The sequence below is a fragment of the Nansenia antarctica genome, assembly GCF_963989245.1.
Source record: "Nansenia antarctica genome assembly, chromosome: 8".
NCBI lineage: Eukaryota > Metazoa > Chordata > Actinopteri > Argentiniformes > Microstomatidae > Nansenia > Nansenia antarctica.
This window is the reverse complement of record NC_137678.1, coordinates 42,269,777-42,341,865: the sequence shown is the minus strand read 5'-3', so window position 1 is coordinate 42,341,865 and position 72,089 is coordinate 42,269,777. Positions and strand designations below refer to the sequence as shown.

General features: G+C 44.6%; 3 protein-coding genes across 3 annotated transcripts; all 3 read right to left on the bottom strand.

The window, feature by feature from the left end:
* Nucleotides 1-8,322: 8,322 nt before the first annotated feature.
* LOC308163657 (microsomal glutathione S-transferase 1-like) lies at nt 8,323-11,246 on the bottom strand (the record flags this gene model as incomplete). Its single annotated transcript, XM_080537834.1, has 4 exons — nt 11,213-11,246; nt 10,608-10,758; nt 10,194-10,297; nt 8,323-8,569 (listed from the first exon to the last, which is right to left on the bottom strand). Exons 2-4 carry the CDS (start codon nt 10,731-10,733, stop codon nt 8,323-8,325), a joined length of 477 nt encoding a protein of 158 aa, XP_080393960.1. The 5' UTR covers nt 10,734-10,758; nt 11,213-11,246.
* Nucleotides 11,247-14,937: 3,691 nt separating this feature from the next.
* LOC308163656 (microsomal glutathione S-transferase 1-like) lies at nt 14,938-17,229 on the bottom strand. The gene is made up of 4 exons (XM_080537833.1): nt 17,078-17,229; nt 16,211-16,356; nt 15,948-16,042; nt 14,938-15,529 (listed from the first exon to the last, which is right to left on the bottom strand). Exons 2-4 carry the CDS (start codon nt 16,325-16,327, stop codon nt 15,283-15,285), a joined length of 459 nt encoding a protein of 152 aa, XP_080393959.1. The 5' UTR covers nt 16,328-16,356; nt 17,078-17,229; the 3' UTR covers nt 14,938-15,282.
* Nucleotides 17,230-39,535: 22,306 nt separating this feature from the next.
* On the bottom strand, nt 39,536-49,079 carry dera (deoxyribose-phosphate aldolase (putative)). The gene is made up of 9 exons (XM_080537575.1): nt 48,930-49,079; nt 47,814-47,911; nt 46,676-46,823; nt 43,669-43,764; nt 43,394-43,528; nt 43,032-43,160; nt 41,536-41,648; nt 40,800-40,949; nt 39,536-40,179 (listed from the first exon to the last, which is right to left on the bottom strand). Exons 1-9 carry the CDS (start codon nt 48,958-48,960, stop codon nt 40,123-40,125), a joined length of 957 nt encoding a protein of 318 aa, XP_080393701.1. The 5' UTR covers nt 48,961-49,079; the 3' UTR covers nt 39,536-40,122.
* Nucleotides 49,080-72,089: the final 23,010 nt, after the last annotated feature.

The window sequence follows — 72,089 nt, the reverse complement described above, 5'->3', positions numbered from 1 at the left end:
TGATATATTCCGGTCATCATATTAAAATATAATAATTTTTTTTTTTTTCTAAATCATATATTTTTTTTCTCCAAATCTAATATAGCTGTTTGTCGCGGTGATTACTGTTGTGTAGCGGCCTATATATGCCATTTAATGTCTATTTCTCATCCGATACGATTAGATGCGAGCTATATAATATATAATAATATAACATGATTTGACGCATGCGCGCTATGCCATGCGTCAAATCCAGCGCTGAACAGGTCCAGCGCTGAATGGGCGCCTCACTGGGAACTGAACAGACAGCATCGATCAATGAACGGACTCCACATTACGTTAACTGAAGTTTGTTAAATTGTTTGGGATTAATGTGAGTTTTCTATTTTCTCTTTACAGTTTTACCCTTTTTTTTTTTATCAATAAAACAACGTCATTTCTATAAGTCTCGCTGGTTGGGAAGGCATTTCGTTTAGCTCGGGGAGTATGACAATGGGAAGAACATAACTGTTTATTGAGAAACAATTGATAGGCAGTCTGGGATACGTATATAAAGAAATACCACAATGTCTAGATGTATAACATTTTATTGAACAGTAACAGTGCAAGCATGTAGGCTACGGGGAACAGGGATTTTGGTCAGTAGGTCCTTTGTACAGAGGGCGTTTCTCTCCGACAACGCGTTCCCAGGTACCATGGAAGTCATAGGTAGTCCAGCACACTGACAGAGAGACAGACAGACAGACAGACAGACAGACAGACAGACAGTCATCTTACTTCTACCCTTTTGAGTGGAATTACTCCTTTAATTAGCTGTTAGCCATCTCAAAGCCCCCTGAGCTGCTCGTCAACACTGAGAATAGACCACATTATAGAAACCAAAACACCGTTTTTTAAATCCACAGGGAATAACCGAGAGTGTAAGGAAAGGCACACCCAGCGCTGTCAGTGGTGGGGAGACTTGAAGTGGCTTTGCTTGATTTCCATCACAGATTCAAGGATTGAAACACTGATGAAAATAGGGAGTAATAGTGATGGGATTATCTTAGATTATTTTAGATTAGATTAGATTAGATTAGGTGAGATTCAACTTTATTGTCATTGCAGAGTACAAGTACCAGACAACAAAATGCAGTTTAGCATCTAACCAGAAGTGCAAATAGTGATATAAAAACAAACACTTAACTTTCGGGGAAACTGCTAAAATAAAATAAATTAAATAAATTAAAAAAGAAAGCGACTATTAGCACCGCCGAATGACAACAAACGTATGAGTAATGAGTAAAACAATGTCACTTTTATAGTATGTTGTTTAACTTGCCGTTCGGTCGCCATGGCTCTGGTGTGTGTAGCAGCTTCAGCTAGCTGGCTGGAAACTTCTAGGGGTGCGTTCGTAAACACGCTCTGAGAGCGCCGGAGCGCACGCTGGCTTCGATGTCACAGAGCGACCGAGTCGTTCGATTGGACGAGAGGCGTTCCGCGAGTGCTGATCGGATTTCCAGAGCGTGTTTACGAACGCACCCAGCCAGCTTTAGCGAATTGTATTCAAAGGGAATTATTTTCACCGGACAATATGTCCGACGACTTTTCAACTTGTCGGACTTCACCAAATTTTACCGGACAAAGACCGGTAATTGCCGGTTAACGGAAACCCAGACACACACACACACTACTATACTCACACAAAAACATAACACTAAGCACCCACCCCCGTCCAGAGTGAAGTAATCAAGGTAGTTGGTGCTTTCAGGAGTTAAATCATCTCCTTCTATACGGCCGGCTACAGCACAAGGCCCTGTAGTGGAGATATGCCTTACAGGTATGCCCACAGGAGCCGTGAAACATGTTGATGCTGCTGCTCTGCAAATTGGTTATTGGTCTGCTCCTTCATCGGCGTCACAGCTGGCTACAAACCCGTGTGAAAACATAAAGTATGAATCAATACAATGAGATTTGCCAACAACACATGATGAATGTAAGAAAGTAGTTTAAACTCACTTCTCTCTCTAGCCAGCATTTGCCTGCCGTGTGTGTGTGTGTGTGTGTGTGTGTGTGTGTGTGTGTGTGTGTGTGTGTGTGTTGCTTTCCGTACTCCTACACTGATTTGTCTCTGCTCTGTGATACTCTACCTGAGGTAGAATCTCAGACAGCGGCGGTGGTTACAACATTACAGTAATGCTACAGTACCCAACACACTGTATGTTTTTAGCTGTTACAATGCTTTCTCTTGTTCACTTTACATTGAAAAAATTCAAAAGCCAAAAGGTTAAATAATCCATCTCACACTTGACCTCATCTGGCCACAAGTTGGCACTTGGCGCTGCTGTGCCCTGTGAAAGGTCTGATCACAGTGGAGGCAAAGTGTGGCCTGGCGTGGGGGCGGGGTGGAAGAAACTCTGTGACCTCATGTGGGAGTCACCACAGGGCCGGAGGAGTCAGGTGGTCAAACGGTTCGATGCATTCTGATGCTTGGTTTGAACTTCAGCAGATCGTCTTGACCATGTCTACATGCCTAAATGCATTGAGTTGATTGATTGGCTGATTAGATATTTGCGTTAACGAGCAGTTGAACAGGTGTACCTAATGAAGTGTCCGGTGAGTGTATATTCCTTCTTCTAGCACAACGACTGCCAATGGCTCGAGGCAGGGCTGGACTGGGACAAAAATTAGGCCCTGCCATGTGGCTCAGACCGGCCCAACACAATCGGTCCGACACCGCCGATCAACATGCTGGCAGTCTGTTGAATATACCATTTGTAAAAAAAAAACTATAGAGCGGAGTAAGTGACATGGACAGCAAGTATACCAATGCAAGTGTGAACCAGTGTACTCACTCACTGTTGACGTACTCCACGGTGATGAGACATGGCTGCTGTATCTGTAGTAGGCCTAGCCCCCACAGTCGATCCAGAGAACATATCTGTCAGTTTCTGACATGTTGAGGCATCCTCTGCTAGCTTCTTACTTTTTTTCTCCCTAATTTTCTGGGTACCCCCTTTCACTATCTTATCTAAACATGACACTGCACTTGGGTTGTCGGCCGAGGGATCAGAGTGGGGGAGGGGGCCGATGGACAGCAGGGCCTAAGCATGTGATTGGGCCAGCCCATGTGTTAGTATAAATGGGGGCCGCCGCTTGATTCAGCGCTAGTTGATGCCGCGCTATTTTGGGCTAGTTTGGGGTCGGCCGCGCTAGTTTTATATATACAGTATATATAGATGTATTTATTTATTTATTTATTTATTTTTTGGGGGGGGGGGGGGGGCGGCCCGACCGGCCCAAAACTAGCGCGGCCCAAAATAGCGAGGCATTCAGCATAGATTACTTTTTCCTGCAATGACTGGTGGATAGATGATTCACTTACTTAGTCAAATGTATTTGGTGTAAGTCGCTTTTGATAAAGGCGTCTGCTAAATGGCAAAAAATAAGGTAGTAGCTGAAGAGTCATCATTGGTGTGTGGAATGAGATAAGGCGTGATTTTATGTTCTTTGGTATGCCACAGACAGAAACTGCAATACGAAGAGGACATTGTCATAGTATAGTAGGAGGGGGATATCTGGGCTTAGAAGTCACAGGCAGGCTACAGTACCTAATCACAAGAATTTGATTCCAAACCACCTCGGGTACATAGCCAACACCTCCATTCAACGAATTACTGAACAGCGTTTTTGACATACGCAAGGTCCCCGGTTCAATACCCCTATTGAACAACTACAAAGGAGAATGTTCTTTCAAGTGAACAGTTGAACGGGAGTAGATTCACAGACACTCCACGTGAAGTGTCCGCGTCGTAGGATCGGACTGATTGAGTGAGTGATGGCAGAGTGGGTTGTGGAGGACTGTAGAGTATGTCTCATACTCACCACTCATCATGTTCTGTATCTGTCTCCCAAGCCCAGGGTCCCTTCTCTTTGGGGATGAGAAGATGAAATATGGCGACCCCCTTCCCCGCACCCTGCACTCCTCCTCCCTATCCACCATCCCCCTCTTCTCCACCTCTACCCAGCTGCCAGTGAGGTGGGTTGCCTGACAAGCATAAATTATGTTAATAGAATTTAATAAAAAACACTTTATTCCAAAGGTTTCAGTACTTTGAAATGTCAAGATGATCTAGTGGGCTACCTGGAGAGAGCTCCCAAGCTTAAGTTAGAGCGTTAAAATATTAAAACAAGAAATTGCGATCCCTCTAGAGAAACGGCGGCGCTTGATGAAAAATGGAGAATGCGTGACTGTGTGTCTCCCAGGTGGAGTTTTCCCCCATTTATTAATTGATCTGTGGACTGAATCTAGTCCCACATAATGGTGAGGCATAATGAAGGAGATAGGAAAACAGATTTTGGCATATTTTAATGAAAGAATTGTCATTATTGTATTTTCTGTCAATTTCTCACTGCCAATGTACAGCCACTCCAGTCCTTGTGTTATCTAAAAAAACAGCATGTTATAATTAAGTCTTTTATGTCGAGGGTAGTGATTAGCATTAACAGTCTATTGAAGAGGAGGTTTATCAGAAAATGATTCTTATGAATACAACGAAAGAATCCCTGCCATTGTTTTCAGAGAAGACACACCAGCGACCACACACAACCAAAGAGCCCTCACCCTCACCCTCAGCCCTCATGTCCTAGCCGAGCCAACACCCACTAGAGAAAAGCAGCAATGCGCGGCATTCATTTACCATTCTAGAACAACAGTAAAACTCTAGAATTATCCAGCTCTGGTTGTTAATTGAACAGGTCCATTGTTACGATGATAACCAGTCTATTGATTGGTCCTTCATGGCTTCCTTGGCCTGGGGATCCTGACTACTCAAACCACAAGGCCCAATGAAGGAAAAGAGGGAACAGAAAGAGGGGGGGGGAGAGAGATACAAACAAGGAGACGAAAGAGAGAGAGAGAGAAAGAAAGAGAGAGGGAGGGAAAAGAGAAGGTGTGTGGGTTTGAGATTAAGGGAAAGTGAGAAAGAGGGAGGTAACCGAAAGAGAGAGAGAGAGAGAGAGAGAGAGAGAGAGAGAGAGAGAGAGAGAGAGGTGGGAGGTTTGGCCTGGGTGTTCAATTACAGCGTGCGGGAGGTTAAATCAATAACATTTAAATTGCTTATGGTAATCACCTGCACTCCAATCACGGGGATCAGCATCAACAATCTGCTGACCCTAGCCATGCTCAGCCCAAAGATTGAAACATATGAGGTGGAATCATTTTGCCATTCGGTCAGTCCAGAATTCACAGGGGGTTGGGGGTTAGGGTGACTCTAGTGGTGTGTGTGTGTGTGTGTGTGTGTGTGTGTGTGTGTGTGTGTGGTGGGGGGGGTGCAATGCAAGTTTTACAGTAGTAAAGAACCCTCTCTTTAGTACCAAGAACCAGAAATAGTTATTTGTGCTAAAAATGGTTCTACATAGTCAGTCACCCATGGCAAAGAACCATAAAAGAACCCTTTTTTTTGTAAGAGTAGAAAGGTTATTGTAGGAAATAAGCTGGGGCTTGTGGAGGTGCAATATGGTGTGTTATCAGAGTCAATGGAACTGGCACTTTCTGCTCAACACCTGTCTGTCAAAAGAAGAAAGAGTACAGAAGAGCACACAACACACCCGCCTTGGGTGATAGCGTACGTGGAGTTACAGTACAAGGCTGCAGTCTCACAGACCAAGATCAAGCCTATTAATAACATTTTCAATAGAATATCTCCACGGAAGATGCATTTTAATCTAGAATTAGCCTTAATCTGTGTCCGAGAAACTGGACCCATAGTGTTTTCTCAACACTGAGGTCTGAGAGTTAAACCCCAATAATACACCCTTGTCTGCCATCATGATGTCGCCTCAAAATGTCCACCTGGCGGTAGCTACCAATTGCTTCATAATTCTCTGCCACGGCAGCCGCGAGTCTGATTTCTTCTAACTGTTCATTAATTTTTCAGGACCCGGGGTAGCGTTGTATGATATAAATCTCTGCCTCACCTCAGCGGCGCCGGTTTGGAGTGCGACTTTGAAGTTGTGCCTAATTAAGCCCCTGTACAGTTAACAAGCCTAACAATAAGGCACAGGGCAGATCTGAGAGATATATGTGACAGCTCGTGTAATACAGACACAAAGCAGACGGAGCCGACAGAGGCAGAGAGAGGTAATGTCTTCAGCAGAGAGATGGATGGATGGATAGATAACTAGATAGATAGATAGATAGATAGATAGATGGATGAATAGATAGGTAGGTAGGTAGATAGACAGACAAAGAGGTGCATGCAAAGTACATACATAATATATACAGTGCATCTGTGTGTGAGGGGGTTTCAAACCTGGATCCCCCACATGGAAGACACAAAGCCGAGGCGTCTAACATCAGGCCAAGACAACATCCTCAAGGCCTGAAGGCGCCACTCAAGTTTCCATGTCTCAGACACGGTTACCTCATCACAAGAGTCTGATCCCAAACCACCTCCACGACATAAGACAGACCCTCCCTCTGGTACAGGCCTTACCTGTCTAGCAGCAGTGGTGGGTGGGTCTCAGGTTGTTAGTCAGAGAACATGCTTCGGGTGTTGCTTCTCCGCCTCTCCCCCTGCTGTGGAACGCATGGCTTGACTGAGGAATGAGAGACCCTGGAGGGAGCGAGGGGCCTGAACAAATGAGCCTCTATAAAACTCCTACTTATACATGACACATGCATAGTGGAGCGCATTGCCAGCCAGCGCAGCCTTCATGGTGAGCTCACTCCACCGTTTACTAGTGCCACCACCCATGAGTTTGAGTCATTTGGGGCAGAGCGGAACTGTGTGGACGCCGGTCACCTTGTGTGTGGTGGCACTGAGCTTCCAGCATATTATGTTCATTTATGTCCTCTACACTGGACATTTCAGTCCTATTTATATAACAAAAGAATCATAACAACTGTACTTGGGAAGAACATCAAACAGCATCAGAGTCGATATGGTTTGTGTTCCTAGTATGCAGGTGGTATACAATATACTAGTGTGATAGAATGTATTTGATATAAATGCGTTTGCTCTCAGTGCAGTGTTTTTACACAGGGCTTGGTTGGAAATTAAACGAAATCTCTTCTGTGGGGGATGCAGAAGAATGTTTTCAACAAAACTAATGAAGCTAATTGGAGCTGAGGCACTTTTATGAGCTGCACCTGGTCCATAAATGACTGCTAATGAGAAGCCTCTCGGTTGACTTTTAAAATGGCTCCCTCTAGTGGACGAAATGAATCCTGACAGGAAATAAAATATGAGGCCACTCACAACAACAGGCAAAGAAAAAGACAAAGTTATTTAAAAAGTTGGAAATATAAATACTGTGCTTCGGATCGCCCTAACCCCTACGTCTCACAAACATTTACGTAGAAAAGACAAGCAGCTCTTGAATGCAGAAATCACTTGTCCATACATATCAATAGAACGCCATCACTCATTCAAGCATTCATCATGCATGGCCTCTGTGCTCAGACAAACTTGGCAGGTTTTCGGGATTTTGTTCTAATATCTTTCCAAGGACATCTCAAAGCCCCTGGAATGACATTGACCTAATAAATCAATGCAGTGTTTCCTGTGTTTTATCAATTGGGCAATACACACTTATCCTACACACTATTACATTCAAATGCAGGCATAGAGAAAGTCGCAGGCAATCAAGGTTGGGTCAATTCCATCTCAAAGCCCCTAGAATGACATTAGTCATTCTAATAAATCAATGCAGTGTTTCCTTTGTTTTATCAATTGGCAAAACACATTTATCCCACACACGGTTCCATTCAAATGCAGGCATAGAAAAAGGCACAAGTAATCAAGGTTTGGATTAATTCCATCTCAATTCCATCTCCAACTAATTGACCTCAACCCTGCTGCTTGTAATGAATGGAGACTAGGATTCATTGTAAACACAAACAGAGTGGTTTATTTCAGGGTTAAATAAGGTCTGAGAAGGCACTTTCATCAAATTGTCCCCGAGTGTGCTATCATTCATCTAGGACATAATCTGCTTGTGGCCTGTGTGGATAATAACACAACAATATGGTGGATATGTAACAAAATCTAACAAGATGTGGCTGTAATGTCCAATGGCGAAAAATGTTTAAATTACTAATGGCCTCTAGCACATTCAGTTGTGTCTGTCATGGTGTGTGTGTGTGTGTGTGTGTGTGTGTGTGTGTGTGTGTGTGTGTGTGAGCTTGCGTGACTGTGTGCACATTTCTTTTGCTCGAGCATGTGTGTGTGTGTGTGTGTGTGCGTGTGTGTGTGTGTGTGTGTGTGTGTGTGTGTGTGTGTGTGTGCGGGTGTGTGTGTGTGCGGGTGTGTGTGTGGGGGTGTGTGTGTGTGTGTGTGTGTTCAATAGCAGTGAGGTCCTCTAGAGGAAGAGTGCTGTGCTGAGGACCCTGTACGCCATGGAGAAAGTGGTTAACAGGCCAACCAGGAATGACAGGAATCTGCTGGGATGGGGCAGCGCCAGCACGTAGGCCACCGTGTGGCAGAACCTGGAGCCCACAAAGGCCCGGAAGTGGATCAGGGCAGTGGAGAGGTCGGGCCCGGTCAGGGCATAGAGCAGACCAATCATAATGAAGGGGATAACATTCTCCAAGTCATTCTGGTGGCATCTAAAGTAAGAGAGAGAGAGAGAGAGAGAGAGAGAGAGAGAGAGAGAGAGAGAGAGAGAGAGAGAGAGAGAGAGAGAGAGAGAGAGAGAGGAGAGAGAGAGAGAGAGAGAGAGAGAGAGAGAGAGAGAGAGAGAGAGAGAGAGAGAGAGAGAGAGAGAGAGAGAGAGAGAGAGAGAGAGAGAGAGAGAGAGAGAGAGAGAGAGAGAGAGAGAGAGAGAGAGAGAGAGAGAGAGAGAGAGAGAGAGAGAGAGAGAGATGATTGAATGTTAAGGTCCACTTTAATCGTATTCCACAGACACTTAACCACTCAGGGCATCATCATCATCATCATCATCATCATCATCATCCCTGTAAGGAAAGAAGAGGATTACAAATTCAGGACTAGACCACCATCATCATCAAGAGAACACAACACATTTCACAGGCCCCAGGTACTCACAAACACAAGTACATTTCCTACCAGGTTATATAACATGCATGCTCCAGCCTCAGGAGAGAGACAGAGAGAGAGAGAGAGAGAGAGAGAGAGAGAGAGAGAGAGAGAGAGAGAGAGAGAGAGAGACAGAGAGAGAGAGAGAGAGAGAGAGAGAGAGAGAGAGACAGAGAGAGAGAGAGAGGGAGAGAGAGAGAGAGGGAGAGAGAGAGAGCTCAGTATTGATATCAATGGAACCCAAGTCACCGAACAGCAACTTGTGTACTGGACAGTGTGCTGTGGACTGATGATACTGTATTGAAATGAGTATGTCATTATGAATACACTTTTAGAATGTTTATGAAGTGTACAGTAAGTTTTTTAATGTCGTGTTGAGGACGTTTTTCAGGCATTCCTCCAGGTACTATTCCTCCCAGTCTAATTCAGGCATTTATCATCATTAGTCTGTCTGACTATGGGTTGGTGGTTTACTAAAGTTAGGAGACATACCATTTTAATCATCATTAGAGGCTTTAAAGGTCCAGTATGTAGATTTTAGCTTTAAAATGGGAACAGCTGGTAAAACCAGGAACAAGTCGGCAGCCGATCAAATGTTCTGACTTTTATTCTGAAAATGTAAATACATTTCAACGTTGTTGAAAATCGATGACACGCTAGTCAACTAACACAGCTAGTTTTGTGAGCCTGCTAACAATGTAATGTAGTGTTATAGTTAACTAGATAGTAGAGGGGATTACTCACCGAATCCATTGCATTGCAATATTTTGGCTTGACTAGCGAGTGTGTCATTGATTTTCAACAACGTCAGAATAAAAGTCAGAACCATTTGATTGGTTGCCGACTTGTTCCCAGTTTCAGCTGTTTCACCAGCTGCTGTCACATATTGCTTTATCACCATGATACACCTGTAGCCATCAAGCAGTGAGATCACATGATAAAGATGATCAGAGCGCTGTATTAGTCCAACGCATTGGTGTTGGGTAGGATATACATTGGCCTTTAAGTGTCTATTTCATGTTTGGTTTGTTTACAAGGAAATGCACTGTGCAAATGTTTGATGATATTAGAAAACGTAGCATACAATATGCACATTTTCAAATGTTCAGTGTGGCCAGCAGTGACAGCAACCCGCAAAACTACATCCTGGACCTTTAACTGAATGTGATGTACAGTATGTACAGTATACTGTACCTTCGTACGCGTTCCACATCGGGATCCACCCTGACCATTTTTTTCTTGTCCTCCGAGGACGAGGCCAGACCAGGACAGAGAGTGTCTTCCATGTTAGCAAATGCCTGCAGGGTGGGTGGAGCAGAGAGAGGTTGTTTGTCATTCGACCAGCATTTCAGCTCTGTGCTGTTCAGTTCATCAATTGATTTTGAACTCAATCAGCATCATGCATTTGAGTATTTAGAAAATATGTCTTTGGAGAAGTTTGTGGTCCAGTTGTTTAGGATAAATGCTTTATAAGTGTTTTTTCTGTGTGTGTGTGTGTGTGTGTGTGTGTGTGTGTGTGTGTGTGTGTGTGTGTGTGTGTGTGTGTGTGTGTGTGTGTGTATTGAGCTATGTGCTCCTTACGAAGGGTTACAAACTAGATCACTGTACCTTTCTTGTCAGGCGGAAGTATATGGTCATTGGGGCCATGAGCAACATCTTCAGGATGACAACAGTGGCGTAGGTGGAGAATGCCAGGAACACCTCGCTGTCAATCATGTGAGTAAGTTCTGCCATTTCTGCTTTGTGAGAGCACACTGGACTGGAATGTAGAAAGGATAATAAGCAACAAAGTTGTCGACACAGTGTTCAAGTCTGATTGAACAGTTATTGGAATATGGAAGATTATATTAAAACGTTACATTTTCATTTACAAAACCAACAGCAATTGATGGTAATGGAAGAACAAGTCTCATCCCTAACTCTTTAAAATATCAATAGACTGCATGTTTTTTTTTTTTTAATGCAACATTGTTTTCTACATTCCTTGTGGGGGTATTTGTGCAATATGTAAAAATTACATGCATAAAAACAAAAAGACACGGCATTTATGCATCACATTCAAGCGCCTAAAGTAGACGGAGGAAAAGCGGTTCAAAAGAACCATTACTGAGCTGGTACCGTTTAACACTTCGCAACGCCATGCCATGTCATAGGCTGGTGAGCGTTTGTATAGCCTATTTAAATTGAGAACAGTACCCCAAATAGTTTCCTACCTTTAGTTTAAAGAACTTCTTTTTTGCCACCGTGTGATCTTCGGCTGGAGTTTGGTGAGTGCTGTGTTCTATGCAAAGCAGAGAAGGATAGGTAGGGCGGGTGGTTTAGATACCATCAGCCGAATGTGCTTATGTGGGCGTATCTGTCCAAGGTTGTTAAGCCTGAACAACTGGAATTCCGCCAGATGTTACGTAGTCTGCGGCTCAAGCAAAAATGCGACCACTTCCCCCAGTGATTTACGCCACCGTTAATTTCCTGATGAATTGCATTTTCACTTATTGTAACTATGCGTCGTCGTTCTACGGACAAAAACACGGACAAAACGTTCTTATGAAAAGGTTTATTCATTTACAGGAAAAAACATAAAAATTACACCAACCCAGAATGGCATAGTTGCCTGGAAAATAAAAAAAAATAGAAATGCATGTGGCAAACATTTCAGTACACATTGAGCTGCAATAAATTAAAAAATCATGCCACGTCCCATTGTTTTAGTCATTCAATAAAGAACACAAATATAGCTCTAAATCTCTCATGTTTAGGAACTTCAAATCCCCAATGGAATGTCCAATACAAGTCTAAACCTGTGGTAGTGGAAGTGGTAGTGGTTCCAGCCATACAGATCCAGTTGGACTGGCTGGTCTGTAGGCCTACTGGAGCAGTGCTGGATGGGCCTAGGGGGTGAAGGAGGCAGCCCAAGACCCTAGATGCCATGAATAAGGTTGTGGCCATACCCACTACCCAGGAGATCCCCCTGCTGGAAGGGGACAGAGGCAGCATGTAGGCCACCGTGTGGCAGACCTGGAGCCCACAAAGACCTGGAAGTGGAACAGGGCAGTGGAGAGGTCGGGCCCGGTCAGGGCATAAAACAGACAAATGAAAAGAAGGGAACAATGTTCTATGTCATGCTGGTGACACATGCGGACCAAGTGCAGAACTGAAGAATATAAACAACAAACAACAAACAACAAACAACAAACAAATAAGTACATAGTTTCCATAATTTATTTAATTCTGTCATCAACACACACCATTCCTCTGTCCATTCCATGCATTACAATGTGCCTGTTTTCTTTTTTTTTTCTACCTCCACCAGCCTCCCCTGGAAGAAAGGAGCCTGCCTACCTTCTAACACGTTCCACATCAGAGTCTGCCCGCAGCATCATCTTCTTCTTCTTCTTCTCATTAGAAGTCTTACCAAACTTAGCATTGTCCTCTTAAACCCTTAATCATAATCTCACTCAACTAAAAACATGAAATGACCTACAGGTACAAGGGGGTTCATTTTTAAGGCATCTTGTAGGTCATTCCATGTTCTAGGGGCACAGTGACGAAAAGCGGCTTCCCCCCCCCCGATGTCCGCATGAAAAAGAATAATGCTGGCATTGAATTATTAGACCGTTGAGACCTCACAGTACAGTTGGTTTTGGTGGTACTAAGAAAATAAATAAGTTACGTTTACTTACCATATTCACGAATCCAAGTATAGTCTACTTGTCCTGTAAAGTGGAAGTTTGCGGTTATTGGGGCCATAAGCGTCATCTTCAGGATGACAATAGTGGTGTAGGTAGGAACACCTCGTTGTCAATCAAATGTGCCATTTCTGCCAGTTCTCCGTGGTCTCGTCAGCCTGCAGGACAGAGGTAAGCTACATGAACACCACAGGGCTTACCCTATACTACAAGGCTACTCTTCTGCTCTTTACCTGCCTAACTGATGCATATTCTATTAATATGCAACTATTATTCATCCCCATTGAACACTGTTAGTTTTAGGTTAACACAAATATGAATTAGAACCTTGACCAAAACAACAGTGCAGATGTATTATGTCTATGCTATAATCCTGGGAAAACTGTTGCGCCTTGTTTTGTCCTTTCTCCCTTCCAGTAATTGGTTGCAGGTGCGGTAGTTGTAAAAAATATTTTTGTAATGTTTTGTAAGATTTGGCATCAAATACATGTAATGTATTTGTAATGTTAGCTGCTGTGTTCTTGACAATTTCACCCACTGACACTGGTTTTGCATCTTGTTGTGCATCATGGATGAAATAAGAATTAAGAGAATTAAAGTCTTATTCTTTATATATATATATATATATTTTTTTTTTTAACAGACACTAAGAAGTCTAAAGTCATTGCTTAATACTACGGTATTTGAATGCAGGTGAACATCTTGGGGTGAAGGGCATGGTGCTACAATGTACATTTTGAACTCAATATTATTTGCACATGGTGGTGGTGAAGAAAATATAGAAATGGCATTCATTTTGATTTGGCATGTTGTGGAGACTGGAACAGGGGCCGAAGGCGGGGGGGGGGGGGGGGGGGGGGGGTTACCATGCTCATGTCCCACCCACCCTAGAACCCCCTTACTTTTAAAATGACTGCTCCACCCCTGTAGGTCAACACTATCAATGTACTGTACCTCTTTGCAAATCTTGCCTACTGCAGTAGCCTCCCGTTTGAATGATAGGTCTGTTACAAGTTGTATTATCTACATAAACACTGTGTTGACCATCATATCACTATCAAAACAGAGGTATTCTGTATTGTTACATCATAACCGCCTAGCGCGTCTGCGACATATGATCATTCGACACAAAAGTAATGAGAAATGAAATGATTTCTGTCGTTTTTTCACCAAATAACATTTGTGCTGACACATCTACTTGGACTTGGAATAAAGCCACATGGTATTGCAAAGGCAACGGATGTAGCAGCATGACTGCAGCCTAGCGAGGGTAAACAAACAGGATTGTTATGATCCTGCTGATTGTATCTGAAGGCAGCTCTTGCAGGGAACCACTTTCAGCTCATGTCATGATGTCTATACATTTATGTAAAAATGCATTATGCATTAGTAGGGACTTGGGTGTAGAGGAGTGGGGTCTAGATTGCTGGAAAAAAAGCTATTTCAGGTGTTTGAGAAATTTAAAAAGCTCAAACTTTTGGGGAAGGTTCATGGGGGGGGGGGGGGGGGTTTACCCGTGCTCTCATCTAGGGCCCTTGGGACGCTAGGCCCGACCCTTCTCCCTTTCTACTCATGTCAGCAAGTGGTTTCTAAGGTCTGTGAGGTCTCCAGCCTCATCTCAAAGGGCCCGGCTTGAATTTATTTTCAAACTAATGCGCATCTCGAGAGGTTACGTTTTTTATTTTCCAACATTGTGTGATTATTACCTCAAGGTGGCATTATATGTGTGTGTCTGTGTGTTTGGGTGTGTGTGAATGTGAAGAGTATACATACGGTTTCTGCTGACTCATAGTTACAGTTAGAGTAGTGTTCCGTCACACAATTGGAACATTTTATTTGAGCTCTCTGGCTTGTCCTCTCATCTTAACTGCCCCAAAATTCCACATTTCGTATGTGAACATTTTGCACCTGCATGGTCTATGGGGGTCTAATTTAGACATGAACAAGTCCACAGTAAACATATAGGGGCCTACTTAGACATGAACAAGTCCACAGTAAAAATGTTGTCCCCCACAATGATGATACAAATGATGTAGTGCCCCCACTTGTGTGGAACCATGAAAACAGCCCCAGACGATAATTACATACCACATACTTTTGTCCATATAGTGTACATGTGTATGTGTATATACAGTATATATATCCACTGTTTTCTATAATTACCAGTTCACCGTTAATCACAGATGAATTGCATTTTCACTTAACCATGCATTCTACGAACAAAAACCTGAAAATATGTGTGATGAAAATGGTTGGTTGCATGTATGGTTTACTCATTTACAGGAAAAAGCATGACACCTACCAAGAACAGCATAGTTGCATGTGGCAAACATGTCATGTCATTGGAGATCAAAAAGCCTTCATTCAAATAATACGGATTGAGCTGCAATATGAAGATTCTGCATTATATCAATGTCCCATTTTAGTCATTCAATTAAGCACAAAAATATAGCTCTAAATCTCTCGTCTTTAGGAACTTTAAAATCCTCAATGGAATGTACGAGTCTAAAATTCAAACTCCAGTGCAAAGGTATAAGGCATATAAAGTAGTTGTTCCAGCCGTACAGATCCATAGCTGGAATGACTGGTCAGTAGGCCTAGATGTTTAAGTACTGTTGAAGGACCCTGTATGCCATGGAGAAGGTGGCACCCATGCCCACCATCCAGGAGAGAGCTCTGCAGGGCTGGGGCAGAGGCAACAAGTAGGCCACCGTGTGGACGATCCTGGAGCCCGCAAAGAGACGGAAGTGGATCAGGGCAGTAGTGAGGTCGGGCTCGGTCAGGGCGTAGAGTAGACCAATCACAACGAAGGGAACGATATTCTCCAAGTCATTCTGGTGACACCTGCAGACCAAGTGCCGAATTTGAGACTATAAACAACGCATGATAAACATGGATTTTTGTTTCCATAGTCCGTAGTCCAATTTGATGCCTCTCATTCCAGACTGGGCCTACAGTAGTATAATATTACAATTCAATTGTTGTCATTTAGCAAAATCACTTATTCAGAGCAACTTACAATAAGTGCATTTGTGTAAAGTAAGTGAATGAACTATACATTATACATACAGTCATTGAAAGTAAGACTTTCTATAAGAATAACTGGTAGAAGAAGTCACAGTGCTAGAGAAATGAAAGGAAGCAGTGGAGACTGATAATGATAGAAATCAAAGGAAGGACCCATTGTAATGCAAGGAATGGAATGAGAAACACACGTGCCTCCATCCTCTGATTTCTACCTCCACTAGCCTCCCCTGCCTACCTTCTAACACGCTCCACATCTTGGTCTGTTTTCAACATCTTCTTCCTCTCTTCAGCAGACTTGCCATGCGCAGTATCTTCCATGTTTGCAAAAATCTTTGTGGAGAGAGGGGAAAGTGACATCACGATGTTAGCATCAAATGAAGACATTGAGACTGTGGCAGTGTAGTTAGATTTGGTGCTACCATAACAATTAATTAATAAGTTCATTCAGGAATAAAGTCATTCAGCTTCAGATTATTCACAAATCCAAGTATAGCCTACATTTCGTGTGATGCGGTAGTATGCAGTTATTGGGGCCATAAGCATCATCTTCAGGATGACAATAGTGGCGTAGAAAGAGAAGCGCAGGAACACCTCGCTGTCAATCAAAAACGCCATGTCTGCCAGTTCTCCGTGGTCTCGTCAGCCTGCAGGACAGAGATAAGCTACATGAACACCACAGGGCTTACCCTATACTACAAGGCTACTCTTCTGCTCTTTACCTGTCCAACTGATGCATATTCTATTACTGTGCAACTATTACTCATCCCCACTGAACTCTGTTAGTCTTAGTTGAACACATAGTTAGTGCCTTGATCAAAGCAACATTGCAGATCTAACTTCTATAATCACATTGTTTCAATAAACAGGCCTAACTACATGTCCAGTTGTGTTTCACAATCAATCCTCCACACAATTGGAAATTATTCATAGGTTCCCTCAAGGTAACATAAAACAATGTAGGGGCCTAGGCCTAAAGGACATGATTGTAAATGATTAGGCCTACTAAATACTGCACTATAATATAGTATGTGTTACTATAGCAAGTCCACTTTCAACCGTCAAATGATCAAATAGGCTGACAAACTGAATGCTGTATGAGTTATAGTACTAGGCATATCTTCATAGGCAGTGTGACACCTATGATATCACTATCAAAACAGCGGTAGGCTCTAGTCTATTACATCGTTAGAATATAACCATCAAGCACGTCTGCGACATATTATTATTAAAGGGAAGTTCAACATAAGTAGTGAGTAACGCTAAACAACTTAGGCAATATTTAGTTAAATAACAAAACAAACAAAACGGATAATTCGTTACTATATCATATTCAAAAGTGACGAAAACTGTTAAACACGTTCTTACCTTTGAAATTGCACCTTGTCTGTTGGCGAAGACGGAAAAACTAGGTAGGCTAGAGGGGTTTGACACCGAAGAAGGATGTGAGTTGACTTCTGGGATACTTGGAATACAGCCACGTTACGTTGTGCAACCGTTGCAGCGACGTGCCTGCAGACTACCGAGGGTGAACGTTTGAACAGTTTGTATGATGGTATCTGATTCTGAAGGCAGCTCTTGCAGGGAACCGCTCATGTCATGATATCTATACATTTACTGTGTAAAATGCTATATCATTATGCAAGATGAATGCATCTGGTTAGACCTGACCTGTGTGTGTGTGTGTGTGTGTGGGTGTGTGTGTGTGTGTGTGTGGGGGCGTGTCAAATATATTCACTCCCTCAATAAACAGGTGAAACAAGAGTTTATCTTCTCTGTGATCGAAATATGGGAGCCAAAGAGTGTCAAAGAGCACAGACTTTCTGCTGAGTCACAGTGAGTAAGTGAGTAGGTAAGTGAGTAACAGTAGTGTCCAGACTTATCCTCTCATCTTAACTGCCCCAACATTCCACATTTGGTATCTTTATAGTAAGAATGAAATGGTTGAATTGTGATTTCTTTGTGTCAAAATGTGAAATTTTTGCATAAATGGTCTATTGGATTAAGGTAGGCTACACATTAATTATGCATACACTGTGAGTAATAGATACATCATGGGCCGGTTTCATAGACAAGGCTTAAGCCTAGTCCCGGACTAAATCACATGTAAAATCTCCATTGAAGATGCTTTTTAGTCTAGGATTAGGTTCAAGCCTTGTCTGTGAAACCGGCGCAATGTGTAATATAGGCCTGGGTGATCAAAAGACATTTCAATAACATTCAATAAGATTTCATTTGAAGGAGAGGAGAAGACATGTCGTCGGGAGAGTAGAAGACATTTGAATCAATATAGTGGAGGGAACTCAAACAATGAAATTATTTCACAAACTCAACCTAATCTCCTGTCCCCCTATTGGTTGTAAACCAGTAAGGTGTGTCTTGTAGCAATTTGCTTTAATACAATCAGGAATCTCTCATTTGGTCTCCATCAAATCACACTGAATGAAATAGCTGACAGAGTTAGTCGAGACTCCAGCTGGGCAGAGTCAAAGTAAAAAAAAAGAAATCCTGTCATTGCTCTCTAATCAACTGTATGTCAGGTTGGTATATTCCTCTGTAATGTCTACCAGGTGCAGACGATATTTTATCTCTGCTCGAGCGAGAAAGAGTGATGTCTTGCCAGTTTGCGACGCTTTGAAGACCTGTATGTGAGAAAAACACATCATAAAGAGAACCAAAACTGGTTATTTTTACCCTTCAACCCAACCCCTCTCCCCATGATATCCAGTAAACCAAATATAGTAATTTGCTTCAAGGGTATTTACCATTTGTGGAGGAAAAAGAGATGTCTTGTTATCGGGAGTTGTTTGAGATATGTGCCCAAGAGGATCATGAGGGGAGGGGGTGTCTCTATTTGGCCCCAGGGCTTGTGCTTTGTGATGTGGCACGCCAATGCATCTCCGACCGTGACGGTAATGACAGGTGACAAGCACAGAGGTGTTTTACTCAAATACACCATTTGCAGCGGTGACTAATTATCTCTGGTATTCAGTCCTTTCATCAACAGTAGACTGTGAGCTGAATTTGTCATTATCTTCTCTCATTATCAACTATGAATCAAAATGACTCTTAAGTCCCTATTAGCTCCTGTTCATAGGCCCCTCATAACTCCTCATGTCAGATCTGAAATAATTTGATATGTTTGTGTGACAGGCAGGGTTCGAACCCAGGTCTTCAAGTGTCTACCATAAGGCTAAGAGGACATCCTCAATCATATCACCACAACAAGAAAGCATGATTCCAAGTCACTTACGTTACACATACTGTACAATCAGGGGCGGACTGGGATCAAAAAACAGCCCTGGCATTTGCGACACAACAGCCCTATTTCCAAACGCAACACGCAACACGGATTGTTAACATAAAAAGTCAGAGGACAGATGCCAAACTACCGACATGTTTGCTGTAATTATGTATTAGGCAGTCATCAGTCAATATCTCTTTCAATAGCCTTTTTACACCGAATGTACTTTTTTGTGCTATTTTCGGCCCAATACATGCGAATTTCGGTGCATTCCTACTTCCAACTACACTTGCTCCCTGCATCCAGTTGTTGCACATTAACTGCATCGCTCTCATCAAATTCCCCCATTCTGAAAATGAAAGCAGTGTAACGTTAACTGCTGTTATAAACGGAATGATGACATGAGGTGCGTGTCCACTGGCGATATAGAACTGACTACGATAGTTATGGAGATATACTCCAGTTATATGAGTGGAGCTCCGCCCCATAGGGGAGCTCTGCTCCGATTGGTTTAGGGCCCTGGGCATCCATGCAGAACTGCGTGTATGGCCCGGCCGATATCAAATGTTTTGGGCCGCGGTCTGCTGAAATAAGTTATTTTGAATGAAAATCACTAGAGACAAAATTACAAATATATATATATATATATTTTTTTTAATATAATACATTCTGAGCGGCCCAGAGTCTCGCGGCCCTCCTGGCATTTGCCAGGCTTGCCCGGTGGCCAGTCCGCCACTGTGTACAATACATAATGGTGGTCATGCATGGAACGGAATGAGAAATGGTATAAAATACAAACTCATACCATTCATCATTCCATACCATGCATTACAATTGTTACGGGGGGAGTCATTTTTGACTTGGATTTCTGCACTCATGGTGGACTTAATTATTGATTTGTGTCAGCTGTGAGTGTTGGTATGTTGCTATTTAAGTGTCCCACTTCCCTGTTCCCCTTGTCGGTTGATCGCTTTGCTCTTTGAAGAATTCTAGTATTGCCAGTGGTCTATTTCCTGGTACCTTAAGACTGTAATTCGTTTGCTCATTGATACTATGATACTGCCGGAAACTCCCAGGTACCTTATTGAATCTTGTTTTGTTTAGTCCTATCAGTGTTTTTTCACTGCATAGCAGCATAGCAGTGACATTCAGCGACTGAATTTCTCCCTCAAGTCCGGATTTGTTTGATCCTGCCTTACCGTCTCAGTAAAGAGAGAAACCTCCCGTCTCATTCACTGTGGCCTGCTCCGCACCTGGGTCCAACATCCTTAAAACGTAACACAATCATAGCAACAATGAGCCAGTCCTCCGATTTCTACCTCCACTAGCCTCCCCTGCTTCACGGATATGTGTGCCTGATGCACTATCATATGAATTCATCAGCGGTGTAATCAATCCCCCCCCTCTCCATGCTCTTCACACTAACACAGACAGATCTTAACATGAATCAGATCTCCATCTCCATACTCTCAGATACTACCCTGAAAGCAATGCCCATCTCTATTCTCTATCTACTGTATTTAAATCCAAAAGCCCCTGAAGTGGAAAATAACTGGAACACCACCAGAGAGATGGCTCTCTATCAAATCTTCCAGGATCCACAGTCATCATGTCTTTGTCTGACATCGAGACCACAAGGAGAGCCCAAGAAAAATAATGTAGTGTGATTTCCCACAAGGACCTGTTGTAGCGGCAAACACTTGCATTGATCTCTCACCAGCCAGACCCATCAGTGATTGGGATGCTGGCTGCGACACTCGCCCATTGATTTCTTATGGTAGCCGGCTTATACAGGGGGTTGTAGGACAACGACGACTAAATAACAGCTCGGCCAATGATCTTAATGCCAGAAGCCAAGCACAGGTATTGATTTCATTACAGAATACCTCCGAGGTTCCAGGCACATACATTTTTTTATTGATCAGCGACGGTGTCCACATTACTTTCAGCACTGTCACATGCGCGGCAATCGGCCAATCAATGCCGGCGGAATGCTGAGCGCACGGGATTGCATAGGTACAGTGGGGTGCAGTAAATTTTCCTCATCGTTGCAATCAGGTTTGGGAAGGTGACCCAGATTGACGGAATTGATGAGTGCGAGTGTGTCCAGTCAAACCTCGGGGATCAACCTTAGATATTGAGTGATTAACTTGTCTGATAAGATTTCATTTGACCCTGATCTTCCCCATTGGGAACAGTGCGTAGAGGAAATAGGACATTTTTGTTTAGTTTATATGTTGCAATTGGCTGTCATTTGTTCAGTCGTGTAGTGTAACTGTGTACCTACATTTTTGATTGCAAAATCCGAAAACGGTTGTTGAACACTGTAAGAATTATCTTATCCAGACACACTGTTGTCATGATATCAGAAAGCTACGTTTTGCTGTAGCGATATTATCAGAACAAGCAAGGTGGTCTCACATAGAACTTTTAAACGATGACTGTAGCAAGATTAGTTCTCCTCCTTTAGTACATTAGTACACAGATGCAGAAGATCTGGTTCATAAATCTTGTTTGCTATTTGTTCATCTCTCCCCTTATCTGTGCATTCGATTCCTGCACACCTTCTTTAGATAGGTCTTGAAACACCATCTCATGGTTAAGTGTCATACCCACACACACACACACACACACACACACACACACACACACACACACACACACACACACACACACACACACGCACATCTCTCTCTCTTCCTTTCCCTTTCTCTATCTCTCTCTCTCTCTCTCTCTCATTCTCCTTCACTCTTGTCCTATCACTCTTACACACATATGTGTGTGTTTGTAATGGCCCTTCCCTAATGAAGGCGGCGTGCCCCTGTGCTTGTGTAGGGCAGGCCTTGGGGTCCTCAGACTCTCTCTACCCATGGACCTTTCCCTTCCAAATGGCTCTTAATGAAGAACCTCATTAAGGATCAGCGGTTGCTCTGCACCCTTAATGAGGGCCAGACAGCTGCTCATTAGGCTCACAGCTTAAGGCTTTGTCTCTTCTCCAACCACCAATGATACATCATCACTCACCACCACCACCCCCTCACAAACACCATAGCTTGGCTACCTATTTAGAATCTACTGCTGCTAGTGGAGAGTAAATATGTAGAGAGGTTTCTGTTTGTGATGTGATATAATAGGCGAGGCAAGGCCATGGCCGACCTTTAAGGGGAAACGGCGGAGGAGAGCGCACACTTGTCGCTGTGAAGGATATTCTCCTTGAAGTTCTACTACATCTGACAGCGTTTTCAAAGCGATGTCTCTTCCAAGGTCGTCGCCCTGTCCGAGACTCTGCTGTTCAGAACGCATAGTAATTAACAATTCCTTTCTTGATAAAGGTTAGTCTGTGGTTGCGTTTGCAGTACGTTAGTCATGATGAGGGCTGGACCCATCAGGCATGGAGATAACACACACACACACACACACACACACACACACACACACTACTGAGAGTGATGATGAGTGCTGGAGCCATCAGCCATGGAGATAACACTGAGGACAAACAGCACGTCGTCTGAACGTGGAGGTAACATCATGCAGATATAATGGCTCAATCATCTCAGACAAATGTCTCTGTCTCGTCCTCCCCATCCGTCCGTGCCCCGATTGTCCCCGTGTTATTCAACTCCGGGATAATTGAAACGCTCCATGCATGTAACGCGTGGCGGGGAGGGGAGGGGGACATGCATTGATAAGACTGAACTTATTTCACTCCCCCCAGCCCCCAGCCCCCAGCAGCCTTTATAGGAAAGGTTGACGTCGGAACGTGAATAGAAAATCTAAATGACTCACGTCCGCAAACCGGCTCTAAGTGATTAGGGATGTGTCATCATCCCTCCCGTCTCTCTCTCTCTCTCTCTCTCTCTCTCTCTCTCTCTCTCTCTCTCTCTCTCTCTCTCTCTCTCTCTCTCTCTCTCTCTCTCTCTCTCTCTCTCTCTCTCTCTTTCTCTCTTTCTCTCTCTCCCTCCCTCCCTCACACACTCCTTCCCTTCATCAGCCCAGCCGGGTGGGTTTAGGGAATAATAAGAAGGCATCACTTAGCATTTACTGCCTGGGCTTCATGCTGTGAAAAACGTGGCGATAGTTGTGCCAGTGACCAGAAGGACATGCTTATGGATGAACTACCTCAACACTCCTCTGTAATTCTGTCTCCTAGCTGGAACCCATCAGCTAAGGAGTGTGTCATTGTGTGTCATGTGCTGTGCTCTCTGCTCTCGTCACAGTCGACGGGGTCTCGTTCTCACCATGGTGTGTGTGTGTGAGTACTTTTAAGGCCAGGTCAGACCAAAAGGTCCGCGACGAGACCCCAAGACCGTTTTCGAACGTTGCAGAGAAAAACTCGGCAACCACTTGTATTGCAACCAGCATTCTAAAACTGGGCAGAAGATTAAATGAAAGATTAAAGATGAAAGATAATCCAGACCGCCGCAACTTAGAAGCGGGACTTTCTAAAACGGTCTCGTCTCATCGTGGATCTTTGGTCTGAACTGGTCTTTTACAGTCTTTGTGTCCAAGATCCTTCCGTCGCTTTGCGGCTGTCGAATGGAAGCTCTGAGCAGACCGGGCAACCACGGCATGGCTGATTTCAGGTAGGAAGGAGGGAGGAAGGGAGGGATGGGGATGATAGAAAGGTTAAGGATAATGGTCTTCAGACAAACAGCATTGCTTGTATTACCACCGCCCGTCACCAGAATACCCAGATGTTAACCAGCTACACCACCGAAAAAGCTAGCAATACGACAGCGCTGGTGGGGGTATTTGAACTCGAGGAGGAGGAGTGAGTTAACCATCTTGTCTCGGTGACATATACAGTACTCTGTCTGATATTGTGTGTCAAATCAGAAGGTTTTGTGTGAAGAGATGGAGAGAGTATCATCCAGAACGATTTGACTATACCTGTCTCTCATCCTGCACCGTAGTCTTGTTCCTGACAATATTTACGCCTTTACGACACAGTGCATACAGTTATACATTCTCAACTTTCTCACACACTCTTTCTCTCTCTCACTCACACATACACACACACACACACACACACACACACACACACACACACACACACACACACACACACACACACACACACACACACACACACTCACTTCACAACCACCTCATGATATCTAAGTCATTTTAGTCTCCCCAGTGACTGAGAGAGAGTGTATGTGAATGAGCATAGAACCATGTGGTAATCTTCCGGATCTGGTATATCAATGTGACCAAGGCTCCCCCACGCAAATGGAGGTAATTATAGAAGGCGGGCCGCGCTAAGTAGCCGCGGTGTGTTCGGCAGCAGTAGGAGCGGCAGGAGCTCTCCCCTCTGTGCCGGTGCTCAGCAGAACAAAACCCTGCACACTGGGTGCGTAGGCCGCCGAGGCCCCCCCACACAGCAAGGGGGGCTGTGTCTCATTAGGGCGCTATTTTAACAAAATATATTAGAGTGCTTCCCATCCGCACTGCAGAACGCCATGTACCCACGGCCTGAAGATCCTCTCTCTCTCTCTCTCTCTCTCTCTCTCTCTCTCTCTCTCTCTCTCTCTCTCTCTCTCTCTCTCTCTCTCTCCCTCTGTCTCTCTATCTCTCTCTCTCTCACTCTCTCTCTCTCACTCTCTCTGTCTCTCATTAGGGCGCTATGTTAACAAAATAGAGTGCTTCCCATCCGCACTGCAGAACACCATGTACCCACGGCCTGAAGATCCTCTCTCCCTCCTAAATTGAAGGAACGCACTAGTCTGATTACATCTGCCACCCGTAACTCTCTCTCTCTCTCACTCTCTCTCTCCCTCTGTCTCTCTCTCTCTCTCACTCTCTCTCTCTGTCTCTCTCTCACTCTCTCTCCCTCTGTCTCTCTCTCTCTCTCTCTCTCTCTGTCTCTCTCTCCCTCTCTCTGTCTCTCTCTCTCTCACTCTCTCTGTCTCCCTCTCTCTGTCTCTCCCTCTCTCTGTCTCTCTCTCTCTCTATCTATCTCTCTATCTCTCTCTCTCTCACTCTCTCTCCCTCTCTCTGTCTCACTCTCTCTCCCTCTCCCTCTCTCTCTCTCTCTCTGTCTCTCTACCTCTCTCTCTCACTCTCTCTGTCTCTCTCTCTCTCTGTCTCTCTCTCACTCTCTCTCTCCCTCTCTCTGTCTCTCTCTCTCTCTCTCTCTCTCTCTCTCATTCTCTCTCTCACACTCTCTCTCTCCCCTCACAAAGGGATATAAATCTCCTTCGGGCAGGATAATTACCAAGATAATTTTATCCGTAATGATGCTTGTCAGTCAGGATGGTGATGAAATTAAAGAAGTTTCTTCTCTGTGAATGTTCTCCCTTAGATTTATGTGTCAGGAAGAGAAGGAGAGGAGGAGGAGAGGAAAACTCTGAAACCTTTCTCCGGAATTACTGTGTGCGTGTGTGTGTGTGTGTGTGTGTGTGTGTGTGTGTGTGTGTGTGACCTAATAAATGTTTTGCAACGGTATCGCCTGGATGGAAGAAACACAATAATGTTGTGTATATATTCCTCACCTGGCCTCCAGCCCCAGTCAAGCACACATCAATTTAAAATACATGTTAAAGGCGGACAAATGACCGTTGTTGACATTGTATTAATATTATTCATAATGATAAAAATGGGCGCAGTGAGTCAGTGACACAACATAATGTGAGCGTTGTGTGACTGTTGCCTTCAGAGTACATCATTCAACTTGACACTTAATTTGCTGTTCACACATACACCTGGCAGTAAATATGCAGACATGTTTTGTGTTACGGGCGAAATCTGGCAGGCTTCAGGACAGGCCTTTTAACAAAACAGTGTACTTGATCATGGTTGTAGGAAGCTGGAGGAAGTCAGCACTCGCCCTGGTGGCTGCGCCTCTGCACACTTTGATCTTGAATCTGAATTCTCTTGACTTGTCTAGTTCTAGTTTTTCAAAAAAGGGCTACTTAAATTATTTCAAAGCTACTGTTACTCGACGCCGTAGCAAAGGTAAAGCCCTCCTGTGGATATGAGGAGATAAAAGCGGAAAAACAAAAGATATCACTACAGGAATGTTATAATATTTAGCATACGCAGTGCCAAACATTCCTTCAAGGAATAAGATGTCTTGAGTTTTCCTTTAAAAAAAATTAACGTGGAGGAATTGGGACCCCCGCGTCGTAGCACTCAACAAAGGCGACTGGAACAATCGCTTATGTCAAACTTTGACAATGACAGAATTAGAGCAGGGTTTCTCAGCTCTCTTGTCCCCCACGGGGACCTCGCCGCACGCAACTCGGAAAGAAAGTTTACTTTTGTTGTCATTTGAAATTACGCTCATTTGCATTCGCCGGGAGAACGAGGCCACATGAAAAACAATATGATGGCACCGAGAGGGACGAGAAGAGACACAGAGTCTTTGAGACGGAACCATGGAACACTTCAATGGAACGTTGCACCATTGTTTGCTAATCAACCCCACTGTGTTCTAAAGGCTCACTGATACTCAGTAATAAGGGGAGAGTGATCAAGATGGTAAACCACTGAGAATTTGGTTCATCTCATGCCGAAGTGTCTGCACAGTGTTTTCAGTGACAAGTTTGGGTGTGGCTCGCTATCAGGTCCTCAATTGTTCACACTGGCATACTCAACCATGCTAATGTATCTGTACTGTATCTGTAATGTATAAGCACTACTTTGTGACTGCTGTCTTGATAAGTGCTATACAAATAAATAAAAGTAAAAAGTACTGTACTGTACTGTATCTCATGGTACAGGGAGCGTCTCTGAGGCACACAATCATCAAAGAAGCACCCGCGGTTGAACTGTGAGTTTTGTGAAACTGAACTCCCTCTCTAAATGAATAACCTTTGAAAGGAAGAACATTCTAAAGAGGGGGGAAAATAAATAAATGAAAGAAAAATCAATGCTGGTGGATTTTAGTCGGAGCAGCGCAGTGTGAAAAATACAGGAGAACATTTCACATACAGCGAAGCCCACTCGAGCACTGACCCCCATACAGGGATCCTACTGCCAGAGAGATCAATTGACAGGAGAGTCACAATGGCATTGATTGATTAATCAAAGCTAATGTTCTTTTGATCAGCGGGGCTGCCCTATTAACCAGCGAAGGCAAAGTAAAGCGCCATGTTTTATTTACTGGATCAGCGTCCCTTGTTGGATCCCACCATGGCAGACTTCAAAGAGCCTGTGACAATTGTGTCATAGCCTTGATTTGATTGATACAAAAAAGTTTTCTTTCTATTCCCACAAGACGCACCCAGTAGTGTGAATCTGTTTTAACCATGACCAGTTTTGCACACCACATCATGGTGAAATTATGATATCTTTATATCTCTAGTATTATTGTACTTCCTCATTAGCTTTTAGTGACTGCGTGTTTTGTTTAAAAACAGAAATGCATGACAGATAGGCTTGTCATTGCAGCCAGACTGAACCATGGGCCAGGGTTTCACATTGGAACTCAGTGCCGGCTCAACCTATTATGGGGCCCTAAGTGAAAAAGGTTTTGGACCCCCAACCACACCTGCACCCCCCTACACTCACCCACCCACCTGAACCCATGTATGATTTTATTTTAAAAAAAATCTTTCGAGACATCATGATCTTCAAGATCATAGGAATAATAGCAAACGGTGTAGGCCTACAATATGGACATTAAATACATAAATACAAATGATAGAATACATTATTATAAAGGGCTGTTTTATTGAAAGCAATGCTAAATAAAAGTTGTTTTTTAAAAGAGCCAATAATTGCGAATGGTGGCAAAAAAGAAAAAGGAAAAAAAACGCTATATTTTATTTTCTTACTCTGGGCACTCTGGGGGTTGAGCCGAGGGGAGTTGAGATCGGTCTAACTGGAGCTAAAGGCCAATCCAGACCTAATCAGCCTCCCTACCGTCTAACTCAACGTGTTCCCACAGGCAGGGCTGGCTCCACTCCACAAGGAGAAGCCAATCAACATCACACATGTGTTGCATGCTGTAAGGTGGAGGATGAGGGGGGAAAAGGGACGGTACACATCAAAGCCTTTGATAATAAATTAAATGTAGTTAAAGTGCTTTATAGACTGAGTATTTTCTATTCCTCTGATCGTAAGTAGGTTCGTAATAGGAAAAAAAAGCCTTTCTCAAGAGTCACCCCTGATTCTGCTTGGCGTTGGTTCTGTTTACAAGGAAAAACCTCACAAGGTCTTGTGCATCAGACCACTCCAGCGTCTCAGTTGGCAAGCAATACAATATTTTATATTTAATGATCTCCTGCAGTTCAGAATGTCAGGTGTTCCCACACTCACAGTATAGACCAGGGGAGGCTGGTTGGAGGTGGGAAAAAATCGAAGGACGGGCTCGTTGTAATGCATAGAATGGAATGAGGAACGGTATCAAACGACCTCCGATGTCCACCTCCGCCAGCCTCCCCCGGTATAGACGTGCCCTTGTCTCGCCGCGCGTCATCCGTCTATTCTCCCAAACTTTTACGGCTTGAAGAATGTTCTGCTTGTAATTTGTAAAGAGAATGCGGCCCCGTCTTTTTTCATTCGAGAGGCCCCTCTCACTCCCTTCCCGCCCTTGAGATTCTTCAATGTCAGCGCTCACTTCAAAAGCCTCTGAATGAGCTTTGAGGACTCCATTGAGACTTCCCATTGCAAACAATTATTCTGTCCGTAGTTCATTGACAGATCCCTCTAGATTTTTATTACTAAGCCATGAATCAAATCTCCCTGGCGTCCCCGTGGTGCCTCCTTCACACTAGTTATCCTATTGACCCATATACTGTACATGGGAGTTGAATATAGATTTTTTTTTCTTTCCCCTAAATGTGGTCCAGGATCAAGTTGACGTTGTCGTTTGCACGGCTCGCAGCTAAGAAGCGGTGGGCTGATCCTGGAGCAGATTGTTGATGGGGCTTTTACATTCCCTCCCACACGACCAGTATTCTTCTGCCGAGCCCCGGGTCACTTTGCTGTACAGCTGAGCGTGTGTGTGGACTAACTCTCCTTGGAGGTGCCATGTCTGAAGGCAAGATGGTCTGAACAGTTGAAACTACTCCCCAACTTTTTCTTTGTGTTTGTGTGTGTGTGTGTGTGTGTGTGTGTGCGTGTGTGTCTGTGTGCATGTGTGTGTCTGTGTGCGTGTGTGTGTGTGTGTGTGTGTGTGTGTGTGTGCGTGTGCGTGCGTGTGTGTGTGTGTATGCGTGTGTGTGTGTGTGTGTGTGTGTGTGTGTCTGTGTACGAAAGGCGTTATATAAATAAAGTTTTACTTACTTACTTACTGTGTCTGTGTCTGTGTCTGTGTGTGTGTGTGCGTGCGTGTGTGTGTGTCTGTGTCTGTGTGTCTGTGTGCCTGTGTCTGTCTTTGTGTGCGTGCGTGTGCGTGTGTGTGTGTGTGTGTGTGTGTGTGTGTGTGTGCGTGCGTGCGTGTGTGTGTGTCTGTGTGCCTGTGTCTGTCTGTGTGCGTGTGTGTGTGTGTGCGTGCGTGTGTGTGTGTGTGTGTGTGGCGTGTGTACCTCTCTCGCTCACTCTCTCTCTCACCCCTTCCCTCTCTGATTCCCTGTCTGGCCTGTGTTCTGTACCTCAGGCATTCACATGGGCCGGTGGGCCTTTCCCGGTATGGGGCTACATCATCTAAAATACATTAGGAAGGGCCTCTCCTGCAAAAGGGAATGAACAGTGTGATGTCTCCCCAAGCAGAGGTCCCAGGCAAAGGCTCCAGTACCTGCGAATGGGAACCAGGGAGAATAGGTTGAAGACAACATGAGTGAAATACAGTGTCCATCCCCCAGGTTACCACCCATATAAAGTAGAAGAGAGAAGGCATGTCTAGCCATATCCTGAAGAAAAGGTACTGTCAGACTGTACATCCACAGATAGATACTAGGTAGATAAATGAATAAATAAATTTAGGTTTTTTTATTTATTTATCTGTAAGTGTGAAAAGTCCTTATAGTCTGTATTCCGAATTTAAAATGATTCTCTCTCTCGCAATGTGGCCTGAGGAGGACTCTGGACCTTCTAAACAGACTTAGGTCATGTTCTCACATGAAAGTCTGAATCAAGACCCGGAGCAATTGGATGAGTTTGCAACATTGTTGCATAAATAATTTCTCTGATTTGCGTTCTCACAGCCCTTTATGTAAACGAAGTAACATACGCAATCGAAGCAACAGACGTGGTAGTTGATTGGTCAGAAAAAAAAAAATGGCCTGTTCGTCCCGCTCTTATCCAGATCAACACGCATGCGCTGTTGTTTTCCTATGGACAGCCTCGATGCGTCGTTTCTAATCGGAGCGAAACCACCCTTTTCAAGCGGAGCATGCGTCGGTTGTTTGCTCCGGGAGTGACTTCGAATGCGCGTTCTCACAGCTCCAAACGACGCAGAGCAAAGCGAACTTTATCCTAAACTCCGATTCCAAGTGAAGCAAATGTTCTAGTCCATCGTTCTCAACGGGGGCGGTACCGCCCCCCAGGGGGCGTTCAGACAACATCGGGGGGCGCTGGAACAGATATTTTTAAAAGGGGGGCGTTGAGGTGTTCTTGGGGGGCGTTCGCGCATTAAGTATTTTTCTCATGAAAAACAGCTGTGTTATTACGGGCACATTCGTAAATGCACGATAGCTGAATGTCGATACACGATGAACGGTCAGTTCGCTCGGACAAACCGTGTTTCGGTCGACTGTTCGACCCTGCTGGCTGCCTGTCCCGCCCTAATGCGAGCCACGGCCGCTGCTATTGGTTGATAGAACGACATGTAGAAATGTGATTGGCTGAGCGGGAAGCCTCTAAAAAGCTGCTAGTTTGGTTGCAGTGCGCCGTAGAGCCCTACACGTGCCCATCTCTGAGCGCTCTGAACTTGGCCGGGCTCTGTGATGCAGACACACGTAGCTCAGCGCCCAAAAAAATAAAAGTGAGAGTGTCATCAAGAAGATGAAGCTAAAAACTCAGCTAGCAAAGGCAGAGCTTTTGATAGTTTCCAATGTGTCTGGGTAAGCTGCATTGTAGAAGAATCTTGACAGTTCATGTACAGTGCAGAAATTGCAGGTTCATCCCATCTGTAACATCATGTTGACCAATGCCCAACTTCTATGAGTGTTTTCCTTGTAGGCTATGCTTGAGTGACATATGCTTCAGTTTGTGGGCTCATTGTAATTGTTGCGTTCGCTTCGTTCGCTTCCTTTCAATACAGCTTATTTAATTTAGTTAAAATGAGTGCTAATACCATACCACCATACCAGAACATCACAGCAGGAACAACCTATCTCAAAAAAGCGATCGTAATAAACCAGTCCTGAAAGTTCTCTGTCGCTTACCAATAATCGAACCTAGAGAAATCAGCTACGAATGTCCCCTCCCCTCGCAGGTTCATTACAGTATATTACATAAATGTATTACTGTTAAGTGTTGTTGTGGATGTTATCCCTAGTGCCATTCTGAGGTTAGCATTGCGATGTGTTTGCAAACTAAAATATGATCGCTTTTTTGTGATATGTTGCTCCTCTTGTGATGTCCTGGAAACGAACGCATCAGCTGCAGCGTCTTTTGTATTGATCAGCTGTCAGCAGTGTTATTACGGGTACGTTCATGAATGCACGAACGGTCAGTTCGCTCGGACAAAACCGTGTTTTCAGTCAGAGCGCCCATCTCTGAGCGCTCCCAGGGCGCAGAGCTCTGAACTTTGGAACTTTGTTATGTTTTGATATGTTTTGATATGAGAAATTCGAAGTGGTCAGTTTATGAAAATAATACAATAGAATACTAAATAAAATATTTAAATAATAGCCCCCTAGCGTTTGCCGCCATATTGTGACACCACCCCCCCCCCCCAAAGTCCAATCAAAAATGAATAAATATTAGCATCATAAAACAGCAATTTGGAGAAATGCAACACCAGCACACTTTAAAAAAACTAACAATGTTAGTTGTAATGTACAGTTCTGCAGCCTTCTGTTTGTTCTGCATCAGACATGTGTGAAATTGCTGCTGTTCCGTAGCAGTCTGTTTGTATTCTCTGATGTTGTCTGAGTTTGTTTAACACTCAGAAACAGCATTTTTATTCACATTCACATGGCTTTTCTGCTCTCTGGTAAACTAATGATAATGATATTCCAACTGCCCAGTTAAATCCAATCTATTATTTGGCATTCAGTGACATACTTTTTAAATTATATAACACAGAAGATACTATCGTGGACTCCGCGATTAGCCTGGAGGGCCGCACTCTACATCGCGCTGACCGAACGCAGCTCAGCGGCAAGTCCCGCGGGGGTGGGATCATAATATCGACGAAGGATAGCTGGTGCTTAAACACGAAAACTGTAAGTAGCCACTGTTCCCCAGACCTGGAATACTTGACTGTTAAATGCCGACCCACATACCTCCCGAGGGAATTCAACGCGGTGTACATTACATGTGTTTAGATTGCGCCTAGCGCGGACGGTAGCCTAGCATTGGCGCGGCTATATGACGTCATCAGTGGTCAACAAAGCACAGACCCACAGGCAATTCACATTATAGCAGGAGATTTCAATCATGTCGACCTGAAGGCAGTACTACCCAAGTTCTATCAGCATGTGAAATGTGCAACAAGAGGAGAAAAAACACTGGACAAGGTATACACCAACATCAAACGTGCTTACAAGGCTAGTCCGCTAGCTCATCTAGGCATGTCTGACCATGTGTCAATCCTCCTGATCCCAGCATACACTACCATGGGGAAAAGTGCTCCCATCACCACTAAGACTGTCAGAACCTGGCCAGAAGGGTCCGCTCCACTGCAGATCTGCCTAAATGACACCCCATGGCAGGAATATGAGCATGAGGACCTGGAACAGTACACGTCGTCGGTTCTGAACCACATAGTGAACTGCACCAACTCAGTCACCGTGGACAAACGGGTCCGGGTCTACCCCAACACGAAGCCATGGATGACTGGGAAGGTCCAAAAACTGATCAACGAGAGGGACAACGCCTTCTTCGCAGGGAAGAGCACACCGCTGTACAGCACCACCAGGGCTAACCTAAAGCGCGGAATCAAAGCGGCCAAGGCAGACCACAGAGAGAAGATTGAGGAATGCCTCCTGAGCAACGACTCCAGGCGGATGTGGCAGGGGGTTCAGCAGATGACAAACTTCAGAGCCAACAGGCTCACAGCCGCAGAGGACGACCCCCTGCTGGCGGGAAAGCTGAACACCTTCTACGCCCGGTTCGACGAGGGGCGAACGGAGGTAACCACAACACAAACACCACTCTCTCCAGCTCTCAGCAGCCTCACCCTCACAGAGCATGAAGTGAGACGCGTGCTGAAGGCGGTGGACCCCAGGAAAGCCTCAGGGCCGGATGGCGTCCTGGGACGGGTGCTGAGGGACTGCGCCGACCAGCTGGCCGGGGTTTTCACCAACATCTTCAACCAGTCCCTGTCCCAGGCCACCATCCCACCCTGCCTGAAAACCTCAACTATCATCCCAGTCCCGAAGAAAAGCACGGTGAGCTGCCTAAACGACTACCGCCCGGTGGCACTCACACCAATCATCATGAAGTGCTTCGAGAAACTAGTCCGGGCCCACATACTCACACGCCTCCCGCCCAACCTGGATCCATACCAGTTCGCCTACAGAGCCCACAGGTCCACAGAGGACGCCATCGCGACGACTCTCCACGCCACTCTATCCCACCTGGAGAGGGGAAACAGCTACGCGAGACTGCTCTTTGTGGACTTCAGCTCCGCCTTCAACACCATCCTTCCAGACAGGCTAGTGACCAAACTACTAGACCTGGGTCTATCACACTCTATATGTGCATGGATCAAGGACTTCCTGACCGACCGCCCCCAGAGGGTGCGGGTGGGCCCCCACACCTCCACAGCCCTCAGACTCAGCACTGGGTCCCCCCAGGGCTGCGTGCTAAGCCCCATCCTCTACAACCTCTACACCTACGACTTCACCCCCGTCCACCCCAGCAACTCCATCGTAAAGTTTGCAGACGACACCACCGTGGTGGGATGCATCTCGGGGGGGGACGAGGCGGCGTACAGGGATGAGGTAGAGCAACTGAGCAAGCTGTGCAAGGTTAACAACCTGCTGCTGAACAAGTCAAAGACCCAGGAAATCATCGTAGACTTCAGGAGGAAAAAGTCAGAGATCCAGCCCCTGCTCATCGACGGAGAGAGCGTGGAGAGAGTCTCAACCCTCCGATTCCTGGGGATGCACATGCGGGATGACCTGACCTGGAAGGACAACACAAAAGCCACCATCAAGAAGGCACAACAGCGGCTATACACCCTGAGAGTCCTCAGGAAGGAACACAGCAAGCAGGAGATACTGGTGACCTTCTACCGCGGCGCAGTGGAGAGCATCCTCACCTACGGCATCTGCAACTGGTTCTCCAGCTGCACAACAGCGGAGAGAAATGCGCTACAGAGAGTCGTGAGAACAGCACAGAAGATCACCGGCGCCCCCCTCCCCTCTCTGGAAGAGCTGTACAACACACGCTGTCTCAGGAAGGCCTCCAAGATCTCCAGGGACCCGACCCACCCTGGGTACGAACACTTTACCAGGCTGCCCTCGAAAAGGCGGTTCAGGACCTTGGCCGCAAGGACAAACAGACTGAAGAACAGCTTCTACCACAGGGCCGTCCAGGCCCTGAACACAGCAAAGACCTAGGTTCTGGGCCCTGGACAGTCTGGACGGATTGATGGCAGCTGCTGGACTGAAAAAATCAGGTGTAGTGCTGAGGCACAAACATGTACATTTCAAGCCTGCAAACTGCGACACTTTAAATAAATGTGAAATAACACTATTGTGCAATATGACAACCCTAGTCGTCTATCTGTACAGTATAGTACAGTGGATAGTGTACATAGCCTTTATTTATGTAAACCAGCTCCTTCCCTTCTTGTGATGTTTTTTAAAAGTTTTTTTTTTTTTTCCTTTCCTAACACCAGGGGAGCCACCCCTCCTAAATTTCGTTGTTTGGTACCTGTACTGTAGCAATGACAATAAAGACCATTCATTCATCATTAGTCAACATTAATATTTAGGGAAGAAAATAAGCCTACTTTTTTTGATGGGGGGGCGGTAAGAGGCCTGGATAATGGAGAGGGGGGCGCTGGCCCAAAAAAGGTTGAGAACCACTGTTCTAGTCAGAACACACCCTCAGTGTCAATCCATTCAAATCCACCAGGAGCAGAATTAGTTCCTGATCATCTTGCCTGTTTTTTTTTTTTTTTTACTAGCCTAGTTGTATTGGAAGACACGTTGAATACAATGCTGATTTTTTAATGATTTCTAAAAGGATTCCCATGAATAATGCCCTGACTGAACTGAAACGATGGTCAAATAAAGACCATGCTTCAATCGGTTGCCTCTTTATCTCACAAACCGTCATGAGACAGCGATCTCAACCCCTATCAATATCCCTCTCAACTCATTTGTCGCACGGAAGAATTATCGCAGCCGTCAATAATAAATGCTCCATCGTTACGCTTCCTTTCAACTTACCGAATTAGAGTTCCGTGGCGCTCGACAGTCCTACTGTACGCCCGTGTCTGTGGAGACAGGTGAGCCTCAGTCCGTTTTGATCTCTCAAACATGTTATTCCATCTCTTCTCCGCCACGAGGGAGCCGCGTGCCAAGGTCAGCGCTCAAAGACAAGGTGCACCATGGGAAATGAGCCTGTGTGTGAGGAGAGGAGCGCGCGCCCGCCTCCCCTCTTTTGTGAGGGATCAGTACGGCATCAGAAGGATCGGGCTGACACTAGTGAAGTCCCCGGGTATCACCTATCACTACCTGTTTCTGCCACAGAGGAAACCAAAGGCCTGCTCTAATTGTATCATTAATATCATTGCAGTCAGAGGACCAATTATTCTGTCTCTGTATCACCTGCTCCAACCTTGAATTAGGCTCTCTGCTGTGATGTCTGAGAAGAGAGCAGTCCTGTTGACGGCAGTGGAGGATTTCTTAAATCTATGATTTTAATTCGTATGATGAACATTTCTATGATGTATATGTGTTATGATATTGGATAATGGTGGCCTACAGATCTGGGCTTGTATACATAAAGCATCTTAGACGACTGTAGGAGAATTGCAGGAGCTGATCTAGGATAATGTCTCTCCTGTTCATGCATGGAATTATTATTCATTATAATCTAAAAGGCAAACAGATTCCAGATCAGTACGCCTACTTTAATACTAAGAGTCTCTATGAATATGGGCCCGGGACAACCTGTCCTGAATAGCCTAACCTTTCCCCAGGAAGCAACACTCTGTCTGTCATGTCACTTGAATATCCAATCAGCAGCTGGATCCCATTGATATTATCCTCTATTTCTCTCCAGTCCAGAATCTGTGATTCTGTTTGATTATTTTGCCCTTTCTCCTCCCGTCAACCAGGACCAAATGGCTATTAAGCATGCTTTGTCAAATCAGTACGAGAGGTGTCTCCCTCCCCCGAACAATTTACTAGACAAATCAATGTGTTCGGCCCTGATAAGAGAGCTCCAATCAATAACGGCCACCGCTGTTCCATCACAGTTGACCGGCGTGGACATATTTGGTAGTCATCAATCTCTCGCATTAACATTTCCTTTATTTCACCGTATTTCTCATTACGGCAAAGTCGCCAACGCAAAACGCCATTGAGGGTTGGGGGACTAGTCTGGGAGGTGGCATGGAAGGATTCATGAGACCAAAGGGGAAATTCATCAAAAGTTTTGTCAAAGCTGTTAACACCCACTATGAACATTATTCATGTAGAGTATGGCAGTGTTTTCAAACACATACTGTATACAGTAAGAACTGTTTAAATCATATTTCACTTTATTTATTCAATGTGTTTCACATCTCTGTGTCCAAGAGATATTCTTATTTTCACACCCCTTGTTGAACCATACACTTTGTGAGAGGAGAAAGATTCATTGAAATTTGGGATTTAATAAAAGAAAGAGTGTTAAATATGGATATGTTGAGCTCTATACTTGTAATGCCCTTGTTACATTTCAAACTTCTACCTTTTAACTTGGCATCTTTTATTCAGTTTCTTAAATCAATGATATTCTTGCATCATTTTTTTCCTCCACAGATTTGACTAACTCTAAAATTATACCCTAAACATCAGACGTGTGAAGTATCAATCACACACACTGACATATTTCCTCAGAGATGCCGAGTGAGGGAGAATGGAGCAGCTTGCTACTTGGTAATTTATAAAACCATACACAATGTGTTGCTTTTGAGACAAGTTATGGACCCACAAACAGCATGACAAATTAGAATTGGGGCTGATAATGGATAGTGAAGGCATTACTGACACACCATCCCATGCCTGGATATTTCTTCCTCATCATCAACTACGTTGTGGACTAACATGGCCCAGAGTGGTCGTTTTTCACATCTGCCCCAGGCCCCCCCCACCACCCCCCAAATACATTGATGAATAAAACAACAGGAAACCAATCAATCTGAGCGAGCCGATTTGTCAGTCGTGAGCGACTGGCACCCCGGCCTTTTGACAAATCCAGGCAGCTAGCTTGTGTGTGTGTTCGCCAGGGTCTTGCTTAGCTCCCAGCCTGACCGAGGTACACTCACGCAATGTCAAGAGCAGACTGACAACAACTGGCATCACATCAACTGGAGTACCCGCTGAGCCTCTATTGAAGCTCTCCGCAGTTTCTCTCTGCAGCCAGAACCCATCGGCTAAAAAAGAGGTCTTTTGTTCACATTCCCTATTCGCCTGATGAGTCTACTACATTTATTGATCATGTTTTGTTTTGATAATGCATGATGACAAAATGTAATTATTTGATATGAAATATGTGGTGTTCTGATACTCTATGTCAAACGAAACCCTCACAGCTTACACAGGTAAAACAAGCATGAGTGAATCCCCTCAGACACCCAGGGATATCCATATCATCTAAACATGAAATATGACTGACAAGTCTGGGATTGTGTTGGCAACTTGAGTAGGGTGTGTGTGTGTGTGTGTGTGTGTGTGTATCTGTCTGTGCACTATGTGTATTTGCACGTGTAAGGATTGTACTCTACCTTTGTTTGTTTGTGTGTGTGTGTGTGTGTGTGTGTGTGTGTGTGTGTGTGTGTGTGTGTGTGTGCGCGCGCCACGCGGGAGAGGAGAGGAGAATCAATCTCAGACCAGCCTCCATTCCTCTGCCTTATCAAGCTGAGCTGTGCTGGCCGATGGTCCAGATTTGAGATGATCTACATGCCTTTATGTAAGTGGAGCTAATACATCATGGACCTGGGCGGTGGGGAGCAGAGAGAGAGAGACAGTGCCTCGGCGCTTCATCACTCTAACTCACACCTCACAGTGCTTGACACAGGGGTGAGCCTTCTCCCTGCAGAAGGAGCTAAACTGTAGCTAACGTCTTCTACCTCCTTTATCAAACCAGCTAACCTGGGAGGTTGTGCCGCTCATCTCTTGATCTGTTGGTCAAAAGCAGACTTTGTGATCTAAAATGTCCAAATGTACTCCCAGTTGCATACATTAACAGTCATTCAATTCTTTCCACAACCGTGAACGGTTTCCTTAATGGGGAGGCTGGCGGGGGTAGAAGTTGCATTTGATACCATGCCTCATTCCATTCCATGCATCACAATGAGCCTCTCCTCCGAGTTCTACCATGTGAGTTGGATACCATTCCTTATTTCATTCTATGCATTACAATGATTGTTTGATTTCTAGCCCCACCAGCCTCCCCTGGTCCTTAATGAGAAGAGAAGCAGACTTCTGGGGAGCTCCCTCTCTCCCTCCCTCCCTTTCTAAATGAAAAGTGATCCTAACACCTAACTACTGGAACATAGGCATGCCCTGATTCCCAACCAATCCCGCGCTGTCCTGACTTCACCTCCTCCTCCTCTCTCTCTTCCCCCGAGTTTTCCTCTCAATCCCATCCTCCTCCCTCCGATGGCTTGTATCCATCCCATTCCGCAATTAATTCAGTCATCTCTCTCTCTGTTCTAGTCAAGGTCAAGGCCTCTGATATCCTCATTAAAGAAGAAAAGAAAGAAGAAAGTTTTTTCTCGCTTCAAATGAAGCCTCACATTTGTGAGCTGTTCAAATCAGACCATTTAAACTCACTTAACCCCTAATTAATCCCCAACACTCACTCCATTCACAGAGCCCCTCGCTAATGAAATTAGACCAAAGGAAGCCCAATAACGTATTCCGCAGGCAGCAGCCCAGACACAGGTGGGAGTGCTGCACAACGTTCACACGGCTACGCATCGCAGGCTCACGGTTGACTTAAAGAGCTAGCGCGTGGTAGAAGCAGCGGATTAAAACTGATACGTGTTAAATGCATCACCTAGGTGGGAGCTAGTGCTAACACATTGGTAGTGGTTGAGGGAAGTCGTCGTCGTCGTCCCCCCCCCCCGTACAATGTAAGTGTTTTTCAACACCTGTGTCAGGTGGAAAAGTGCTATAGAAATCGAAGCCATTAAAGGTCTATGGAGTGAGGTGCCAAGGGCTACGGTAGGGGTGTGTGTGTGTGTGTGTGTGGTAGTGGGAGGGATAAGATGACCTCATCTTATGCTAGATAGCCATCATTTCATCGCCTTCAAGTCCTGTAATGGAGTCTAAGAATAAATATACTCTGAATTTGATCATGTATACTTGGGTCTTTAATAATGTCAAAAACCATTTCAGCAAAATATATTTTCTAAACATAAAGTATATTCTTTTTCTTTAGACCAAGTACAGTATTCAATTGAGCTAGAATCAACTCGATTGTATATAAAATGAATACAGCATGTCTAAGAAATTATTTCTCAGAACAACTCTGTCTAATTTCAGTTCATTTCAGTTCAGTATCATTCAGGACTTTTCAACAGGCCTTTTCTTTCACAACAGTTTCTTTCACATTGCTTGTATGGCAGATGGAGACAAATGAAACAGTACTGTCTTATTATGACAAGGCACAGACAATTAGATAAAATCTGACAATATTGAAGTACATCCATTCAATAGTATCTGTAAAATGACAACACATTTAAATTACTTCATTTGGTCTCAAGACAAGGCCTTAGTTTCCTAATTCTGAGGTAACAGGAGCCCTGAGGTGTGGGGTGGGGGTGTGTGTGTGTGTGTGTGTGTGTGTGTGTGTGTGTGCGTGTGTAATTTGAGCAGAGACAGGCTGGTTGCATGAGGGTTGAGTCTCCGATTGGTCACGTTGACATCAGGTGTCCATGGTTTCAAGCCATTGGGAGCTCGTGATAGGCTGCATAGTGTCCAGTCACATAATGGTAGATCTGGGAGAACAGAAAAGCTAGACAATGAGGGGAATTGACTGACTCTGTATACAATTCATTGAGTTTAATAACTGCTCAGAAGACACATTTAACCATTTTGAGATGAATCATGATGGAGACAGGGTCTAGAGTGACATACTAAACTCAGAAAGCCATGACTGATGTTCAGACCGAACGACTGTTGTGTCCAATAAAGCTATTACACTTTACCCTCAGTAAAGTGCTTCCAGTCATTACCGCCTAAAATTATTAGCCCTTTTTTTCTTAAGTGCCTGCCTGTGTGTGTGTGTGTGTGTGTGAAGAGAACACATTCATTTTCTGCTGAGTCAGGTGTGTGCGTACGCTCCTGTGTGTGTATGTATGTGTATGCTATTGCAAAAAAAAGGCCCACGCCTAGTGGATGTATGCATGCATGTGTGTTTGTGTGGGTATGTAATAATAATAATAATAATAATAATAATATATGCCATTTAGCTAACGCTTTTATCCAAAGTGACTTACATTGCAGTGAGTGCATATCTTTTTCAGTATATATGGTCTCAGCAGGAACCGAGGAAACTGAGCCACAGAGGACCACATGTATGTTGGTTATCATGTATGTTCGTTATCACGCCACCCACCTGTCTCTCGATGTCTGCCAGCAGGCTGCTGGCCCCCAGGCGGAAGAGGTGGGGGCTCAGCCACTCATCTCCCAACTCCTCCTTCATCAGGGTCAGCCACACCAGGGACTCCTTGGCTGTACGGATCCCCCCCGCTGGCTTGAAACCCACCTACAGTACCGAGCAAACACACACACACAGACACAGACACACAGACACACAGACACACAGACACGACTCGGTCAATCAGACAAAAGCGACTCAACTATCCCTGCCTAGTAACTACAGCCATTCGGTGAATAGGGGTTAATTGAAGTCCTTTTTAGAAGGTAGTGTTTGAATGTGCCCCTTGAATGTGAATCTATACAAATGAATCTTTGAATCTGTACAAAAAATGATAATGAATAGTAAAATGAACGAATGAATTTGTATTGGATGGGAATGATGATGAGAGATACAGAAGGTTAGGGCAAATCCTTTTCAATCACGGAAGTGTATTCAATTCCACTTTCGTCATTGAAAATAGCGCATTAGTATTCTATGACACATTGAACGTATCTGGGTGTACGGTACATTTCTAGTCAGCAACTCAACTGTGTGGGCTATTTCCATTCTTCTGTAGAGTGAACTTTGACCACTCTTCATACAGTCAACAACGTCAAATTAACACAGCACGTCCCTGAGACCCTTATAGCTGCTCTTCACCCCCGTGTCTAACCCACCTGAGGTCGGATGTCAGTGCGACGCAGTACTGTACCTTGTGGCCTGTTTGCAGGAAGTAGTCACGGATGGCTCTCACCATCACTATGGCAACGGGGTAGGTGGCATTGACAGACTCCTTCCCGGTGGACGTCTTGATGAAGTCTGACCCTGTTTTTGTGAAGAGACGCGACATAAACTCCTTTGCTAATCATCATAAAGTGCATCCAGGTCTTAAAGTACTTTTCTTCCGCTAGCCTAGCAGACGCATTGATGCTATTGTTAACATTCCATCCAGCATACCCGGGCCTTCTATTCAAGCTATTCAACACTCTAGAATTACACAAAGATCACGAGCAGGATGATCCATGAAAAAATAGGAGGCTGAATGGGAGATGGCAGACTGAAATACAGCAGATCGGAGCAGTTGGGGTAGTATTTCAGACACCTCAGCCAGGACGGGGAGAGACAGGACATTACTCTGAGAGAGCAGGGTGGCCAGACAAGAACATATGCTGCTCCTGCCCGTTAACAGAGGGCGGCCGTTGGTTCATCAATAAAAAAAACTTCATTTTTTTTCTCCCCTTCCCCTTTCCCTTCAGAAGCAATTATGTTTTATCAGCTTTCTTGATAAAAATAGAAAGACAAAATGACGCTTTTAATAGATTAACCACAAACTGTGGGACTGGTAAAAAATGGCCTCCCTTCTGCCATCCCTGGTGTATAATGACTGTTCATTACAGAATAGAACAAGATGAACATTTTACAGTTCATTAACGACATGTTCTATGTATTTTTCCAGTCAGTTTTTTTTTTCCCCTTTTCCCTCTCTTCCCCCCTCTCCCTCAAACTGGCATAATCCTTAAGATTCGTTATGGAGAGTCTTAATTACCAGATAATGGATAACGGTTATTAAACGTGGGTGGCGGTAATGAAGCTCTATTCATTTGCGTGGGCATGGGGATACGGCGGGGGGGAAGGGGGGGGAGCGGAATAAAATAGCCTGCATTGGAGATTAATAGGTGAAATTATCATTCAATTTCAGGAATCTCATACGCAATTCATAGGAACAAGGGGAGATTAAGGAGCGAGCGTGGCGACAAAAGCAATGCATTTTAATAATGATCTCTATCGGACCCGCTGACAATTTGGTACAGTAATCGGCTTATTATGTGATGGCTAGTTAAGCGTACAGTGTGTGTGAGAGTGTGTGCGTGTATGTGTGTGTGTGTGGGAGAGAGTGTTCATCAGGTCAGCCAAGTACAGAGAAGGAGAGCAAAACCTGAGCAACAGCTCCACACGCTGGAGAACGTGACAAACTGCAATGCTACTTTGTAGTGCTGTTCTGTATGGAAGGTAGGTAGGTACCCCCCTCAACCTTCCCTACCACTCAGTCAAACATGTCAACATCAAACTCCAGCAAACCGTCAAACCATCACAGCAAATTGACAATGGTAAGTCAATGCAAAAGTGCTGAACATGGTGTGTGTTTGTGTGTGTGTGTGTGCGTGTGTGTGTGTGTGTGTGTGTGTGTGTGTGTGTGGACAGACTCACCAGCCATCATGGCCACTAGGCTAGCCTTGTAGACGTTAGTGAAGGTCCCCAGCTCTCCAATAGCCAGGATGGACTTCATGTGAGCCTCCCCACAAGCCTCCCTGAACTGGCGAATCTCATCGTACATAGCTGAGGAGAGACAAAGGGACAGGTCATCACACACGCACACACACACACACACAACATCCCGAAATGTATGACAATACAAAGCACGTGACTGAGGCACAGTACAGCACTATACCGTCACAATAGAGGAAGATATGACGAAAGTGCACTTCAAAACACAAAATATGACAAAATATGACAAAATATGACCGCTCCACTCAGGCCAGGCCCTGTGTGAACCAGGGTAGAGCATATACCTTCCCACTGTCCGGTGAGGGCCAGAGTACGGTTGATGACGATGTCTATCTCCATGGCGCCGTCCTCCACCGCCATGCGGACCTCCTCCAGACGCGTTTTCAGGGGCGTCTGGCCAGCAGGGAAACCAGTGGCCACTGGAGTACACACACACACACACACACACACAGACACAGACACAGACACAGACACAGACACAGACACAGACACACGTTATCCCACCACAGAACATCGCACTTTAGTTTCAGCTTAGTTTAGTACTTTACCAATTCATTACCTGAGGCAACAGGTAGACTTGAATTGGCTGCTTTCAGTGATTTCACAGCATCAGCCACACGAGACGGGTACACACATACTGCACCAGTGGTTACACCTGGAGATATACAAACACAGACACTGCCATTATAGTTAAATACACCTCCACCTCTTGGAAACTAACAGGAGAGGAGAATTTGACCGAAATGAGTATGTCGCCCTCTGGTGGGTAAATATGGCATTGGTTAGCAATTAAGGTAAAGTAAAAGCGGGAAAAATGAACCTCAACCTATCAAGCACTATACAACATCAGCTGAGCTATGTTCAGGGCTTGACATTAAGCTTTTTCAGGTACTTGAACTTATCTTTTACTTGTCCGAGAGCTCAAGTTACTTGTCCAAATATGACGACGTGTGTGTGTATGTCTACTAACACACTACAAGCCAGTAATACATTACATTACATTCCAATTCCAACAATTACTGTGGATCTACGTGCACACCAGAGAACGTTCGATTTCAGGCATGACAACATACCGTGCTCCCCTACTCAGCGGACATAGATTGTTTGACAAGGCAGCTACATTGACACGGCAGCATACATTGACAAGGCAGCATACATTGACATGGCAGCATACATTGACATGGCAGCATACATTGACATGGCAGCATACATTGACATGGCAGCATACATTGACAAGGCAGCTACATTGACAAGGCAGCATACATTGACATGGCAGCATACATTGACATGGCAGCATACATTGACATGGCAGCATACATTGACATGGCAGCAGACATTGACATGGCAGCATACATTGACAAGGCAGCATACATTGACAAGGCAGCATACATTGACATGGCAGCCACATTGACATGGCAGCATACATTGACAAGGCAGCATACATTGACAAGGCAGCATACATTGACAAGGCAGCATACATTGGCAGAACACCGGCAATAGTGCTGGTTAAGGCTGCCACGATTAGTCGACTAGTCACGACGACGTCGACTACCAAAATCGTCGCCGACATATTTGGTAATCGCCGTAGTCGCATGTTTTTTTGGAGCTGAAATAAGCGTTTTTTTTTTTGTTTTTGCCTAGCACCAGGGGAGCCCCCCCTCCCAAATTTCGTTGTTTGGTACCTGTACTATATCAATGACAATAAAGACCATTCATTTCATTCGATAAGCATTCGTTTTTCTTCCCTGAAGCTGCCACTGGCTAGCGTCTCCCAGTGTCTTTGATGTACATTCGCAGTGTCGGTCATCCGGGGCACACGTGACTTCCCCGGAAAAACAAACAGAGAAATGTCTTCCTGTCCTCGTACCTCTAAAGTGTGGGAGCATTTCAACCACAACGTTGAAAAAAAGAATGTAAAATGTAAAATTTGCAAAGCTGAACTCGCTTATCATGGCAGCACGTCTATGATGCGCGAGCATCTAAAAAGGAAGCACGTTGTGGCAGATGACGAGGAAGACGATGGCTCGTCTCGGTAAGCTAGTTAGCTTGTTATTGGCTAACGATATCGTTACGTTAAAAGCCTTCTTACATTATTTTACGTTGTCATCAAAGCGATACTTATCAAATAGCTAAAAATGTTGTCTTAACGTTACAGTGCTAAGAAGGCGCGTTCTACTATGAGATGAGTGAAGCAAAGCAAAACGTTTGTACTCTGTACAAGTATTTATTTATTTTTTGTATTCTTTTGGTTGCCTAGTGCCTAGCCTACCTCATTTTACTCAGCAGTTTGCACCCTCTACTACTCTTTACATTACATTACATGCAAGTGATGCCAGAAATAAATCTGCAAAGTTCATTAAAATATCTATTTTTGAGTGAACAATCATTTTAATTGTCTTTATTTTTAGTTAGCACATGCCTACAACAACAACTAACAACTTCAAGCTAAATTTAGAAGCTGATTTAGAAGATGATAGCTAAATAAGAGCGATTGAGTAATTGTGCGATAAGCTGTAATTTATGATCCGATTAGTCGACTAATCGTTAAAATAATCGGTGACTAGTCGACTATGAAAATAATCGTTTGTGGCAGCCCTAGTGCTGGTGTTTCGTCCAACGACATTTAGTGTTTCCCCGCTTTTCCTGGGACCTGGCCAGTTTTAGGTGCTTGAAGGAACATCGTACTTGCTGGCTTGAGTAACGTGTCGGTTTCTTTCACTATGGAGTTAACATTTCCACAAACCAACTTCGCGGTCAAGAAGTTTGGTAGTTTTGCAGGCAGTGGAGTTAATAACGGTCATGCGCACACAATAGCATTAGAGTTTCTGATACAAGCTATGCCGCCTCATAGGCAGCGAGAATGAGGTATAGCTCGTTAAAACATTTATTACTTTTCCGATCGGACAACTGAAGGAGGAATACATTTTTTGCTGATATTAATACATATTTATTTATTTATTTTTCTCTTTGTTTTGACTTGTCGACTCCGTCGAACAAGTGCAGGAGGAAGTTCACTCCGAACATAACATGTCCCGGACAAGCGGACAAGCCTTAATGTTGAGCCCTGTATGTTTAAGGGGCAGGTTAGTTGATTGACACAAAAGCATAATGCTTCATTAACCTGAACATTCATCTCTGGAGCTGCAGAGTGGTGTTGGAGAGGCATACCTTGGGTCAAAATAGTTAAATTAATGGTAATAAATGGACTGCTTATATAGTGCCTTCTTCCAAAGTGCTTTACAATGACCTCTCATTCACCGATTCACACACACATTCACACACCAATGGCGGCAAGCTACCATGCAAGGCGCCGGCCCGCTCATTGGAAGACATTTGGGGTTCACTGTCTTGCCCAAGGACACCTCGATACGTGGCCAGCCGGGGATCAAACCGCCGACCTTGCAATCATTAGTCACCGGCCCTACCTCCTGAACTACAGCTGCCCCAAATACATGTGAGCGTTTGCTTGAGACTGCCTGGAGGGCCACTTTTAGTTCATTGGTTCTATTGCGCCAGACAAAATCAATCAAGCACTGTGAAGTATTTATAATGATTTCAAAAAGTACCTTTGTCGTGCATGTCCATGCTCTTGAGCAGGTCGTGGCGGACGGGCTGCGTGGCTTTCAGGCACAGCCGGTGGACGTTGGAGGGCGTGTCGTCACCAGCCAGGGTCGTCAGGTCGATACACGTGACCGCCCTGAGAAGCCATGCTGCCTACAGCAGAAAGGGATGCTGGGTTAAATGGTCGTCATTAATAAAAGTAACAGGGTTCCTACAAGTTTCAACTTCAAGTCAAACTTAATACCTTTTTAGACCTTTTTTAGACCTCTTTGAATCAAATCTTAGACCTATTCGCGACACTGTGTGGTAGCTTTTTGTCATCCTCGAGGTGATGAAATTAGACTGCCATACAGACAAAAAAGGAAGCGAATTGGCATTTTTTGGGTTCCAGCTTGATGTGGTCGGACTGATTTCCTTGCAGGATGTCATTTTTAAGACCTAGCACCTCATTTTTAGACAGAATAACTGACATTTCAGACCTTTTTAGGCCTTGTGGGTTGGATTGCTGGATTTTAGACTTTAAGGCTTTTTAAGACCAACGCAGGAACCCTGAAGTAATAAAACAGGCGGCAACTCATACTGTGGTGCTAAACTCACTGCTCATCTAGGTACGAGTGTTGAAGATCAGCCTCAAATATCAATATCTAAAATAAGACCACGGTCTATGGTCAATGCATCAGATTATTGTGAATCCAATTATCTATACAAATCTATGCACATAACATGCGTATGCAAACACACAGGGCAAACAATATGTCTTCATTTGTTTAGGCAAATAAAATGCTGATGCAAACACACACAACAGACATGTCACCACGACTCCTTTCCATAAGTGGAGGTAGAAATCGGAGAAAAGACTCGGAGAAAAGACTGTAATGCATGGAACCGAATGACGAATTGATACCATGATTCCTAATTCTATTCCATGCATTAGGCTACATCAGCCCGTCCTCTGATTTCCACCTCCACCAGCCTCTCCTGCTGTTCATGTTATAGGCTAGGTGCTGCACATGATGAACCAGATAGAACCCCCATCTGTGACTAGTACTATTTGTCTTCTGTATTTACCTTTGGGTGTTCACAACACCTATATGTAAATATAAAAACTAACACTAATCACAGATAGGGCTAAAAAACCTTCACCTGCCACTGTTTCTTGGCCAACTTGCGTCCCTGGATCTGCTGGGCCCTCTTCAGAACCGCCTGAGTGTTCACACGGACCTTGGACACCCACTCCAGGTCTGCCAAGAGGACAGCACCATGACACACCTCCGCATGGAACACAAACTGTCTGTGCATGCAGTAGTAGGGTTAGGTAAAGTGTCTGTGCATGCAGTAGTAGGGTTAGGTAAAGTGTCTGTGCATGCAGTAGTAGGGTTAGGTAAAGTGTCTGTGCATGCAGTAGTAGGGTTAGGTAAAGTGTCTGTGCATGCAGTAGTAGGGTTAGGTAAAGTGTCTGTGCATGCAGTAGTAGGGTTAGGTAAAGTGTCTGTGCATGCAGTAGTAGGGTTAGGTTAAGTGTCTGTGCATGCAGTAGTAGGGTTAGGTTAAGTGTCTGTGCATGCAGTAGTAGGGTTAGGTAAAGTGTTTGCTGTTCACAACGCGTCACCCAACAATAAATATTCTCTCGTATGATCACAATGCTAGGCTAAGTTCTAACAATTACTCTAATTAGGCCTACATGGTTAGAGCTAATGGGTACAGATACAGTAGCCCCATCGGACTAGTATTATTGTTCACACGAACATTTTTATTTTCAATGTTGTGTATGTAAAAAATTATATTAGTCACAGATGGGGCTATCAGTGTCCTACAGACAGACAGCACAAGACCCCTGTATCACATGACCCCTCCCCTGTCATGTGCAGTATATTAACCAGTCATTCACGAGGGAGTGGGACAACATAGAGTAAGCCAGCATTCATAGTATAGTGATCATGTTCACATAAGATTCAACTGTAATCTCTGTAAGGTATCAACTAGACACATATTAACAGGCTGACATGTGCAGACAGTGTGTTACAATGTGTACTTTGGTACACGTGAGTGCATGTCCTTTTATGTACTGTGCAAACAAACGACCGTTTTGAAATTAAAATCAATTTCAGGATCTTCTTGACCAAGGATACATTGTAGCTGGCTGACACCACAATTTGACAAGTGAAATGCTACTGCACGTGCTAACACTTGATAGCTTGCTAGATTAGAATTATTGTAGGTCAACATTTTTTTTTCATGCAATAGAAGAACCAATCTTACCCAGGTCCATTCCCGGATTTCTTGCGGACATAGTGAACGGAGTTGTTTTGTAATACAATCCAAACTAGGCTCCTTTTTCAGCAAGTTCACTTAGCAATAGACAGCTAGCTGTGCTTCCAACTGCATGGACCTCTTCCTGACTGTCATTTCCCTTCCACTGTCACCGCCCCTCTCTATCCACCAATCACGAGTCAGCTAAGAGAGGGGGGTGTCACGAGACCCCAAAGATAATACGTGGTTTATCTCTGAGGTTATGCTTTGACAGATTATTAAAATACAGTTTATCACCTAAAAAGATGAATGATCGTAATGAGCAAAATATTAGTGTGTGTGTGTGTGTGTGTATGCGTGTGTGTGTGTGTGTGTGTGCGTGCGTGCGTGCGTGTGTGTGTGTGTGTGTGTATGTGTGTGTGTGTGTGTGTTTGTCTGGGTGCATTAAGCAGATCTAAACAACAATATAGTCTCTGCGTGTGTATCTAATTTTCCGTCCCACTGTGTATTTGTCAGTCGTTCGACTGAAGGGACCAAGTAATTTGATTGAACAAGAAGCATTCGATGAGTGCTGATCAGGGGGCCGTTACACAAAGCGAGATTAACTCTGATCCAAGCGATTAACTCTGATCCAGGTTTAAATAAGCTTGCGGTCGGTTCCATCAATGTGGCTCAAATAATTCGCTGCTTGGTTGCTATGCAACATATCCTTCTGGGTCAGATATAATTAGCCTGGTCCCGAGCAGACTTACAGGCTGGCTAAAGTAATGCGTGCGTCAAAAAAGGCTCACAGGCGGAAACTACATCCCGAACGACAGTTCCTCAAGTGTCTTTTAGGAAATATTAGTTCCCACTTCACACGAGATAGATAGATTAGATAGTTTGACTGTGTGATAGATAGATAATTTGATAATTTGAAAGTGTGATCGATCGATAGATAGATAGTTTGATTGTGTGATAGATAACCTGATATTTTGAAAGTGTGATAGATAGATAGATCTATAGATAAATAAATTAAAAAGTGTAAAAAATTAAATTAAATAAATAGGTATGTCTATCAACTTGCATTGCTTTTGTCACAGCGGCCTGGCTGGCGCAGTGGTTAAAGCAACTAGCTAGAGTTCCAAAGGTTGCGGGTTCGAGACTTGTTTTAAGTGATTTTTATTTATTTTTTTACATTTAACCGAAGCCTTCATGCAAATCGATTTACAACATATATATATATATATATATATATATATATATATATATCTGTCTAAGTGAATCATCTATCCATCAGTAATCGTAAGAAAAAATAATCTATGCCAAATCCAGGATCTAGTTTAAGAACATAATTTACTCAGAAAGGCTTCAAACACCATTGTAATCGTGTCAGTTCTTGTAAATTAGCCTGCACAATCATTTTATAGCCTATATACTTACTATTACTATATTTTAGATTAGATTTTAGATTAGATTCAGACAACGAAATGCAATACCCACCCCAGCAACTACATCGTAAAGTTTGCAGACGACACCACCGTGGTGGGATGTATCTCGGGGGGGGACGAGGCGGCGTACAGGGATGAGGTAGAGCAATTGAGCAAGCTGTGCAAGGTAAACAATCTGCTGCTAAACAAGTCAAAGACCCAGGAACTCATCGTAGACTACAGGAGGAAAAAGTCCGAGATCCTGCCCCTGCTCATCGACGGAGAGAGCGTAGAGATGGTCTCAAACCTCCGTTTCCTGGGACACATCATACGGGATGACCTGGCCTGGAAGGACAACACTAAAGGCACCATCAAGAGGGCACAACAGCGGCTATACACCCTGAGATGCCTCAAGAAACAACACAGCAAGCAGGAGATGCTGGTGGCCTTCTACCACGGCGCAGTGGAGAGCATCCTCACCTTCGGCATCTCCAACTGGTACCACAGCTGCACGGCAGCGGAGAGAAACGATCTACAGAGAGTCGTGAGAACAGCACAGGGGATCACCGGCGCCACCCTCCCCTCTCTGGAGAAGCTGTACGAAACACGCTGTCTCAGGAGGGCCTCCAAGATCTCCAAGGACCCGACCCACCCTGGGCACGAACACTTTGTCAAGCTGCCCTCGAACAGGAGGTACAGGACCCCGGCCGCTAAGACAAACAGACTGAAGAACTGCTTCTACCACAGGGCCGTCAAGGCCCTGAACACAGAAAAGGCCTAAGTTCTGGGCCCAGGACAAGTCCGGACGGATTGTAATGGCAGCTAGTGCTGAGGCACAAACATGTACATTTTCAAGCCTGCAAACTGTGACACTTTAAAAAAATGTGAAAAAATACTTTCTTGTGCAATATGACAACCCTAGTTGACTATCTGTGCAGTATAGTACAGTGGATTGTGTACATAGCCTCTATTGATGTAAACCAGCTCTTTATCTTCTTGTGATTTTATGCATCTATGCTTTTTTCCAAAATGTGTTTCTTTTTCCTTTCTTAAACACCAGGGGAGCCTCCCCTCCTAAATTTCGTTGTTTGGTACCTGTACTGTAACAATGACAAATAAAGTCTATCTATCTATCTAATAAAAAAGTGTGTCTGAAGAGGGATTCGAACCACTGTCTTAAAAAGACGAATAAATACCACGGCAGCGGTAAATACCACTAGGCCAGGGGTGGCCAACCCGCGGCTCGCGAGCCGCATGCGGCTCTTTGGCTGTCTGTGTGCGGCTCTTCAATCCATTCATTAAAAGTGTTGGTGTAGCGCTCTCTGACAGGCCGCGTTCGTAAATTCGCCGGAGCGCACACTGGGTTTAACGTCATAATGGAACCAAGTAATTTGATTGGACAAGAGACGTGGAGGCACCAACGTTCTCAGAGCGAATTTACAAACGCGGCCTCTGTCTCGCTGCACACTGCTGTAACCCGATACTTTTTTTTCAAGGATCATCTCGAGTCACTAACAATGTTGCCAGATTGGATTGATTTTTCAGCCCAACCAGAGTCTAAAAACCCACCCAGAGTGATCATAAGTAGCCCGATTGGGCTGGAATCGGCCATATCATGGCAACACTGTTCCCTAATTGTCCGTTCTGAGGAGAAGCTGTCACGTAACACGGCTTTTTGACAGTTCATTTATTGACAAATTACGGATAACAACAACAAAATAAAAATGTCAGGGAAGAAATGTACAGCTAAACGCAAGTATGGAGATGAGCAAAGGAAGTTTTTAGCCGAGTGGGAAAGTGAATATTTCTTTGTGGAGCGCAATGGAAAGCCATTCTGCCTGATATGCCAAACATCGTTGGCACATTACAAAGCTTCCAATCTCCAGCGCCATTTCAGCACAACGCATGCTAACATTGACCAGGAGTTTCGAAAAGGAACCGAACTTCGCAAGGGTAAATTAAACAGCTTGAAAAGCCAGACACAAACACAGACCAAGTTGTTCCAAAGATTTGTTAAGCAATCAGAGACAGTGACACTTGCATCCTATCAAGTGGCCTGGAACATTGCACGTGCTAAAAAGCCATACAATGAAGGAGAGTTTATTAAGAAATGCATCATGAATGAATGAATGAATGAATGGTCTTTATTGTCATTGATATAGTACAGGTACCAAACAACGAAATTTGGGAGGGGGGGCTCCCCTGGTGCTAGGAAAAAAAAGAAAAAAAAAGTAGTTCTGTTCGGATTGACACACATGTGAAGGAACTGCTTCGAGTGGCCACAACAGAATACGAACCAGATTTGAAGAGGATTGTGGCAAGCAAGGACTGCCAGAAGTCCCACTGAGTCAAAGGAGCAACAGGTAAGACAAAAATATTTGTCACATACACTGTTATTGTGAGGTAGGCTATTGTAAATTGTTATATTTCTGTGTGTGGAGAGAGTATGAGAGAGGGAAAGACTGTGTGTGCATGCTAACCTTGACAAGAAATAACAGAAGCTGCTTCCTCCCTCTCTCTCGTTTCAGATCTCCGAGGCAGAGAAGAGATGATATTTAGCAGCTTTCCCACCTGCTTTCATTTCATTCATGCATATTCAGTCGTGTGTGTGAGAAAGAAAAATAAATAAATCTGTCTGCAAAGTAGCCTATTGGAAATGTATTATTGTGTGTGCGTGTGTGTGTGTGTGTGTGTGTGTGTGTGTGTGAGTAAGAGGGAGTGCTTTTGTGAGCCCGCATGTATGATGTGGCTCTTTGTGGTACCTCAATATTTTTTTGTGGCTCTTAGTCTCCGACTGGTTGGCCACCCCTGCACTAGGCCATCGTGATGATAGGACGATTTTAGCCTGCTGCTGATATCACCACAGTAGTAAATATTCATTTATTAAAATATGAACATATAACAATAACTAGGGCTCGTATGACCTACGCATTTAATCGGTCAGCAATTTCTTGCCAAACCATTTCCCTCGCCTTGTTAATTGCGGCAGTATTGCACTATTTTACATCTTATTTTTCCGTCTTCATAAAGATCAATAATTCGGAATGCTGCGCAAAAGTAGGACCCCTGCAGAGTGGAGTATCTTCATTTCGACAGATCGACTCTTCGGGGCTCTTTATGTCTGCGTGCACGCGCCCATATCGAGGATTTGTAAGCCGGTGTTCTGTGAACACTCATGATAAAAGCCTGATCCTCGTTCGAGGAATCACCTGAGGCTTGAATTCCAATCCCGAGTTGCCTGATCGCCTGATTTATTTCAATCGCCGATATTCTAATCCACTTTAGTGGAACGGCCCCCAGATTTCCAGAGCGAATTTACAAACGCAGCCACTTTGTGTTTACAAACATTGCCACACGAGGGCGACGAGCGTGGAACTCAATGGGTTGCTACGTTGCGAGGTTGCTGAACACTTGCTAATATGGAAATCGCTAGTAAATCTGTGGAGCTAAAAAAATAAATCTTTCTACAATATGTTGTCAATTTATTAACATGACAATAACATGGCAATAACAATGGCAATAACATGGCATAAGTTAACATGGCAATAACAATAAAAATAACATGGCCAGACAATGACTGTCTTTTTGGTGGGCCTACCACATCGGGGCATCCTTTACATAAAGGAAAGGATGTTTATTGTTTAAACAAATGAATGTTCCCAATAAGAGGTTTTTTAATGATCATTTTTACAAAGTTACAAAGTTAAACCACTTTGTTTGCAACAGATGTATGTAGTGTGGGTTTCCTCTCAATGTTTGAGTCTCCCCTTATTTTGCGTGCAGTCCATTGAGCCTGGGCTGTTACACCTACGAAAAGGAGAAAACACATTATACATGATTTGCTATTGATCATTGGTAATAAATAGCTAGTAATTAGACTACTGAGATATGAAATGCAAACTTTTGAATTTCAAACCACCATTAAAGAGCTGCCCTCAAATGGATCCTCCTTCTCCTCCTCCTCCTCCAGGTTCAGACGACGTCTCTTTGAGGTGCCAACACCAACGTCTTTGCAGGACACAAATCAAATCAAATCAAATTTTATTTGTATAGCGCATTTCTTACAAGATGCAACTCAATGCGCTTCACATAATAAACATTCTCAATCAATCAATCAATCAATACTGACAGAGCCGCAAGCAAGCAAAAGTAAAAACCTGTACACTATGTAGCCAGGAAAATTCCCTTGCAGCCCTCTACACATAGAGCGACTACTAGCCAGTTTGCCTACCAGCACCCAGCGGTGGGACCCCACACCCCCCCCCCCCCCGGGGAGCCCCCGCCGCCCCACACACCCAGCCCGCCCCACCACCAGCACACCCGGCCCAGCCAAGCAAGCACAGACCATAAAAGGCCCCGCACAAGGACGGCCAAGCAGGTGCCCCGGCGGCGGAACAGACCAGGCTCACAGGGCAGCCGGGGGTCCCCAAGGGGAGGCCCAAGGACCACCGGCGCAAAGCAAGCAAGCAAGGGCAAAAAACCTGTACACCATGTATACCATGACACAGTAGCCTGGACACCTGTAACAGAATTATATTTTCATGAAACCCGAGCAATATGACATCAGACAAATACACAGCAATATTACAGTATTAGTACAACTACTAAAGGCTGCAGCAGTTGTTGTTAAACTTGATCAAAAGTTGTGGTAATTTATCAGGCCACAAACCTGCACTTCTGAAGTGAGGCTGAAAAGTCCTCAAGAATAATTGTGTGGCATCAGTGCGTCTCTCTGGTGGGTCGGTCTGGCAGCCAACATCCCTTGTTGCTGGTAACTGTAGTGATGTGCTGGCCTGTATGCAGGAAACAGTCAGAGGTTACACCAACTTCAGCTCAAATGTGTACACTATGTTTATTTGTGGTTTAGAATGGTCATATTAGACTGGGCTTAATTTTACACACACCGCCCAGCTAACACTGCATTATTTTCTGAGCATATTAGCTGCTGGGTGCTAATCAAACTCATCACACAGAACATTTTACTTTACGAGTGTAACATACCACAGGCTTGTAAATACGGTATAAGGTCCCAGTGCAAAAAGTTATATTTACTAGAGTCTCAGTGGTGGGAAGTGGACCTGTTGGATCTATCCCATGGACACGGATGGGACGAAGGACAGGGGCAACAGTCTTGATTCTTTGACGCTTTTGACAGCGGGGACACTCATTAACCTTTAAAACAGTGTAATGACATTTCAGAGGAAAGCTAGCTAGAGTCAGAGAATTCTCGATGTGGTTGAGGGGCCGCTGGCCGTGGTCGTGGTGGTCAGCAGCTGGGCTTAGTGCCTTAGATGCGGAGCCGTTGTGGTTGAGGGGCCACAGCCTGTATGATGGTCTGGGTGTTCCAGTGCAGAATCGAATTGTGGTCAATATGAGAATTACACAAGAGTTGGGAGATCTTCCAGTAAAAGATCATTGCTAATGGGCAATATATAAATTACATCAAAAACTCTCACCCATTTGTTGACATCCGCACACATGGTTAACCAGTGGTAGGACTCCTTCACCTTCTTCATCGTTCGGACTCTTCCTGGATGACGCCCAGTGGAAAGCTTGTCGTGGCACTCCTTCAGTACATCACAAACTCCATCCTGGTTCCACACTACCAAGTGAAGTTTGTTTGTACTTTTTTTTTTGAAGTACAACACCTCATCTGACGTAGCGGGAAAATACAGCATTCATTTAGAAGTGTGTATGTACAATAACTGGGCAGGCTACGTTATGACAAAAAAGCAGTTCCAGAAAATCCAGTGGCCTTGACAATGGACCTATCCTTAAGCCACGCCCCCTTTGAAAACTCGGACAAACAAACAAGCCTTCACTGACAGTGATTGACTGACCTACCGTGACTGAATGACATTCAGTGCCTTACAATGGCGGGAGTTGGCAGATTTCTGATTTCTGATTTACCACAGCAAGCAATAGACATGTTTTTTTTTATCTTAAAGATGACAAGAATATTTTATCTAGAAGCTTTTCACCATCAAATATTAGCGAGTTGTTTGTCCGAGTTTTCTGCCTGTAGTGACTTTTGCTGTGATATGATTGGACAATTTCTATTTTGGGGCGTGGCTTCGCGATAGGTCCATTTCTCAGGATTTCAAGCAGTGGCTTCAAATAAAACAACTTTATTCACACTGTGACCTACCTTTCATCAGGTAATCTTTTGATCTCCTTAGAATCATTAACTTCCTGCTTTTGCGTTTTGGTGTGGTGTATGTGAGGCTGTGATACACACCAGTTTTTATGTAGTGTTTTATTTCTGTGTAGAAATACTCCATCTCAGCAACTAAAAACACAAACAAAACAAAGGCCAGATAAACAACCAAGTGTATTGTCTATGTCTATATACTGTATGCAGTTTTATGATAAACTTGAGGAAAATACGTTTTAGAATAGTTGGGTCATTTTTTTAATACGGTGCCTTTTCTGTCCCCAGTACAAATCATGTTGTATTTTGTCTAAATTTGGACAAATACTAATTCCATTAGGTTTTTCATGTATAGTCAATTGTTATTTATTATGAATACAATGATATGGGCTTCTAAGTTGTTGTTTTCTACATTTTAAAGATGTAAATGGGATTTTGCATGGGATTTGGGATGTCCCCAGTGTTGTTCATTCAACTTCAATCCAAAAAACAACTATTAAAAACATATACATTTCCAAATATGTTATTATTATTTCATTTTCCTGATCAATATCTATTGAAATCAAATATAGTTTTTATTTTGTACAAAAAATTAAGGTTGTATGCTTGTCCCTGCGATCACTGTCCACCCTGTTATGCTGTGTTAATGTCCCTTTTAAAAGAAAACCATATTTCTCAATCACATCACTCTCATGAGGTGACATCACATCAGTGGAGGGGATTTCAAATGTTGTAAGCTGTGTGATTTTCTACCTCTTTTACCATCTGATTTTTATGTTTTTATCCAGTGAGTTTAATGTGGTTGACCATAACGTGTCCACCCTGTTATGCCTAAATATTGAGGAGATCAATCAAATTGAATAATTTCAAAAAAAGTATTTAGTGCAAATTAGATTCCTCATCAAGTATTCATGGTCATTCTAGGCATTATGCTAACACAGGCAGGCTAAAGGCTAACTTTAACTCAAAATGTCCACCCTGTTAGTGTCCACCCTGTTATGTGTCCACTCTGTTCTGGAGACACTCGCCCTATTCAACTACAGAGGGTATTCTAAATAAAATACAATTTAGGTGCCTGAGCTCGACCACTATGTTTTTCAGCAAGCTAGATATGTGGCCCGGGATTGGAAGATGCTAGTCGATATTGGCCAGCAACTAATCTTTCCACCCGAGATTGCAGCCACCACCCTTAGACCAGACTTGGTACTCTGGTCCCCTTCACTGAAGTCTGTTTACATCATAGAGCTCACAGTCCCGTGGGAGAATTCAGCTGAAGAGGCCTATGAGCGCAAGAAACTGCGCTACACAGAACTGGCAGCAGACGCTCAACAACGAGGATGGAAGGCAAAAGTCTATCCGGGTGAAGTGGGATGCAGAGGTTTCGTGGCTTGGGACACGAGCTCAGGCTTGATCACCCTGTAGCTGGCCGCCTTAGATGAGGGTGTCTAGTGTTGAAAAGGCCGAAACACCCCATGATTCAAAGGTACTCTACTGACGATGTGTCCCGAAATTTAACATCCTTCCCATGTCTGAGATACAGCTCCCATGCCACTCTCAACATCAAGGCAAACCTCATGTGCGTACCATCCATTGGCACAATGGACAGTATAACATCACGTCCCGTGTTTCATGATTCTGAGTATCTGGACTCGTCCAGTGACCGCTGTGAAAGGACAGCTGACAACATAGGAAAGTCTGTGTGACGGCTTGGAGAGACAGCTGACTGGAGGGAATAGACCCCAATGGGGCTGTCATGGGCTAGCTACCCATGGCGGCAGTCTCCGACGCTGTTTCAGTTTGTTGAAGACACCCGCCAAATGCTACAGAAAGTCAACAAAGAAACATACCCCTAGAGCCTGCGAGAGCGGGGGCGCAAGATGGCTCAACGATTGACAACACGGCTACAGACCCAGGAATGGACACGACTACGAGCACGAACACGGCACACGAGACAACCGCAGCAGCAGCAGGACACTCACTTCAGGTGTGCACCTGTGGTTGGGAAAAAATAACATCAGCCAGGGGGTTGAAGATCCACCAAGGAAAGAAAGGGTGCTTGAGAAAGCAGAGACAAGGGCCTCGCATTGACCAGTACTTCTTACGAAGCAACCAGTCAAATCAGTCGATTGAAGCACAGCGACGGGACAAAAACCAAAGTTCGCAGAGCATCAGCACCCCTGTCACTGAGGAGGATAATACAAGCACAGAAATGCCGGTGGAGGAACCCACCCAACCACAGAGACCTCCCAAGGAGGAAAAGATCAAAGGGCACAGACCGAGTGTGAAGTGGCCCAAAGCTGTTGAAAAGAGAGAGTGGGAAACAGTCAACAACGACCTGATAAAAATCCTGGAGCAACAAGTGGGCACAGCAGAAAAAAAGCTTGACCGGATCGGCGATATCATCTACCACTACGGAGAAGAGCGCTTTGGAGTGAACATTAGGAGAAGTGACAAAGCAACACCAGCGCCAGCCAAATCCAGGAGGCAGCAAGAGATCGAAAGACTGGTCAGAGAGAGAAGGCAGCTGAGAAAGCAGTGGAAGAAGGCCTCTGATGCAGAGAGAGAAGGTCTCATGCTACTCCAGGGGGACATCAAATGCCGGTTGGCAACCTTGCGAAGAGCGGAGAACTTGAGGAAACTTTGCAAGAGGAAGGAACACACAAGAACACGGTTCTATAAAAACCCCTTCAAGTTCGTCAAAGATCTCTTCGTTAAGGAAAAAAGCGGAATCCTGAAAACTCCAAAGCAGGAACTTGAAGAACATCTGGAAAAGGTCCACCAGGACACGAAAAGGCACGAACAGCTAGTCATCCCACATGACATCCCACCTATTCAACCTCCTGATGTCAACCTGGAGACTGGCCCTCCAAAATGGAAGGAAGTAGAGAATACAGTACGATCAGCAAGATCAGCATCAGCCCCTGGGCCGAATGGAGTACCGTATAAGCTCTACAAGAACGCACCAGATGTTCTATGCTATATTTGGAGGCTCATGAGGATAGTGTGGCAGAAGGGAATAATACCTAAGGCGTGGCGAAGGGCGGGAGGTGTTCTAATTCCCAAGGAGAAGGATGCGACAGACATCAGTCAATTCCGGCCAATCTGCCTTCTCAACGTTGAAGGGAAAATCTTTTTCAGCGTAATAGCACAGAGGCTGTCCACCTACCTGGTGAAGAACAAGTATGTCGATACATCCATACAGAAGGCCGGCATTGCTGGGTTCTCTGGTTGCTTGGAGCATACCAGTATGATCTGGCACCAGATCCAAGCAGCAAAGAAGGACAAAAGAGACCTCATGTCATCTTCCTTGACCTGGCCAATGCCTTTGGCTCAGTTCCCCATAACCTCCTCTGGGAATCCTTCGACTTTTTCCACGTTCCATCATCCATCACTACCCTAGTAAAAGCCTACTTCGAAGACCTGCAACTGTGCTTCACAACAGCCGACTTCACAACATCATGGCAGCGCATAGAAGTAGGCATCATGGCAGGCTGTACAATCTCACCCCTGGCCCCTGGCCATGGAGGTCATCATCAGGGCCTCAAGATGGGTGGTCGGGGGTGAGCGAACTAAGAACGGGATCCGCCTTCCACCTATCCGAGCATACATGGATGACATGACCACTCTGACCACTACTGCAGCATGCACCAGGCGGCTACTTGGAAAACTGCAGGAGAACATCAAGTGGGCCCGGATGAAAATCAAGCCCGAGCAAGTCACGAAGCATCTCTATAGTCAAGGGAGAGCTTAAAAACGTGAAGTTCTGTATTTAGTTTTAGAGCAACCTGTAAAAAGCCTGAGTAGATGGTACAACGCAAGCCTCAGGGACAAAGACCAAGTGCAGCAGCTAAGGCAGGACATCACCAACAGTCTGGAAAACATCAACAAGACCCTACTGCCAGGGAAGCTCAAGCTCTGGTGCCTGCAATTTGGACTTCTCCCTCGGGTAATGTGGCCACTCACTATCTATGAGGTCCCAATAACAACTGTGGAGAAGATGGAGCGAAACATAACTTCATATGTGAAGAAATGGCTCAGTGTCCCACGCTGTCTGACCAACATCGGCCTCTATGGAAAAGGGGTCCTTGAACTACCCATCACGAGCCTCACCGAAGAGTACAAGTGCTCTAAAGTAAGACTCCAGATGACGTTGAAGGATTCCAGAGACCAGACCATCAGCAATGCTGTACCACCCCTTATAACTGGACGGAAATGGACACCATCTGACGCGGTGCAGCATGCTACGTCAGCCCTGAGGCACAATGACATTGTGGGGCATGTCCAGCTGGGAAGAGGAGGCTTTGGCCTTGCATCAAGTAAACCAACTTGGCGTAAGGCCTCAACATCAGAGAGGAGGAAAATGGTGGTCGAGGAGGTGCGGCGTCAGGAGGAGGCTGAAAGAAGCGTGAAGGCCGTCTCTCTTGCAAAGCAGGGACAATGGATGAGGTGGGAAGGTCTGGAAAGGAGAAAGCTCAGCTGGAGGGAGCTCTGGGGAATGGAGGCAAGCAACATCAGCTTCATCATCAGAGCTACCTATGATGTGCTCCCATCTCCAAAAAACCATCACCAGTGGTATGGTGAGGACCCAACCTGTGCCCTCTGCCCAACTCCAGCGACTCTCAAACACATCTTGTCCGGTTGTAAGACCAGCCTCACACAAGGCCGCTACACCTGGAGGCACAACCAGGTCCTCAAGAGCCTGGCAGCAGCTCTTGAGAGCAAGAGGAATACCACCAACTCCTTGCCCTTGAAAGCAACCAATTCCATCACGGTACCAACATTCATCCGAGAGGGACAGAAAAAGTCCAACCATCCTCCAACCAAACCAGAAGCTGGACAGCTAGCCATGGCCCGGGATTGGAAGATGCTAGTCCAGGGGTGGCCAACCAGTCGGAGACTAAGAGCCCAAAAAAATGGTTGGGGTACCAGAAAGAGCCACATCATACATGCGGGCTCACAAAAGCTCTCACTCTCACACACACACACACACACACACACGCAATACATTTCCAATAGGCTATGAGACCAGTGTTGTCATTTCAGCAAAGGCCAAGGTATGGCAAGGTACAGAGTGGGGGGGTTGAGGGGGGGTTTCCCCCCTTTGGTGGATTTTTTTAGCCAAATCAGTTGTGCAATAGTCCATTTTGGTGAGTTGTTTCTATACAATTGACTTATGTGACATTAAGGTAATGAATAAAGGAGACAACTACAGTATGTAGGTGGTAATCTACATCTTTCCTAGCAGGCAGACTGGTTCAATCTCCTTAGAAACAAAACATTACAGATTTAGCTATTCTCAACTCTAAATTAACTGCACTGTTAAAACACTAGTATTGTGAGACCTCACCTGTGTCCCTGTACTTGTCTCTGCTGCCCTTTGACCAAAAAAGGTCTTTAGCTATGTCCATTTTCCTTTTTTCACTGGCATATTTTTGTTACAGCTCACCGACTAAAAGTGAGACGATTGACAATATCAAAACATGCTTGCACACACATATAACTTACACACAAGTTAGTTTTACTGGCCCCAATTTGGTACAATTATTACTGAAATTATTGAGAATAGAGACATTGTTGACATACGTAAACTACCGTATTTTCCGGACTATAAGTCGAGTATAAGTCGCAGCAGGCCAAAAATGGGTCATGAAGAGGAAAAAACCACATATACGTCGCACTGGACTATAAGTCGCATGGTTCAAGGGAACGGGCTTGGCGGAATCAGCGGGGAAAGAAGACCCTGTTGAGCTTGACTCTAGTCTGGCACTGTGAAGAGACATGAGAGGATTTGTAAGCCCAGGAAGGACATAATTCACGTTAAAACTTCTTCTGAAAGGTTAGAAATACTTAAATCAGGGGTCCCCAAACTTTTTTCTGTGAGGGCCACATAATTTTTCCTTTCTGTGATGGGGGGCCTGGGTCGGTCTCTAACATAAAATAATATGGAACGGAGTGAAATGGAGGCGGTTGCGCAAAGCAATTGCGCGCAGGAGAGCACTGGTGGATGCAAACAAAGTCTAAACAGTTGAATTTGGATGGAATTTATACCTATAGTGATATGTCAATGAAATATAATCAGTTTTACAGTCTGATACATGAGGGAGGACCCTCATCATACACGGGGGGACCCATGAAGCAGGGCTGTCTGGGGGTCCTTAAACGAGCATCAAACACTTAATTTCTACCATTCTGGTGAATTGATATGCACCAATTTGTGACCTTTCTGCATCAATTTATGGTGGAAATGTCATTATTTATGCAAAGGAAAACACAATATTCAGGCACCAGATGATCAAAATATAATGTAATATAATGCAATATAAGGCTCTCAGGCATTCTGTACTTTCAAATATGTATTCTCCTTGAGCAGTCAACATCAACTATCAGCTATTTCACTAGCAAAAACTAAAGATAACTTATTTGCGAAACAGCGCCCCCGCCACCACGTCGGCGCAGTGCCGCTATTGCAGTCAGAAATGACAGAAATCCACCGAGTGCAACGCCTGTAGAAAATTGACGTTGTTCAAAGGGCCGGTCCAAGTGTGGGGGCGGGCCGTGTCCGGCCCGCGGGCCGGAGTTTGGGGACCCCTGACTTAAATTATCGAGTGTAAAGCCAGGGCTAGCTAGCGCGTTGCTAACGAAGGTTAGCAAAATGGCGTCGCGGGAGCAAGCAAACAGGATGGAACAGCCTCTGAAAGGTAATAAATGACTTTAATATCGTGTATAACGTTCATAATAGCGTGTATAACGTTCATAATATAGTGCTTAATGTCCACATTGTCGAGTGTAACGACTATTTATCGTGTATAAGGCCATGACAAAGATAGCTTGGTGAAAAACGGAAGTAGTTAGGATGAAGGGCGGCCTACAAACAATGCAACATTGAACAGCCTCTGAAAGGTAATAAATGACTTTAATATCGTTTATAACGTCCATAACATTGTGTATAAGGTCCATAACATCATGTTTAATGTCCACATTGTCGTGTTTAATGTCCACATTGTCAAGTATAATGGCTATTCTATCGTGTATGAGGCGCTAGCGGAAGTTACTCCTTGGTTCATGTCAGTCAGAGATTACCATATGTCAGTTCATGTCAGTCAGAGATTATGAATTATTGATATATAAGTCGCACCTGACTATAAGTCGCAGGACCAGCCAAAGTATGAAAAAAACCGCGACTTATAGTCCGGAAAATACGGTAGCTGTTGTAATCTTTAATGTTCGCTAACTAGCTTGTTAGTTAGCCTCACATTCGCGGGTGAAGTGAGGTTCGTTTTTTCACTAAAATAACATTAGAACATGTTTGACAGAACATGACATGAACTTGTTCATTAATATATTACATTTGAACCAACAGTATTATGGCGTTTATACCGTTTGTTTAACTCACCTGAATGAACTTGTTGATGGCTTGTGAAGGCTTGTTCGATAGAGGGCGGTGGCGCCGCGTGCACCTTCACTTCCTAGTTGGGATTTTTTTTTTTTTTTTTGCGATTTGTAAAAGCCAGCCAGTGGCGGCTGGCCGATAGAGGGCGCTGGGGCGCCGCCCCCACCTTCACTTCCTAATTGCGATTTGTAAAAGTTTTTTTTTTTAATAAACGTTGTTTATTCACAAAATGCGGCTGATATTCTGTCGCCGCCTATCAGCATTCATTAAAAATCCTCCAATACAATAAACATTTTATCTGTGTGTGTGTAAAATTCACTGTTAAAATACATAGGGGGAGGAGTCGGGGCGCCGGTGTAAGTACCGGAATTTCCGACCCGCGAGGTTTTTCCGACCCTACCAGTTCCGGTCATAGGTTCAGCCCTTTCCGGCCATAGGTAGCGCTATGATTCGCTATGATTCGCGATGACAACGATGACAACGAAGACCCGTTAGTAGATCTGAAACTGTGTGTTGTGTGTGTGTTTCGCGCGCATCGCGCGTGCGCGCGTGTGCCCGCGCGTGTGACCAATGTGTCACAGTGTGTGTGTTCAAGTAATCATGACACGGTAGACATTTCTAAGAATGTATTTCACTATTTCTGAGTATTTCACTACTCAGTTATACATTTTCCATAGTTTGCTTCAAATAGCTGTTATGTGATAATAAAGTAATAATAATAATAATAATAACATATATTTCAACCCTTTGTATATATACACATCTCTGCATTCTCTGTGCCATTATGCTTGTTAATCATTTTAATTCGTTAGAGTAAACTAATAGGTATGAAATGAAAAAAAGATTCATTACCTTTAGCTATGGTTAATGTAATAGGGTCAACCATTACATATCTTCTCCTATTATCTTTTATCACTTTCTCTTCAGAGAATGGTAGAGATGTATTAATTACTATGGCCACACCCCTCTTCTTACCATATGACGCATGAAATACTTGGTTTACCAAATCCTTTCTCAATGTTTTGTAGTCTTCCTCAATCAGATGTGTTTTTTGTAGTAAAGCAACACGATTTAATGAAATGCAATGAATTTATTGTAAATCAATACAGCATGAAACCATATTTACATAAAAATGGATTGACCATACACAAACAAAAACGTATTCATTCACAAATTAGCTGGAATCAAGTAAAAACATTGTGTAGGTTAACCGAAATATAGCATGTGTACATATACATATATATCTTATTTGGGAAATGTTTGGGGCCTGTAGCCACATCTAACCCACGCCCATGGAGAGGATGGACTGACTCAGACAGCATGCACGTGTCAAAAGCCCCTCCCTCTGACATGACTCTAACTCTAGCTAGATCCAGACTCTAGCTGGAAGGAATAAGTGAATAAGGCCATCGGTCATCGACCGTTATCATTTGGGGTAATGTGACCAACATGTAGTTCACACTACTGTTCAGATTCAGTTTTATATTTGCGACTGCAAGCACACTAATTAATCAATCACTCTTCCGAACTGGGAGCCTTGAAACTTGCGCACACAGGGATGCCAAGATTGTCCTTGACCTCTAACAGAAATAAATCATAATCAATTTTAAGTTCAAATTCAAACAAAAATATTTCCAGCAATTCTTGACGTTCTTCTTCGTCTTCAATCAGTGTCAATTTAGCCTCTATTTCCTCTCTCTGTATTTTGTCCAATTGCAGAAAAGCAGGCTCCTGGACCTTCCCTTACAGCCGGTGGGCGTTCTTGTTCATCCACTCCGCTCCCAGGAGGGTGGACTTGCCACGGTCTACAAGACAAAAACAGTTTAAAGTCCTCTTACAGTGGTCCATAGAAACAGTTCTACAGCCAGTGGTGTAGTGGCACCGTTTTCATATAAGGTTATAGTAATATACAGTACTGGTGAAGAGAAACATACCCAAGTTGTCGTCTTCTGTCCTCTTTTTCTTGGCGTCTTCCTCTTGCATTGTTGCGGCATAGCTGTGGTCATTTCTTATGGCATTGCTGCCCACCACACTGTCAGACCGCTCACACTGAAGGAATAAAATGCATGGTGCAATCACAACTATTGAACTAACAAAAAACACTATTATTTACCATTCAGCATCATGCTCACCTCCTGTTCCCTCTTCCGCTTCTTGGGGATCCTGAAAACCGGCTGCAGTGACCCTTGGAGCAATGCTCTGGCCTCATCGGTCCAGTGGGCAAACCTCTGCCCGTGGCTTTGAGAGAGATAGTGACAGAATAAAAAAGTAAGCCAATGTATAACAAATGCGGTTTCGGAAGTTACATTTAAAGTGAAGTCTTACCCCTCAATCTGGAACCGTTCCATTAGAACGATGCACCACCATCTCCTCAGGCGTCCCATATCCCTCTAAAAAAATTGAGAGAAGAAATGTAAAGTCAAAATGGTTCTGTGCGCTTGGGCAATGGGTGTTTCCAGAGATATATATATGCTACAACAGCCAAACCGTTATGGTTTAGAATGTTAATGGTAACAGATTTAGTTTCCTCCTTGACTCTCCTCACCGTCGGAGAAGAGAAACACTGACCTCTGTGAACTGAAGTGGAGCGTCAGTGGTGAGACAGAGTGCATACTGTGAAAGGCAAAGATCTGCTTCGCCTGTACATCCTCCTCTGGCAAATCAACCACAACCACAGCTGAGTCGTCACCCTCCTCAGTCTGTGTTGTGTTGATGACACCTGGGCTGCGAGGGTGCCGTCCGAACAGTGCCATGTACGGGGTGTACCTGGTCGATCGCTGTAAAACAAAACAAAAGTACAATCAATAGCATTTCACCATCTTTCTATATTGTTTAAATTGTTTTTTGTTTCTTTCTATGTTTGTTTGAATTGTTTACATATGCAGTTGTTACACAATAGTAGGCTACCTGCTTAGAGGTGTTGATGCTCATTATGATGCCCCTCAAATGGACATCCCAGTCGTTCTGTCCCTCCCCACAGTACTTGGCAAGCGCAGTCTTCACGGTGTGGTTTGTGCGCTCGTCCTGTCCATTGGCCTGGGGGTGGTAGGGTGACGTGATGCAGTGTTTGACACCCAGAGCCTCAAAAACACCACGGTTGACCTGCAGATGCATTAGTGTATGCAATTAAATTAGATTAAATAACAATTATCAAATGTCACACATCACATACACTGTGTCTTATATAGATAACTGTACCTCATTCACAAATTCCCGTCCTTGGTCGGTAATGATCCTCTCTACCAGTCCAAAGTCAAGAAGAATGTTAACTATCTTCCTGGACACCTCATTGGCTGTTTTGGTGTAGAGGGTTTTTGCCACAGCCCACTTGGTGAAGAGGTCGGTTGCAGTCAGAATGTATCTGCAATGAAAAATGCAGATTGTTCTCCATTAGCTACAGCATTGCAGCAGCTATTCCTCATGGGGTCCACCAAAAACTTGCTTCATAACTTTTATTGACTTATCCAATACATGATGTCAGCTTATCTCACTAGCTTTAACCAAAAGGCGTTACACATACTTCTGCCCAACATTCAGTAGCTACCTTTTGCCCTTTGCAGTGGTGGGAAGTGGACCAATGAGATCAATCCCCAGGACACTCCATGCCTCTTTCACTTGGATGGGATGGAGTACAGGTGCAACTGTCTTTATTGTCTCATGATGTTGACAGCGGGGGCACTCATCAACCTTTAAAACAGTGACATTTCAGAGAAAATTATCTAGAGTCAGAGAATTCTTGATGTGGTTGAGGCGTCATGTTGGTGGTGGTGGTCAGCTGCTGGGCTTAGTGCCTTAGGTGCAGAACCGCTGTGGTTGAGGGGCCGCGGCCTGTATGATGGTCTGGGTGTTCCAGTGCAGAATCAGATTGTGGTCAGTATGAGAATTACACAAGAGTTGGAGATCTTTGAGTAAAAGATCATTGCTAATGGGCAGTGTATAAATTACAATGTTCACACACACCATGCACTAATAACATCAAAAACTCACCCATTTTGTGACATCCTCCCGCAAGGTGGACCAGAGGTAGGACGCCGTCACCTTCTCCAGCGTTCGACGTCTCCCTGGATGACCCCCAGTCCCATGGTTGTCGTGGCACTCCTTCAGATCAAATCAAACTTCATTTGTATAGCCCATTTCTCACAAAAATGTGACACAATGTGCTTCACAGAGAGCAAAGAAGATAAAACAACAATAGTACAGATGAAACAACAATAAAGACAGACATTTAAAAGGCGAGATTGAATAAGTAGGTTTTGAGGTCTCCAACAATGATAATCTTGTCATAATTGGGAAAGATGATGGACAAGAACTCAAGTCAGATAAGAAAGTTACCATCAGGACATCACGAACTCCATCTTTGTTGCACACCACCAAGCGATGTTTGTCCTTGTATTTGTCCTTGTAGTACAACTCCTCACCTGATGCAGCAGGAAAATACAGCATTCATTTAGAAGTGCAAATATAAAGCCACTGGAAACAGGTTTTATGCACACAATAGTTAGCAGATGCTTAATGAGACACTCAATTTTGATACAGGCCTATGCATTTTCGCCATTTTCGCCATTTCAAGCAGTGGCTTCAAGAGTGGATATAACATAGTTATTCACACTGACTTACCTTTCATCAAGTAATTCTTGGACGCCTTTAGAATCCTTGATTTAAGGTGTCCAACCTTGGGTATGCCAGGAGGATACATATGATGCATCATGTAAAACTTGAGTGCTGTATGAAACTCTTGTCACCTGTCTCTCTTTCACCTAAACTCTCTCACGTCGCGCGCGGGTGCGCGCGCAACATCCATCTATCTTAAGGTAGCTACAGAGATTAGATCTATAAACAGCCAAAATTACTGATGGGTAAAAATGGCGGTCATCATGTGATCGTAAATCATCGTCGTCAGCGAATCATAGCGCTACCTATGGCCGGAAAGGGCTGAACCTATGACCGGATCTGGTAGGGTTGGAAAAACCTCGCGGGTCGGAAATTCCGGTACTTACACCGGCCGAATGCAAGTCTATGGCAGGCCAAATACTTTTCGCTTATACGTGAGCTGTAGCAGCGCTCCAACTCTATAATGAATGAATGAATGAATGAATGGTCTTTATTGTCATTGATATAGTACAGGTACCAAACAACGAAATTTGGGAGGGGGGGCTCCCCTGGTGCTAGGAAAGAAAAAAACTAAAAAACAAGAACGGAAAGGAGCTGGTTTACATAAATAAAGGCTATGTACACTATCCACTATACTATACAAATAAAACACTGTGCTGTACTCTATGCTATGCTATACCTATTCTAACATTTCCTATTCTCTGCAACCTTATGTACCCTAGGGTTGTCATATTGCACATAGTGTTATTGCACATTCATTTAAAGTGTCGCAGTTTGCAGGCTTGAAATGTACACATTTGTGCCTCAGCACTAAACCTGATTTCAATCCAGCAGCTGCCATCAATCCGTCCAGACTGTCCAGGGCCCAGAACCAAGGTCTTTGCTGTGTTCAGGGCCTGTATGGCCCTGGGGTAGAAGCTGAGCTTCAGTCTGTTTGTCCTTGCGAACATGGTCCTGAACCGCCTGTTCGAGGGCAGCCGAGCAAAGTGTTCGTACCCAGGGTGGGATGGGTCTCTGGAGATCTTGGAGGCCTTCCTGAGGCAGCGTGTGTTGTACAGCTCTTCCAGAGAGGGGAGGGGGGCGCCGGTGATCTTCTGGGCCGATCTCACGACTCTCTGTAGCGCATTCCTCTCTGCGGCTGTGCAGCTGGAGAACCAGTTGCAGATGCAGTAGGTGAGGATGCTCTCCACTGCGCAGCGGTAGAAGGCCACCAGCATCTCCTGTCCGATGTGGTCTTTCCTGAGGACTCTCAGGAAGAAGAGCCGCTGTTGTGCCTTCTTGATGATGGCTGCTGTGTTGTTCTTCCAGGACAGGTCATCCTGTATGTGCACCCCCAGGAATCGGAGGGTTGAGACTCTCTCCACGCTCCCTCCGTCGATGAGCAGGGGCTGGACCTCAGATTTTTTTCCTCCTGAAGTCCACGATGATTTCCTGGGTCTTTGACTGGTTCAGCAGCAGGTTGTTAACCTTGCACAGCTTGCTCAGCTGCTCTACCTCATCCCTGTACGCCGCCTCGTCCCCCCCCGAGATGCAGCCCATCACGGTGGTGTCGTCTGCAAACTTTACGATGGAGTTGCTGGGGTGGACGGGGGTGAAGTCGTAGGTGTAGAGATTGTAGAGGATGGGACTTAGCACGCAGCCCTGGGGGGACCCAGTGCTGAGTCTGAGGGCTGTGGAGGTGTGGGAGCCCACCCGCACCCTCTGGGGGCGGTCGGACAGGAAGTCCTTGATCCATGCACATATAGAGTGTGATAGTCCCAGGTCTAGTAGTTTGGTCACTAGCCTGTCTGGAAGGATGGTGTTGAAGGCAGAGCTGAAGTCCACAAAGAGCAGTCCTGACTACATCAATGGCTAACATCAATACCTGAACAACAGCCCACTATATGGGCAATGTGACAGTAGACAATGTAATGAATCCTGGATTGATGGAGATGCCTATAGGCTACGTGACATTTAATTGGAGTCCCTGACTGACGAATATATGATATGTATGTATATATGAATAACAATTGATATGGATCAATTTATACCTCTTATTAGATTATAAATACTCTGGTTGTTATGTTTGCCTTTTGGTTGACAGCAAAAGGGAGAGAGGAGGATAGGGAGGGAGAGAAGGAGAGAGAGCAGGATGGTGTCGGCACACCAGAGAGAGAGAGAGAGCAAGAACCAGGTGAGAAAGTGGACAGGTAGTCAAGACCACATAAGTAAGTAGCCTTGAGAACCGATGGTTCTGCAGCCTAATAGCCCATAGGGAAGGAGCCTATCTCCTGTTTCCGTAGCGTGAGGCGGCTTAATGTACAAGTTAGTACACCCCCTGGACATGACGCTGGTATGTCGCAGGGTCTTACCCCCTGGGGGGGGGGGTCCATGCCACGGTCCATGCCACCCCCCCAAGGCAGCAAACCTAGGGGAAACACTGTTATTCTCATGCTAAAATCGACTGTAAATCCAGATTTTAAAGTTGATATTCTTCCCCGTGGAGCATGCCCCCATAACCTGTGCCCCACCCAAATTTTTTAGCACCAGCCGCCACTGCTTGTTTATTGAGGAACCGATGTCGCTCCACCAGTGTTGCCAGATTGGGCTACTTTTGGTCACTCTGGAGTCTGGACGGGTGAATTCGGCAGCTTTTAGACTGGTTGGGCTGGAAATTGTCAAATCCCGTCTGGCAACCCTGCGCTCCACTACATCGCCTGGCTGGTGGGTTGAGATGGAGCCGGGAGGATGTTGAGTTACCGTTGTGTGGAGTGGATAAAATCACCAACATGACACAACATGATTCAGATTACATTTTCTGGGGATTTATTTTTATTTTTTAATCCAGGTATGGCGAGTGCCATATATTGCCATACCAAAACAATGTCTATCGAGACACAGAGAGTGAGCCACGCACCTTTAATGAATGGATTAAAGAGCCGCACACAGACAGGCAAAGAGCCACATGCGGCTCGCGAGCCGCGGGTTGGCCACCCCTGTGCTAGTCGATATTGGCCAGCAACTAATCTTTCCACCCGAGATTGCAGCCACCACCCTTAGACCAGACTTGGTACTCTGGTCCCCTTCACTGAAGTCTGTTTACATCATAGAGCTCACAGTCCCGTGGGAGAATTCAGCTGAAGAGGCCTATGAACGCAAGAAACTGCGCTACACAGAACTGGCAGCAGACGCTCAACAACGAGGATGGAAGGCAAAAGTCTATCCGGGTGAAGTGGGATGCAGAAGTTTCGTGGCTTCTTCCACCATTAGGCTGCTGAAAGACCTTGGCATCCATGGACAGGCTCTGCGACAGACAATTAGATCACTCTCTGAAGCGGCCGAAAGAAGCAGCCAGTGGATATGGATCAAGCGGAAGGACCCTTGCTGGGCTCAAAGAACAGCAACATGACCCGCTCACTAATCCCCCCCTACCCCCACTCCCACTTGAGAACCCAGGTCAGAACCCTCCAGGAGGAAGGTGAACAAGGTATGCGGTCAGCTCTAGGCCTGACTCAGGGAAGAGGACACCCCTGCCTTGCATAGTCCCGTGGGCTGCGCCATTTAAACAACAAGGCAATTCTCATGATTGGGCATGGGACACAAGCTCAGGCTTGATCACCCTGTAGCTG

Coding starts and splice junctions, on each gene's coding strand:
- LOC308163656 (XM_080537833.1), bottom strand. CDS start 16,327: ATGGCGTTTTTGATTGACAGCGAGGTGTTCCTGCGCTTCTCTTTCTAC. Junction 16,043..16,210: donor ACTACCGCATCACACGAAAT/GTAGGCTATACT, acceptor CTCTCCACAAAG/ATTTTTGCAAACATGGAAGA. Junction 15,530..15,947: donor GATGTGGAGCGTGTTAGAAG/GTAGGCAGGGGA, acceptor CTTGGTCTGCAG/GTGTCACCAGAATGACTTGG.
- dera (XM_080537575.1), bottom strand. CDS start 48,960: ATGTCCGCAAGAAATCCGGGAATGGACCTGG. Junction 47,912..48,929: donor AAATCCGGGAATGGACCTGG/GTAAGATTGGTT, acceptor TCCTCTTGGCAG/ACCTGGAGTGGGTGTCCAAG. Junction 40,180..40,799: donor TGGCAGACATCGAGAGACAG/GTGGGTGGCGTG, acceptor CTGTTCTCCCAG/ATCTACCATTATGTGACTGG.